General features: G+C 34.5%; 3 protein-coding genes and 2 pseudogenes across 4 annotated transcripts; 1 reads left to right on the plus strand and 4 right to left on the minus strand.

The window, feature by feature from the left end:
* Positions 1 to 1,773: 1,773 nt before the first annotated feature.
* Positions 1,774 to 9,965, plus strand: LOC143544926 (plasma membrane ATPase 4-like). Its single transcript, XM_077036902.1, has 15 exons — positions 1,774 to 1,926; positions 4,405 to 4,524; positions 4,617 to 4,853; positions 5,639 to 6,400; positions 6,485 to 6,607; positions 6,883 to 6,987; positions 7,072 to 7,216; positions 7,305 to 7,469; positions 7,573 to 7,811; positions 8,427 to 8,541; positions 8,626 to 8,786; positions 8,867 to 9,040; positions 9,138 to 9,320; positions 9,411 to 9,592; positions 9,690 to 9,965. Exons 1-15 carry the CDS (start codon positions 1,870 to 1,872, stop codon positions 9,784 to 9,786), a joined length of 2,865 nt encoding a protein of 954 aa, XP_076893017.1. The 5' UTR covers positions 1,774 to 1,869; the 3' UTR covers positions 9,787 to 9,965.
* Positions 9,966 to 14,843: 4,878 nt separating this feature from the next.
* Positions 14,844 to 16,385, minus strand: LOC143544929 (peroxidase 16-like; annotated as a pseudogene). The gene is made up of 4 exons (XR_013137336.1): positions 16,184 to 16,385; positions 15,903 to 16,094; positions 15,563 to 15,728; positions 14,844 to 15,488 (listed from the first exon to the last, which is right to left on the minus strand). The product of XR_013137336.1 is annotated as a peroxidase 16-like (transcript).
* A 2,311-nt stretch (positions 16,386 to 18,696) lies between these two features.
* On the minus strand, positions 18,697 to 20,977 carry LOC143544927 (peroxidase 45-like). Its single transcript, XM_077036903.1, has 4 exons — positions 20,712 to 20,977; positions 20,440 to 20,631; positions 19,239 to 19,404; positions 18,697 to 19,147 (listed from the first exon to the last, which is right to left on the minus strand). Exons 1-4 carry the CDS (start codon positions 20,913 to 20,915, stop codon positions 18,750 to 18,752), a joined length of 960 nt encoding a protein of 319 aa, XP_076893018.1. The 5' UTR covers positions 20,916 to 20,977; the 3' UTR covers positions 18,697 to 18,749.
* Positions 20,978 to 25,001: 4,024 nt separating this feature from the next.
* On the minus strand, positions 25,002 to 43,911 carry LOC143544930 (villin-5-like; annotated as a pseudogene).
* Positions 43,912 to 55,281: 11,370 nt separating this feature from the next.
* Positions 55,282 to 57,033, minus strand: LOC143544915 (putative WRKY transcription factor 17). The gene is made up of 4 exons (XM_077036891.1): positions 56,809 to 57,033; positions 56,397 to 56,592; positions 55,884 to 56,012; positions 55,282 to 55,688 (listed from the first exon to the last, which is right to left on the minus strand). The coding sequence occupies exons 1-4, from the start codon at positions 57,026 to 57,028 to the stop codon at positions 55,508 to 55,510; spliced, it is 726 nt and encodes a 241-aa protein (XP_076893006.1). The 5' UTR covers positions 57,029 to 57,033; the 3' UTR covers positions 55,282 to 55,507.
* Between the last annotated feature and the right edge of the window lie 15,056 nt (positions 57,034 to 72,089).

The raw sequence follows: 72,089 nt of genomic DNA on the forward strand, positions 1-72,089 counted from the left end.
AAATATTACTCCTATCGATAATAATAATAATAGCTAGTTTATTTTAATAGACGTCATTGCTAATGAGAGAACAATAATATGGTATTTATTAATTTTTAGAAAAATTGTATTGTAATAATCTCGTGTTTTTAGTTTTGGTTTTGTTTAGTTTATAGTTAGATGATAATAATCTTATTTCAGAATCTTCTTGTCATCAGTTTCATATTTCACATTGTTTTTCTCATTGCACATCCATTAAATAAAATTTAACGGAACTTAACTCCGTCAAGTTTTATCTTAATTTCAAACGAATGTTTTAATGCTTTTGATCAGAAGTAGGATGCGTAAAGGTTACTTTGAAACGATGCTCCAAACGTCTTGATTTGTGTTTATTTTGAAGTTAAAAACTCGAATTAAAACATCGTTTCGAAGTAAATTTTAGATTAATCGGCTGATATCATTCCTATCAAAGATGGTGGGGGCAGTGGGCCGATGTTCCATCGTTGGGAAAGATGCCAACACCCTTTTATGAAGCCGCTTACCACACCCACCACCCTATTAAACTTGATTAATTTTCATATTTGGTTCGAACTTCATATATACTTGTAGATTGTTATCATCTCCAAATATATACAAACCTAAAATCTTTCAATGATCCATTTGGAAGATGCATGAAATTATACATTCATAAATACAAGCTGAGTTAAATGTATATAAAATTTATAGTTGATAATTACTATATACAAGTTGGTCTTGGACGCACGATACATGGTTCAGTTTGCGATATATCGGTACCGTTCCAAAAGAGTAAAATCGAGAATGAGTAAAAACACAACTGAAGATCGTATTGATTATGACGGTACAATGCCATTCTAGTAGCAGTAGTGCAATACTAAAAAAAATGGACACGTATTAGAACCAAAAGCCATAAAAATAAATATCAATACAATAATATTGTTTGTTCAATATTCATTTGTATAGCCATTATTATCGTTTGTATAGATATTAATGTGTGTAATAAAACCCTTTAATTTTTGTATATTGATGTTTTATAAAAGAGGTTAGGTTAAAGGTACTCCATTTATTGCATTTTATAATCCCTTTAAAACAACCACATAAAAAAAGAGTTGCATACCCCCCTCCCCAAATCTTATAATCAACAAAGCTTTGAATGGATATAGACAATGTGACTTTTTTCTTAATGATTAACCCCAAATTCACAAAATTAATATAGTTTATTATGTAAATACACTATTATTTATTTATTTACGAACAATATGAATATTAATTGAACCCGTTTGTCTAAATCGAATCATCCACATAACCTATACCATTTATATTTGTATTTTACTTTTTAAAATCCGTAGTATGTTAATGAGTTGTAATCATAATAAATCATGAAATGTAACTGTTAGATCGTCAAATCTATCAACCAATCCACCCCAACCGTCTACTCTGTCGTTTACCAAAACCGTAATTAAACACTTACCAAAAAACCAATTATCATAAAAATCGAATCGAACCAAATCGCAAATACCAATATATCAACTTATTAACCTACAAACTTTATAAAAAATTAGAGTTAAAAAAAAATAATAAAAACAAAAAGGTGGGGCCCACTTGGTGTAGACCCTATATACTTTTGAGGTGGGGTAGGGTAGTATGTTGTTATTAACTAGGGGTAGGGTAGTATGTTGTTATTAACTATATAAACCATACCCCAATGCTCACACAACTCAGTTGAGGAGACTCTCATCACACAATACTTATCTCTCTTCTCTCTCTCTCTCTCTCTCTCTCTCTCTCTCTCTACACATATCTTCACCCTTTGAGGCTTTTGACAAAAGTCGCCGTCATCTAGCCTCCGTTACCGTTATATATTCCGTCAACATGGGCGGTGATAAAGCTCTTAGCCTTGAAGGGATTAAAAATGAGACCGTTGATTTGGTATATAGTTACAAAACTCTTCTTTTATTATTATTATTATTATTGGTTATCAGTTTATAAGGTTATGTTTTGGTTTTAATATATTTCGTCTTTTGATAAAAATTATAGGTCTTTTGATAAAAGTTATAGTATAGAAATCATCATTATTTGCATGCAGGGAAGTCAATCGACTTAGGCCTGATCATCTCGAAGGCTCAAATTTTTTATGAAAAATGTATATATATATTTATTTATATTTCTATAATATTTATTTATATATATCAAATTAGATTGTTTTGCTACAATATTTATATTTTGTTTATTAAAATTACAATTATCATCTTATCATTTACTTTTTTATGTACGAGTTATCGAATTTATATTTTATTCAAGACCTGAATTTACACTCCGCATATTTTTAGCTGTTTTTTATGATGACTCTTATTGCATGCTAACTTTTTATTATTTAACTTGAAAATCACTAAAACATTTGTGATCTTAATTTTTCATTGCATGTGACAACCAATCAGAAAGCTGATTCGGTGTATCTATTAATTTAATGCTAGCAAACAAATAATTTATGACAGTGTCGGTTACAAAATTATAATTTGTAACATCGTATTTTGTTTTGTTATGTGTTCTCATTAGAAGCATTTTAGTACCGTACGTATCGATCCATCTGAATTACTAATTATCTAATAATAATAGTTTAATATTGATTTAATATCACGCCTAAATCCTCCATTTTAGGAGTAATTTTCTCTTTTTCAACTATAGATGGTTATTGGTCAAATGTAGGGTTAAAAAAGAAATAAATATAAATATCAGTCAAACAAGTCGAGTTGCTCGCGAGATAATCAAAATTGGATTGATGAAATGCTGAAAATGAGACGAGCCCGAGCCTTAAATAAAACTTAGACTTGTTTAAGGGTTTTCTAAAAATATGGAAAACTAATAAATATATAAATTAGTTAATAATTAATAAACTAGTCGAACCTTGAGTTTGAAGCCCAAAACAAGCCGGACTCAGCTCGTTACACCACTAGTCAAGTGGCAACAATTATTGGGGACTCATAATTCATTTCTCTTTATAACATTATAGACTAATATTTGGAATAAAATTTAAAGCAAATGAACATATGAATGAAATATTGGAACATGATCATTAAAGTACATGTGCCGCATTACCACATGTACTTTTGTTTTCACTTTAATAATAAATTAGGTATTTTTTTAATTAGATTAAATGCTAGTAATAGATTAGTACAACTAAATTTGTTATTTAGGTATATTTTTAATTTTTAATAGATTAAAAAATATTAAAAATAAATATAGATATAGGACATATAGAGTACTCGGTGGTACCCGAAACTTGTCTATTTTGATGCTTTTAATTTGGTTTTTTGTTCCACTTTTGTAAGCAGTTCTGACCATTGGAATCTGACTACTCAGACTTCTGAATTTAATTTAATTTAAATAAGTTTTATATATATTTACAAAAGAAAATTATTTTTTTTAAAATATATTTTATTAATATTAATTATGAAATGGGATTTAGTCAAGTAACTGCTTTGTCATGGGAAATCTTTGATATCACATAACTTTTTTTAGTTTTTTTGGACTTTTATTTATTGGGACAAGTGCCTTGATTGATAATTGATTGGTTGATATATTCAAAGAAATAATAATAAATATAAAAGGATGCATCTTTTGTCTTTGTGGTCCACCCTTTTTTTGTTGGTTTAAAGGTCAACTTCTGTATTAATTCAACTTCATGTTCTATTGTTTCCTATTAGTTTTAGTCATCTATCCATGTGAAAATAGCTTTCTACCTAATCTTCACAACTCCACTCTTTTATATAATTGTTATCTTTGTGTTTTATACACCAAGTAAAAGTAGATACATGACATAAAAAGTAATTTATTTATGAGGTTACTTTAAAAAGTAATTGTAAAGATTTTTGTTCATAAAATCTATTTCTTGTAGAAGTAAAACTAACTCAATGGAACAGTAACTAAAAATTTGGTTAAAGAAAATTAAATCACTTTTTTTTTACTTGACAAAGGAATTATTGTTTATTATTAGGCATCTTTTAATATTATAGATCAAATTTTCCTTAAAAAAAAATTTAATCTAAGTAATTGTAATTTTACTTAAAGCTAGTGTTGTTTTTAGGTATGTTTAGACATATTATCATATTTTAATGTATATAAGTGTATCTACTAGCTAAAATATACAAAACATACAATTACAAAATGACTATAATACACCTAACTAACCTATATTAATTCTCTTAACATTAACAGTTTAATATGTGATTAGTAAGTGGTTATTTGGAAGCAGTTGTGTCTTGTGACAGTTAAGTTGGTTAATAAGTTAGAAGTGTTGTTACATAAATCAGTTAGTAAGTCAAACAAGTTAAATGAACACATGTTTAGTAAATGATGAGTATATAGTATATACATAGTGAATAATAATCTTTGTATTTGTTAATACAGGAAAAAGTACCGATCGAAGAAGTGTTCGAACAGTTGAAATGTGACCGCGAAGGTTTGAGCTCAGATGAAGGAGCTCATCGGCTCGAAATCTTCGGTCCAAACAAATTGGAGGAGAAAAAGGTATACTTGATTAATACAATTCTCTTGTCACATTTCTAACTTTCAAATATTAATGGTAAACTTTTTTTTTTTTTTTTTTTTGTAAATAACAGGAAAGCAAAATCCTCAAGTTTCTCGGGTTTATGTGGAACCCGCTATCGTGGGTCATGGAGGCTGCAGCCATTATGGCGATTGCGCTTGCTAACGGTGGTGGTAAACCGCCGGATTGGCAAGATTTTGTTGGTATTGTTTGCTTGCTTGTTATCAACTCAACTATCAGTTTTATTGAGGAAAACAATGCTGGTAATGCTGCTGCTGCACTTATGGCTGGTCTTGCACCTAAAACCAAGGTATTTTTAATATTTCTTTAGAAAAAATATAAACGATTTTAAATGAACAAATGTAAACGAACGCAAATGAACGAACAAGTCACGGGCTCATTTGTGTAACAAAACGAATATTGTTCATGTTTGTTTGTTTATTAATGGTTCTTGAACAGTTCACTGATCGTTCGGTTCGTTTACAGGCTTATGAGTAACGGGTTCATGTGATTCTCGGTTCAAGTCAAAACTCAAAACAAACTATTTTAGAAAAAAAGCATCAGTTTTGTTCGGGTCCTAACCAAAATGGGTTCGGACAGAAATGAGTCGTTTTTGAAAAAAAAAATTAAAATAGGTTGACATTTCTCGAGTTTTTTTGTTTTTTTTGGAACGAGAAAAACGGAAAAAACTTTTTCGTATTTTTACCTTTATAGTTTTTTGATTTATAATTCAAGTTATAATATTTTAATTATTATTTTTTGAATTTTTTAATGAGGGGTTTTTGAAATCTCAACCCATTTTGACCCATTTCAAAAACCCCTCGTTAAAAAATAAAAAAAAAAATTTTAAAAAATTATAACTTGAAATATAAATCAAAAACTAAAAAAGTAAAAATACTAAAAAGATTACTCCGTTTTTCTCGTTCCATAAAAAAAACTCGAGAAATCTCAACCCGTTTTGACCCGTTTCAATCATTTTCTTTTTTTAGTTTGACCCATTCTGACCCATTATATACATTTTAATACAACCGATTTAACCCAATGGGTGAGTAGACTTGAGTTGACCCGAATTGACCCGTATGCAAATTTTCTCAGGTTCTAAGGGACGGTCGTTGGAGCGAACAAGAAGCTTCAATACTGGTACCAGGAGACATTATAAGCATCAAACTCGGTGACATTGTACCAGCTGATGCGCGCCTACTAGAAGGCGACCCGTTAAAGATTGACCAATCTGCACTTACGGGCGAATCCCTCCCAGTCACCAAGAACCCATACGACGAAGTATTCTCGGGTTCAACATGCAAACAAGGTGAACTAGAAGCAGTAGTTATCGCCACTGGGGTCCACACATTTTTCGGCAAGGCTGCACATCTAGTTGACAGCACAAACCAAGTTGGACACTTCCAAAAGGTTCTAACCGCCATCGGAAACTTCTGCATTTGTTCCATTGCAGTCGGAATGGTTGTCGAGATTATTGTCATGTATCCCATTCAACATAGAGAGTATAGAAATGGTATTGATAACCTTTTGGTCTTGCTTATTGGTGGGATACCGATAGCTATGCCTACGGTTCTCTCGGTTACAATGGCTATAGGTTCACATAGGTTGTCACAACAAGGTGCTATTACTAAACGTATGACTGCGATCGAAGAAATGGCGGGAATGGATGTTTTGTGTAGTGATAAAACCGGGACTTTGACGTTAAACAAGTTGACAGTTGATAAGAACTTAATCGAGGTTTTTGGTAAAGGTTTGGATAAGGAACAGGTTTTGTTGTACGCTGCACGAGCTTCTAGGATGGAGAATCAAGATGCTATTGACGCTGCGATTGTTGGAACGCTTGCTGACCCGAAAGAGGTATGTTTTTGTTTGTTAATATTTTATGTTAATGTTTTGGTAATGGAACTGAAAATGTTTTCTGTTAATGTTATGGTTTTGTAGGCACGAGCGGGTATTAGAGAGGTTCATTTCTTCCCGTTTAACCCTGTTGATAAGCGGACTGCTTTGACTTACATTGACAATAATGGTAACTGGTTTAGAGCTAGCAAAGGCGCACCCGAACAGGTAACTTGTCGACTGTTGCCCATAATAAATAATAGCATAACACTAGTAGTAGTAATAATAATAATAACTACATAACACTAGTAGTAGCAGTAGCAGTAGCAGTAGTAATAATAATAATAACAAAAACATAACACTAGTAGTAGTAGTAACATAAAACTAGTAGTAGTAGTACTAATAATAATAACATAACACTAGTAGTAGTAGTAATAATAATAATAATAATAATAATAATAATAAACTAACAGAAGACTTATTGTTGGTGAATGTTGAATCAGATATTGACACTCTGCGGGTGCAAAGAAGATCTTAAGAAGAAAGTTCATGCAATGATCGATAAATTTGCTGAGCGCGGGTTGAGATCTTTGGGAGTTGCAAGACAGGTTTGTATTAATATTATGTTTTTAATGTATGACATTGTAAGTATACATAGTTTGTTTCTTACTTCATTTTTGGTAAATTTATAGGAAGTGCCTCAAAAATCAAAAGATAGCCCAGGCGGTCCGTGGGAGTTTGTCGGTTTGCTGTCTCTCTTTGATCCGCCAAGGCATGATAGTGCCGAGACCATTAGACGAGCTCTCAATCTTGGTGTTAATGTCAAAATGATTACTGGTAAGTATAATGTGTATATATGAATATATATATATATATATATATATATATATATATATATATATTAATACTGATTTAAAATATATAGGTGATCAACTTGCAATTGCTAAGGAAACTGGTAGACGGCTCGGTATGGGAACAAACATGTACCCGTCTTCATCTTTACTCGGTGGACACAAGGACGAGTCGATTGCTTCACTTCCAGTAGACGAGTTGATTGAGAAAGCCGATGGGTTCGCTGGAGTTTTCCCCGGTGCGTTTTTCTTCATTTAATATTATTCAAAGTTTTTTTTTATTTTTATATTTTTTAATCAAACTATTAAAATTATTAAATTTTGAGACATTATTTTTAACAGAGCACAAGTATGAAATTGTGAAGAAGTTACAAGAGAGGAAGCATATTTGTGGCATGACTGGAGACGGTGTGAACGATGCACCAGCTTTAAAGAAGGCGGATATCGGTATCGCGGTTGCTGATGCTACTGATGCTGCAAGAAGTGCTTCTGATATTGTGCTTACTGAGCCCGGGCTTAGTGTGATCATCAGTGCTGTGCTTACCAGTAGAGCTATTTTTCAAAGAATGAAAAATTATACGGTTAGTCCTTCACTCCTTCTCGTCATATGAGAACTCGTTAAGCAAAACTCATGGGCCCACCGATACCCTACTAGCTAGAGGTGTGCATGGGTTGGTTTTGGGCTTTAACCGAACCATAAACTGAAAGTTCGGATTTGGGCCAATTACTTTTTTCCCGAATTTTTTTGTAGCCCAAATGGTAAAAGTGTAAAACCGAAAAAACTGAACCTGAACCAGGAACCTAAAAGTTCGGTTTTTGAGATTTTGAAAAACGTTTCGGTTTGGTTAACTTTCGTTTTATTTTTATTTTATTTTTTTTACCATTTGGGCTTGAATTTTTTTTGGTGAAATGATATATTGGCCTAGAATAATAATTTTGTGCATAAATCATTTTTTTTTTAGTTTATGATTAAATGATTATTATACATTTGGACCTACAAAATATAGGATACAATACATAAAATTTTAAAAAATGATATATTGGCCCGGAATAATAATTTTTTGCATATTTTTTTTAAGTTAATGATTAAATGATTATTATACATTTGGGCCAACAGTATATGGGGCACAATATATAAAAATTAAATTACTTAACAATTTTTTTTAAAAGACAACTCATATATCTTATTTTTGCAGATATATGCAGTTTCTATTACCATTCGTATCGTGTTCGGGTTTATGTTCATTGCTTTGATATGGAAGTTTGACTTCTCTCCATTCATGGTGCTTATTATCGCAATCCTTAACGACGGTTGGTTTTCTTTTCTAACGACTATAGTTATTGTTTACGATACTTAATATTTAGTATTTACTGACACGCATTATGTTTTAAAAGGTACTATCATGACAATCTCGAAGGATAGAGTGAAACCATCTCCGTTACCAGACAGCTGGAAGCTTAAAGAGATCTTTGCCACTGGTGTTGCTCTTGGTGGTTACTTGGCTTTAATGACAGTTATCTTTTTCTGGATCATGAAAGATACTGACTTTTTCACGGTAAACATGACCCGTTTAGTTTGTTTAACTAAACAGACTAGATGTGACAACCCAAAACCTGGTTATTTTTTTGTCTGCAGGATAAATTTGATGTGAAATCTTTAAGGAACAGTGATACCGAGATGATGGCTGCGTTATATTTACAAGTCAGTATCGTGAGTCAAGCTCTCATCTTTGTGACCCGTTCTCGTAGCTGGTCGTTCATTGAACGACCAGGGTTCTTACTAATGGGCGCTTTCCTAGCCGCACAACTCGTAAGTTTTTAAATTTTTATTATTTTTGAAAAAAAGTTTTTTTTTTTTTGGAATTACAAACATAAATGATAAAACCCGTATTTTGTATAAATTTCAGGTAGCGACATTAATCGCGGTATACGCAGAATGGGGGTTCGCAAGAATCAAGGGTATCGGTTGGAAATGGGCCGGTGTTATCTGGCTTTACAGTATAGTGTTTTATTTCCCTCTTGATATTATGAAGTTTGCCATTAGGTACATCCTTAGTGGCAAGGCTTGGCTCAGCATGATTGATAATAGGGTATGTATTAATATTTCAATATTTTCTATATATATATATCATAATTTTTTTTATATACTAAAACTTAAAACATATGTGTGTTATGTGTAGACTGCTTTCACAACAAAGAAGGATTATGGTAGAGGAGAGAGAGAGGCTCAATGGGCCCACGCTCAACGGACACTTCACGGGCTTCAAGCACCCGACACATCAAATCTGTTTAATGAGAAGAGCAGCTACCGAGAACTGTCTGAAATAGCTGAACAGGCCAAACGACGTGCTGAAGTTGCTAGGTACTTTAACACGCTTACTAATAGTCTTATATTAGTTTTTTCACATGTGAAAACATTTAATAAATGTTTGGGTTTTTAATCTTTTATGCATGTTTAGGCTTCGGGAAGTGCTTACGCTCAAGGGTCATGTTGAGTCGGTGGTGAAACTGAAGGGGCTCGATATTGATACTATTCAACAACATTATACAGTATGAGGAGTGTTTGATAACGGGGCGGGGTGGTTTTTAACTTATTACAGAGTCGAGGCTGGAGATATGTTTTATGCCGCGGTGCAGTCTCGAGTGTTTAAAGTTTATGTTATCTTGTAGAATTTATACCTGTAAACGGTTTGTATTTGGTCGGTTCTTGTTAGCGAAAGTTGGAATGTTTTCTATATGAATTAGTTTCTTTTAATTATTATGTGTTGGATGTGATGAACAAAGACAATGGTGCTTAAACTTAACTCATAACATATTAACATACCTCAAACTATATACATGATAATTAATTAATTATCATGTAGAATTTTTTGAGAGGGATGTTATATGCTAATAATAGAACTAGAGGTTAGATTGTGAAAATGTAATAACTAACTATTTGGTTTGAAAACCATCCAAACCGAACCCTGAACCCCCTATTTTAGATGAAGGAATTTGGGTTCGAGAGTCTTGTCCCAGCGGTTACTCATAAAGACGTTTTATTTCATATTTTATGAGTCATGTAACTTTAAACGAATAAAAAATTAATGCTTGTACTTTATACTGGCCCTTTCTATCCCCTTTGCATTTTATATAGCTAGGCCGTTTCAAAGTCAAATTTAGGGCTTCAAATAAATAAACATTTGACAAGATTTGGGCCCGAGATTCGCACAAACATGCGAAGGTTTTTCCAAGCGCTCGATTATCATGACATTTTAATGATTTAATCCATACCTTATGAGTTATTTAGCTTTTGAAAAGTTATGCACGTCTTTTATGCTGGGTCCTATTCTAGCCCTTTTGCTTTTATCTAGTTGAGTTGTATACATATCTATTTCAAAGTCAAAATGGGCTATTTGGTCCTGCAACCAACCTATTGCATTTTGTCCAAAGCTTCAAACGAACCAAAAGTCATTCCTTTCTTTACATCTCATTTGCATATCAACGTCAACTCTATACTTGAGGAACATTTCTAGGGGTTTCACCTAATTTGACATTTGATTATATTCCCCAAAACACTTTTAAAATTTAGGGACTCACCAAACCAAAAATATTATAGTAAAAAGATTATTACATTTCCTAAGTTTAATTCTTTTTAGACTCCCTTAAAAGTATTATCACAATAGTCCTATTGTGAATATTATCATGACATCAACCATACAAATATCATCAATTACCTCATAGTATTGGTTAGATTCTTCTTACTATTATTATTTTCTAGAAAGTAAACATAAACTAAAGAAAGCCCTGTATAATCAAAAAGCAGAGAACCATTACCACCTTACCAATCATGGAAATAAAACCAACTGAACCAACAAAAAGGAAAAAAAAATAAAAATCATAAAACAGATAAAATTTAAGATATATGTAGATAATTATATTTATTTTCTTTTTCATATCTAAATACCTTTCATGTTCATATTTGATCTTTTCATGCCCCATAGTGTGTGTTGCAATGAAGTTAATCCAAATTAAGTTTAGAATATTATTTCTAAGTTCACACAATATAATTAATAAAATAAATAAATAAATAAACTAGGCAAGAAAATTAATAAAAAATAGTATAATTAGATTGGCCTGTATAGTTCAGTATGAATGTATAATATATATGTTAGTTGCTACAAAAATACATCTAAAAACCAAAGAAAATAAAACATAAGAACATGTGTTACTTTCTATTTAAAGTTGATCCTGAAAAAGCCAATGTGGTCTCTTGTTATCTTGATTGTAAAATGTACCCGAGTTTGCCAAACTTGTTTCTATCGTCGCCATAGATTCGTTGCCTCCAGTTTGATAATGACGGTTTTGTGATCGTCTTGAACTAATGCTAGGTCCAATGCTTAATGTTAGTTCCACATCGCTAGGCCTTGTTACGTTGTCATGAATATCAAAACCTGGTATCAATCCTGAATCATTATTGTTGATATTCATAGTAACCCTTGGACCGAACTCAATGTCTTGTCTTGTCTCATTTTCCAATGTAGTGATCATACTCTTTTGAACGTCGTACAATCGATGAAGCTCCCTTACCTATAAATAAATTTTCATTTTTCAGCCCTTAAATATTTGTTTCAGATAATAAGATGGCAAGAATATGATACACAATTATACATAGTTTATTTACTAGCTAATACTTTTCGCAACTGCTTAAATTTTGTTTCGCATAACAAAATAAATGAATGTTATAGATTACCTGACGTCTAAAAGTATCTTCATGCTTCAACATTGTTTGTTTGATGTAACATAGATGGTGGTTTTCAAGCATCGTAGTTATTGAACTTACAAAGTGAAATCTAATAGTCCCAACACAAGTCACGTGTAACGTTTCTATGATAGTCACGAAAACTATTCTTTTACAACGCGATCATGTAGCACCCAAAGATATCAAGTTGTTGCTTGTTGAAATAAGGGCATGCTCTACTGCTATGTTAACTGGAGATATTGGCAATTTATATCCAAAATTGATACAAAAAAGGTGTAAGAAAATGAATCACAAAAATAGGAATAAAGTAGAATTGCTGCATGTGTAAAAGCACTAGTGAAAAGTGGAGACAATGACTAGTTGAACCCAAGTCAGAAATCTTGATGACCTAAAGTCAAAATTAAATCACCATGGATTGGATGATGTGAGTCATATCTAACAAAATGTACACCTAAAGTTCAAACAAAATTTGCACACTCCAAACATCTTACATCATGCCAAAAGTGCATCTGAGATAGAGCCATAACCTTTGGATGGCCTAGTACCTTTCACGATCCATTTACTTGATCATGATAATACGTCATTTATTACTTGCAACGATCGAAAGTGTATCTAAAGAATCCAAAGTTCATGTATGCATGGGTGTGTTCGTTTCATAACCTAACAATATGTTGAGAATTGTGAGAACCACATAAGATATATAGATTATACATATTGCTTCAATTAAAAGGTAATTTTGAAAAACAATAGTTTAGTTATACGTACGGTCTCGTTAATTCTTTGATTTTATCTTTTCTTTTCTAAACTAAACAAAAAAAAGTATATAATTATGAACATATGCATATAGTGTGTATGCATATCCACATTTAAGGAAAAAAAACAATTCAATACGGTAGTTTTTTAAAAACAGATCTTAAAAATCTAAACGTATTCTAGTCAATTTATACAATAAATAGTATAAGAGTTAATGCGATTCTCATAATTTTCAACATGCTATTGGTTCTCAAATATATCCATCTAAAATAAGGAATAAGTTTCTTGAGAAAGATGACACTCAATTCATAGTGAGAATATCAAAATTACATTTTCTCAAATACGGGCACTACATGTCTAACACATGATGTTGTTGAAAATTGACAGCAATGTCTCGTTATTTCTTCTCTAAATTCTTGGAGTGTTTGCCTACTACAAAAGGCTAATCGGGAGATTGACCATCTCGAAGCGGTCTCTATATCACATCCATATCTATGATAATGCATAAATGAAGTAACAAAACTTGAACGTACCATTCATAAAGATTTAGCAAAAATGTCTACCCTAGTAATTCTAAATTACAAAACTCATGTACCTGATGGTTCAAAGCAAACAGATCAAAATCAAATTTATCCAATAACCATAGATCTTCCTATCCCTTGAAAGTTGCAAATAACCAATCGGGAAGCTTTTCCGGTGAGGTTTGACCGAAGATCTATGACTCCAAAGAGAAAGGGGCAGAGGGTATGTATCTTGGAGTGTCTTAAATCTTAACAATTCAAGATTTGACAAGTTGTGGATCAGAGAGAGCTGAGTATATTAATTACATGCATAATATATTCTGTTTAACGTTGTATATTAATGTAACATGTGTTTGTTTGGAATCTTGGATTGAGTAAAATAATTACAAGTATTGTCTCGACATGGATTACTAGATCAGGACACTTGGATGCAATTAAAGTGCTTTCATATGTTTTAAGTAATTACTTTACAAATCATATGTTATACTTCTTAAACATTGTGATGATTTACGTTTCTTATCTCAGTAGTGTTACGTGTTATCATGTTATGAAACGTAGTTAACGATTAAAAGTGTTTTCTTAGTGAAACTTAACTTCTTTTCCTCTTCTTAATGCAAATTAATCATTTATGTTGGCTAAGTTGCTTAAATCTGAATAAAAATGTTAGAACTGATACCATGAAGGTAGTATTCCAAAATGTGAGGCACCTCTATTATGTAACTAAATCCTAGTAATAGCCCTAATACGACGTCTCCAAAAACTCATAACCTCGAGTATATCCATTGAGATGTGATAGTCTAGCAAACCATATATGATCTAATCAAAATGTGAGGCACCTCTATTATGTAACTAAATTCTAGGCCCAAAAGCCATCTCAATCCAACTATGTTCCCCCAGGCCCCATTGTGGCATCGCGGTTGACTTATTGACTTCTCACCCAAAATTTTCACTGAACCAATAGTCCATTCATCCAATAAATGGGTGTTGAAGTCAAAAAGAGGAGACGGGTACGGGGCGACATGCCCTAAGCCCGACCCATTTGAGATTTTCTTGTTTAGTAAGTTACAAACCATTGTTTAGTCTCTATTTATATCACGATATCTACTTGTAATCATTGTCTAGACCGAACCACGTCAAATCATGTTCGTTTATTGCTCTTGTGTTTGGTTTATATGTGTGCAGATCCTAACAATGAGGGCACCTCATTTTTCACAAAGTACCCACAAGTTTGTCAAATTAGCAAGGGTGGTGTTCCATGACTCCATCTATATCAAACAAAACAAATGCGTTCCAACCAATCACGCCCCCCCACACACACACACGATCATTCATTCATCTTTTGGAGATTTGGGTTAATGAATCCATTTTCTAACATTATTTTTAAATTACACATATTCTGACAATCACGAGATTTGAATCACTACGGTTTAGCTAGATAGACAAAGCCTCATCCAACTCCGTACTACAATAGGTCAAAGGTCCTTTGGTAACTACTTGACAATAGGAGTTATATGACATATGAGATTAACATAAAGAGGTCAACAATTGAACAATGTCTAATAATAAAGTAAAAGTGATAGTCGGTTTGATTTTAAAAACTTATTGCAAGCTAGTTTGACTGGCAAGAAAATATTAGCATGTGATGTTATATCATTGACAACTTAAACCACCATTTACAACCTCAAGAACAAATATTACAATATAGAAAAAAACTAAAACCAAATCAACATAACTGCCCTTCAAAAGCTACATGCATGTGAACATGAATTGTAGCTACTTATTTTAAAAATTAAATCAACATTTGGAATATAATTCACTAACAAATGGAAACCACATAATCCTTTTTTAGTTAACTCGTGTACAATCACGTCTGATCTCACCCTTGTTACCGGTCAAAACCCCAACACGACCAAGCCTGGTAATCGCGGACACAAAAGCTTGGTTAAACACATTGTTGTTAGACGCAAATTGATTGACTGTTGGCCTTGACCGAGTGTCAGTGAATAGAATTTGATCCGAGGTAAACAAACCCTTTTCTTGTTGAAGGTTCTTAAAATACGCATTGTCAAAAGTTCGAGGGGTGGTGGGGTCCATGTTAATCGCTATCCTGGGGTCTACTTTTAGCGGGCACATTTGCCTTAGCTGAAGAGCATATTGGCGGTTTAGTGTCTTGTCTATTCCCTTCTTTGAATAAATACGTGACGAGAATTTGCTACAATGAGAGAATCCAAGTGTATGTGCACCTATGAAAGGTTCAAACATAATTAAAATAAAAACATGTTTGCAAAGAAATTGTTTAACCATAATATATATTTACCTGATAGTGCAATCATATCAGTTTGAGATAAACCATGCTTTGCAAACATGGAATTAAGTTGGTCTAACTTAAAATCTGGATGTGGAAGACTATGTTGCACACTTGACTTTGTAGATATTCTTCCATCTCTTCTTCCCAACTCTACACTATATGATGGCCCACCTGCCTGTTTATTTAAACAATAAAAATATATAAAAGTATAAGCATAACCATACTATGTAACAAAATATATATACATAAAATAACATTTTGTGTCCAAATTTTTGTGACATTTATTTTGAGGCACAAAATCAACTCTCACATCAAAAATTGTAACAGAATATATGTTCATAGTTCATACCAAACCAATGACATCTCTAGTGGCAAGAGCCAATATATCAGCACAAGAAACTTTATTCCTGCAATTGGGATTGCTGTCAAGGGCGGCTTTTGCTTTAATGACGGTGTCAAATCCGTCTCCAGCGAGTGATATGTCGTCAGGATGGTCCTTCTCGGCATTTGCATGTCCTAGAAGAACCGAAGCGTCACATCCCTATAATTATATAAACATATATAGCATTAAAAATGAATATATTAACTTTTGGCAAGTAACGTTAGAATGTATGAGGAAATGAAACAAACCCGAACAAAACAGTCATGAAAGAAAAGGCGGAGAGTGCCTGGGACAGTGACAAAAGTTTGCTGGAATTTTTTGGTGACGGCAGATTTGACGATGGATTCAACATTAGGGCAAGTATTTTTATAGAAATTTTGTCTAAGTTGGGCATGATGAGGCAATGAACAAAGAGAGGAACAAGAAAGTTAGCATTTGCTTCTTCATTTTGCTTTTGTCTGATTTCCTCTTTGTTGTATGATTATGGAGTGATGAAGATGTTTATATAGATACCTACATATATTATTATATAGTTGGTCTTGATTTAAAATATAGATACATATATGAGTATGTTTACTTTTATTGATCATTGCCTCATTCAACCATAGAATAAGTTTATATTCTACTATAATTTAATCATTTGGTTCGTTTATATGATTGGTTTATTTGTCAAGTAACATGTAAATATATTACATATACTTTTGATTCATAATGGGTTAACTAGTCAAAATCCATTAAATTTTATAGTTATAGTTATGTGTATATAAGATACTAAACTATTATTGGATTTTCCTAAAAAACAAAAAGAAATGTTTTAATACTATTAATAATAATATTGTTTTTTTAATTTTGACAAGAATTTTGTGGAACCTTTCGAGAGTCTCGATATGATTTCAACAAGTGTATGTCATTAACATGGGATAACAATATTGTTTTAAGATTCGAATTCAGATAAGGTAAGTTGTATATGGGTGGTACGCCTTTCGAAGTCTCCTCTCATCTAGGTACATTTTAGTTCAAGTTATAAATAGTATCGATATACGAAACAGAGTTGGGCGACATTTGTCACCGCTAATTCTTCACTGATGATGCTTATATTGTCGCCGCTACTTCCATTTTATCGTCGCTAAAACTTTCTTTTAGCGGCGACATGTGTTTAATTACTAAAATTCTAAATGTTATGTCTTGAATTATACAAGACTGTATGAACTTCTAATTAATATATTTGAATATGATAGTTTTAATATTCTATACATAATAATAGGCTTCAATTTCAAATATTTAACTAAAATATACACTCTTAAAATATTTGAAGTAGTTTAGAAAGCAAGTAGTTTGGCATGTTACTTTATGTTGTATCCGTTGAAATTACATTGTTTATTAGTTGTATTACATGACACGTATTTCATAATTTTTATTAGAAACATCATCTTTTTTCTTATAATGTGTACAATTTTTATATATTGGTAGCTATTTAGTCATGGTTGTAAAATCTTGATTAGGCGTTATTAATCATCAGGCTCCACCCTATCGCTCAATTAGTTACTACAATAAGAGTATTTAAACAATTTCTTGCAAATATGTTCTTGATGTTTTAAGTGTAGAACACACAACTTAATGATTAAAAGCACATAAACTTATAAGAGAAATTCTAAAATTTAAAACTATAATCAATTGAATTAACTTCGATAAAAAGATATTATATAATAATATATTAAATAATATGATGGCTGAAATGTTAATGAAAGGTGGGTACATCAATGTCATAAAAAAGCATTTTACTTTTGAGTTAGTGATTTTTATTTTATTTTATAAAACTGGGGAAGGCTGGCATGAAAGTGATAGTAGGATTAGGCTGGACATTGATTGATTAACTCATGTGAGCTGATTTTTATATTTAAGATTGAGGTTGAGTTATTGGCCAAAACATAAATAAATTAAATAAAATGCCTTGAGCCCTTGACCAAAACATTAACTTCGATCAAACTCCTTCTAGGCTACATTGGTGCTTAGTTATTGGTTTTGCCTATTTTGGTTAGTTTTTAAGATCATGACTATTTTTGACAAAATACCGGTAAGGCATACCTATATCGGTAATTTCCTTTTTTTTTTTGGTATCATATAGACATATACCTTCTAATTGAACCAAAGCCCAATGCAGTAGGCCTAATCCATGTTAGTCCAATCTTAGTAGACCTAAGTTGAAGTTGGTCCACTGGCCCACCAGCCTCATATATACAAGGCTCTTCTATAATATAGCACACGATTACGAGTTTGTGCTATAATATAGAACAACACTTATGAGGCCCTGACTAAATTGAGTATCGGAGTGCCCGCAGAGTAGGAACTACAACCCTAGCCCTCTAACAAGAATTTTCAGTGGTTGCTGTCTGGTGAGGGAAGCTGTCATAAAATCACCATCATAATTGATCTGAACAAGAGGAACCTCCTTCACCAGATATTTGTGGAGCATCTACCCAAAACTTCGAGTTACCGGAACATGCTTAACAATAATATAATTATAACTCTTAATTAAATAATGGTGTGACAACTTAGTTTAATTGATAATACTAGAAGTTTTATATACCTAAAACTACAAATATAAATGTATACTTTTAACAGCCAGTCACTAGCTAAATATTTCAATAATATGCAACAAAAATGATAAATAGTTTTCAACTTATAAATAATGTCACAAGAAGCATTAATTATTCAATATATTATAAATTACAATCAACATTATATGTTCGTCAAAAACTACTTGAATTTGAACAATTGTAGCTAGTTATTCAAGAATAAACATATTCAACTTCTCTAGTTAACTCTAGTACAATCACGTCTGATTTCACCCTGGTTACCAGTCAAAACTCCAACACGACCAAGCTTGATCATGGCGTTCACAAATGCTTGATTGAAGGCGTTTCTATTTGAAGCAAAAAGATTAACTGTTGGCCTTGATCGGGTGTCCGTGTACAAGACTTGGTCAGAGCTAAACATACCCTTCCCTTGTTGGAGGTTGCTATAATACGCGTTGTCGAAAGTTTGTGGAGTGGTGGGATCCATGTTAATAGCAATCCTAGGATCCACATTAACTGGACACATTTGTCTTAGTTGAAGAGCATATTGTCGATTTAGTGTCTGGTCTATTCCAGCCTTTGAATAAATACGTTTTGAAATGTGATTGCAATGAGAGAATCCTAGAGTATGTGCACCTTGAAAACAATAGTTTAAATAAGTATGACAATTAAAGGCAAACTTGTACAACTTGGTACCTTAATCATGACTATCGGTTAATTAGTTTACCTGAAAGTGCAATCATATCGGTTTGAGATAGACCATGAGAAGCAAACATGGTGTTAAGTTGGTCTAGATTAAAATCTGGATGTGGGAGTTTATGTTGCACACTTTTTTTGGTAGAACTTCTGCCGTCTCTCCTTCCTAATTCTACCTTGTAAGATGGCCCACCTGTCTATATTTAAAAAATATACAAAAATATATATTTTTTAAAATTAAAAAGGTATAAAACCACAAAAAGATTCATAAAAAATATTATAGTTGCAGATTTTGAGCAAATTTTTTTTTTGAAACGTAAACTTCATTCACCAAAAAATGCCACTAGCAAGTCCTCAACTAAAGGACCCCTAAGAACACCAAGGTTACATCATGTAAAACGGGTATATATTTACACCAATCACAATTTAATCACAATTAAACTTTTTAATACGAAAAAAAAATCACTCAAGTTACAATATATGTAGCAATTTATGAAATTCTTATATTTATATTAAATTAACTTTAGAAAAGTTTGAGCAACCTAAAGGAAACATATAATGGTAGTATTGGTTACTATTTAGGGAGTAATTTTTTTTAAAAAAATTTGACTAAAAGTAAACAATTGTGAAAATTGTCTATTATTTATTTATTATATTGTTTTTCTTCATTCTTCCAAGTTCAATTTAAATTTCATTCTTCCAAGATTTATTATTATTTAATTTTATAAAAAAATCATATTTATTAAAAAAACTTCATACTTTGAAATACATATTGAAAGTGAAGTGTTTTTAATTTAATACAAAAAAGTTTTTAAGTGACTTTAGTAAAACATTTATAAAACTCTGCTACTGTAGAGTGAATTTTCGTTTTAAATCAAACACCAAATGGGTTAAAAAGTTTCTGATCTGTATTTTACTATTTTATTTACATAAAACCTGTTGAGTTATTTTATCTAAAAATTTAATTACGTCAACTGTCAATATTTTTATCATATTTTTTTATGTCAACAGTCAATATCTCAAAAAATATATATAAAATATTTGAAAGTGTCTTAAGTAACAAAACAACCGATCCATTTCAAATCTTAAAAAAAAACAAGCAAAACAAAAGAAGAATACTTTTTGCTGTTGCCCACCACTCATTTTAATGTTTTATACCTTTAAAATCATTTAATTTGTTCAAGGTAAAACTAAGTTATAGAAATAACCAAAAGTCATGAACAAATACTCACCAAGGCTACAACATCTCTAGTGGCAAGAGCTAATATATCCGCACAAGAAACTTTATTCCGGCAATTGGGATTGCTATCAACGGCAGCCTTTGCTTTGATCACGGTGTCGAATCCGTCTCCAGCCAATGACAAATCGTCATGATGGTCCTTCTCTGCATTTGCATTTGCCAGAAGAACCGAAGCATCACATCCCTGCATAACATAAGTACTTTATAATATTATCCACACAGAATTAACCAAAGTTCATAAGTGAATTTGAAGAATGGACAAACCCGAACAAAACAATCGTGGAAGAAGAGGCGGAGAGTGGCCGGAGCGGTGGTAAACGTCTGCTGGAATTTTTTGGTGACGGCGGATTTGACGATTGATTCGACATTTGGGCAAGTGTTTTGATAGAAGTTTTGTCTAAGTTGAGCATATGATGATGAAGCAAAAAGGAAAGAGAAGAACAGGAGACATAGCATATGCTTCTTCATTTTGCTTTTAGTTTTCTATGTTTTAGTTAAGATTGTGGGCTATGAAAATGATTAATATATAAGCTAGTACTAAGTAAAGTAGTACACATAGATGCCTAATTATTCAATATAAAGATAGGAGAGAGATTTATACATATGATATATCAATAATTGCGATAACATGAAAATAAAAATAATCCATTTTTTATTTCAAAGTTTTTTAAAAAAGAAATGATAATATTGCGATGTTTTTTTTGGTATATTCTGAAATTAAAAAAGTTATGAACAAATTTGTTGTATATATATATATATAAAATATATACATGTGTAAGCAAATGGTAAAAAACAATTAATATAAATATGAAGAAATTAGTTTGATGGTTTTATGTACATAAGCATAAACATTTAATTTTATGTATAAAAGATACAAAAAATAAAATGTAAGCCTTTTTTCTTCGAACGGTGACTATTACAGTTAAGCTATCTCACTTCGTGAACACGTCGCGCCCCGCCTCCCCACTCAGGCCAACTATGTTGACATGATCGGGATCCACGCTAGCATCCGAGTTTGGCTTGGCGTTCCCGGTAAAACCCAGTTGGCTCACCCCGCCCGAAGGCACGACAAGTTTTAATGCTCTGGTAAAATCTGGTCGGAATCAGGATTCGAACCCGGGACATCTGGGTCATCCATCATGTTCCTGGCCATTGGGGCAAAACGATTTAAGTATTTTTTTTTATTATTATTTCCTTTTTGTTTTAGCAATAACTAGTATTTTGGCGAACCATGGTCCTTGTATACATTCTTTGTGGTCGCATCCTTTCGAGTGAACAATTATTTGTTGCATTGATGCAGGGGGCAGTCCAATTACAGTTTGGTGTGTATGTCTTTGATTTTGGCCAAGCATGTATATCGATTGTTTTGGGGAGTCTTGCATGGTAATTCTGCAATTGTTACTCTTTGATGTTTAACCTAGTATCAACGGTTAAAGATTATTTTATAACAAATAATTAGAATCATTAATATATGTATGCAAATAAACTTTTCCTAAACAATAATAATGCACTAAAGCAAACAGAAAAGTGAAACAACCAAAACTACAAAGATGATGGTTAAATACGTACATTACTCCACAACACAACAAAACGAAACAGCTAAAAAACCAAAAAAATAAAAATCTAGTTTTACCATATAACATGCAGCATAATGTGAGATACTTTAGTCTTGTAAGAATACATACCTTAGCATGCATACATCTTTCAGTAGAGCAAATAGACAACCTCTGGGCAAAGAACAACACAAAATAATGTCAACTTAAAAATAACACTGAAACCATGTGTAGGTTCAAACTAATTTGAATAGTTTGTAATGCATCCTATAATCAATCGTCAAACAACAATAGTTCGTTAATTTTGATGTAGACAATGATGTACCAAACGTATATAAACAAAACTCAAACGTTTAGCGCTAATAATAAAGCCTAATTCCAAAATGTGTTAAAGGCAATCCAGTTACGAACATCAAACAAAAAACTTAAAACACAAACTAATGATAAGATTTAGCTATAAATGCAGTACAGTAACATGAAAATCATCATGTTTAATTAGCACAAAATGCGCAGTTGAATGAAATTAGTAACGAATCAAAAAGCATGCAAAATCAATATTACCATAAGCTGATTTTCATCACTAATCGAAGACGTTTGAAGCGGATTTGAAACTTTATGTACTTCATTCGTATTTGTCTTGAATCATACCACCAAACTGAAAAGCAAAATCAGAAAACGCTCAAACATCAAATAAAAAGGAATCAATAATGATGTATAATTAGTATAGATGTTCCACAAAAATATGACCATTTATTATGTTCTTAGGTAAACAACAACTCTTAAAAAATATGTAAGTGTTTTCAGAGGCCTCATAACACTTTTTCTGAATGTGTTCAGCAAATATACATTAAAAGGTAAAAAGAAAACATAAATAGCTTAAACAGATTACTTTCTACCTGGCCTTGTCAGTAGAAACAAATTACATTTAAACGCAATACCAACCACCAAAATCAAACTGAAAGCACTGTGAAACTTGCGTGATACACGTACAGAAGAAATGTAATCAACACCGTCCATGACTTCTTCCTTTTCATTTTCACATACTCATTAGTCCCTTTGACAACCTTGAACGGTCTAAAACGAAACCCAAAAATCAGAATCAACTGCACAAAACAACCAAAATGTATGATATTGAAGCCGAGTCGGAACTTACCTGATGCCGCAAGATCCATAGTGTTTTGTCGAAATCCATGACACATTCTTAGATATCTTTTCTGTTTTAATTTTTATATATGATTTTATCATGTGTTTAATCTCCTATTTAAACACATCAATAACTTGTAAGTTAATTTTCTACACATACAAGTAAGTCTGTAACCTGTATGTTAATTTACCATAGATACAAATAAGTTCTCATGTTATTTTATTATGAACCGTCAAGTTTATAAACACGAAGCAAGAAATAAAGATATATAAATGTAAAAAAAAAAGAATGTATAAAATAACGTGAAAAATAGTACGGAGATACTGAGATTCCATCACTTTTGATTTTAATATTTTGTGCATTATTGTATGAATTCTTATTCAAGTATTCAACATAATTGCAATATAGTATTTTAAAGTTGTTTTTTTTAATTGGTTTAAGTTTAGTTTCACTAAAAGCAAATAAATGTGTTCGTAATATAGTGCGGAATTATGTAGCTTAAACTCTTTTGTAAAGAATCTCAAAAGTATTAAAAGTGCAAAAAGAGATTTTTACTTCCTTTGGCAATTATTGATGTAACAATATTTTAACCTTGATATAGTTGGCAATGACATATTGACATAAAGGACAGCACTTGTGGACAATTATTGATTAACTTATACATTCAAATTATATTAATTAATATTTTATAAGTAAATATGAATATTTGTCGGATAATAATTTCCAATTATAAATTTAATTACTTGTTAGCAAAATAAAAACATAAATATTATTGGTGTTCTTTAAAGGTAATTATATGTAAATATCACATAATTTAAACAGATACTTTCTTTTGCTTTTTTTTTTCTTTTGGAAATATATCCTTATAAAACATGCGTTTGGTTAGTTGGTAGATAAATGACAAGACACTTGGATTTTCTAGTGGTTAGTGATCTACCTAACATTCTCTCGGTATGTACGACCTTTATAAAGTTTTGCTTTTATTTATAACTATAAAAATATTATGTTTAACCATATTTTCAATTAACGTACAGTAATTCGTTTCACCAAATAAACAAACGAATAAACATTATAATTATTATTATATGTGTGATTAACTTTAGAAATACATAAATATTAATTCCTTATTTTTTTAGAGTGAAAATAAATATTTATTGGGATAAAAGAAAATAAATGTTTCGTTTAACGGGTCAAGATACTAATAATTGATTTATTCAAGTATTATTGACTTATGATTAAATAATTAAAAAGATTCACTATTATCATTACAATAAAGATTAGTGAAATTAGTTTGGAATATTGTAGGAAGGGGTCACATGGGATGCTTGGTATCATAAAGTTGTAAACAATTATAGCTAGGTTTTAAATTTTAATGTATTGCATGTTATGTTACATAGGGATGAAACTAAGATTATTATCATATTCATATGTAGTAATGATATTTTTTTGTAAACTCTATATTTTCGTCACGTTTGGTTCGACTATACAAAAAGAAAAATCTCAAACGTGTTGCTATTTTCGAATCGGTTCTTTTAAGGGTAGACTATGTTTGAATCGGTTCTTCCTTTCCGGCCATACCTCCCCCTATTGAGCTCTCAATCTCTCTAACTTTTTGTTGAATTGTATATATGCAAATAGAATGTGTCATTAGATTCCCGCATGTTAATATCCTAAGCAGTTTTTTTATCAACGAAGACTTATTGATTTTGTAGTACTTTTTTATTTTATAACTATTGGTCTGAATGGCGGTTTGTGCAATATTCAGATGGTTGTTCTAACCATAATGAGTCAAACTTTGAAAATTATTAGTCAGACTGGTTGTTTGACCAATATCTAGACGGCCTTTCTGGCCATAGGCAATCAAACATTTAAACTTTTGATCCATTTGGTCGTTCGACTTCTATCCAGACAACCCTTTAGAATGATGTGGGATTAGATGTCAGATTGTGTGCGTATGGATGATCCCATTAATAAAAAGTTCCGATATCCCCTCATAATATGTTGTTGCACACATATTAATTAACTCAGTCTGCATATAATAGCCATGAGACAAATTACCAATGTATAATGGATGGATAAGTAAGCCTAATATACAAAAATGGGAGCAATTAACTCCTAGAAGAATGGAAAGCTATATAGCAAAGTAAGCAAGCAAATGCATTTGAATTATACACCTCTGCAACAGACATAAAATCTTTAGTCGGATTAATATATGGATTTTATGTATAGACTATAGACTAAAGTATTTTGTTGATTGATTTATGAACTTTTCTTTATATGTAGGAAGCTTAGAACAACTTAAGTGAAGTTTTCATCTTAATTTGTCTCCATTTTGGCATCTTGGAGAAAGCTTCTTTCGTCATATTAAATTTCTCCCTGAACTCGCTTTTCGATAGATACATCTGCATATAACATTCAAAAACGAAATTATTATGCAAATCTAAAACAGAAAATCAAGTTTATTCTATGTTACATGTTATTTATTGTTAGGAAGTTAATAATATAATTAAGATTTGATGATGAAAGGGTTTCACAAATAAATGAGATGTTATTAGTCACCTTTTTTTCTAACAAATAATTTAAAAAAAACTTACCTCTCGTCTGGTTACATCAATATCAGGAGCAGGGTTAGTTGATGATATCGTTAAACAATCATAAGGGTATATTGTGACGCCTTCATCAGCTTCAGCCTCACTATCTTTAGAATCTTCCTTTATTGTTGGTGAATATCTTCTACTACTCATTGGGTTTACTCTAGGAGTTGACTCAAACTTTTGTGTTGGATCAGTGTTCACTGATAACATAACAAAATCATAGTATTAACAAAAATAATAAAGAATATAAAACCGAAGACGGGACATTTTACCAAAGAATATATTACCTTTTACCGAAAGAGGCAAAAGTTTTTCACGTATCGGTTTGTCAAAAGAGGCAGTTAGTGATGCTATAGCTTTAGACTTGGATATAGCTTTGGAGCTATCATGACTGCCACCACCAGTGTTGTTACTGCTACTGCTGCTGCTGCTGCTGCTACTACTACTAAGCTTACTACTTAGAAGTAGAGGTGGAGTTGAGAGATTCCTAACTCCACCTGGATTATCAAACTTGGAAGCAAGAGCATTGAAGGCTGGAGATCTGCCTCGGACACGTGGTCGGTCAGAGAACGACACACTCCTTGACCGTGTTGGTTTTTCTGAAGCTGATCTACCTCCAAATACGGGTCCTCTCTTTTTTCGCTTCTGTTGATGTAATAAGTATCACATTAAGATAAATAAGTATGAACTAAAATGCAATGAATCAATATGAGTTGGATAAATAAAATTTTTATTTTGTTCGAAGGAAATTTAAATTTAAATAAACTGTCTCGCTACCAGATTCATGGTCGAACGGCCTCCGTCTTTTATAAGAGACAACCTTCTTTTGAAAGAGTTCCCCTGCAACTGTAAACATATAAACATTAGGATATTGGACTTTGGTGTGTAACAGCGGCTCGAGTGTAAAAAAAAACAAGTTGAAGCTTGCTGATGTGTAGTAAAACACACTTACTTTCCTTATGATTTTATCATGGTTTTTATGCTTAATTGTTTATTTTATGAAAGTATTGGGGGTTAAGTGCAATAATTTACAAAGTTTAAATGTTAATTGTAGGTTTATGAAAGATGGTGAAAAAAGAGTTAAGTTGGAAGACTTTAGGGGCCTTTTTGGTCAAGTTTCAAAGCTACAACTCAAGGCCCGACCCAAGCCCACAAGTTAGAAGCCTTACATGATATTATATTAAGTTAATTAACTTAGTTTTCAGCCATTATCCAGCCCTAAATCCCGAAAATAAAAAAACCCTAACTCTTATCCATAGTTCCGATCGGCAGCAGCAAAGGAGAAGGAAAAAGAAGAAAAGTTTGGCGGCTGTGGTGGCTGTGACGGCTGGAGAGGAAGAAGAACACCAAGGAGACTCTTGTGCAGCTGCTAGGCATCAAATACATCCATAAACTCAGCTCATATAACCCTAAGTAATCATCTTTAAACTTTGTTTTTTGTTCAAGAACCCTAACTAGTTGAATTGATCTTTTTCTTTGGATTGTTTTGCAAGTAATTGATTGTTTGACTTTGATTTAGTTATTCTTGGATCTTGAATGAGTTTGATTATGTTTATGTTGATGTTTATGATGATTTACTTGAATGTTAATGGCTGTCCAAACTTAATGAGTAGCTAATCTTGCTTGTTCTACCTAGGTTTGATGAATATTGTTAGGTTTTGACTAGTAATATGGATTGTAAATGATCATGACTTAAATTGTTAATGTAAAGTTTGATTTAACAGTAAATTAGATTGTGTTTAGTGGCTGTGTTTTGTTTGATTATACCTAATAACCTCGTGCTTTAATTAATTGAATCGGTTTTGATTAGTTGTTGCATGTTTAAGGCTCTTTACTTTGTGTTTAGGGTTTATTTGCGGGAAGTACAACCGTAGAGATAAGTGGGTAAATTAATTAGATAAAATCAGTTGTGAAACACCTTCTTAGATACCGAGAGGTGATAAGAGGTAAAATCGTCTCATTACTTTTACTTGTTAGAATTAAGATCGCGCGAGAGCGGGTTTTGTTCTTGTCGGGTTTGGGTGTTTGAGCGATTAGTTGGTCTAGTTTAAGTTAAGTTGAATTGTTCCTCTATCCTTGGTTGCGTAGTATTCGTTTACATTAGGCTAGTGTGTCGGTGAGACCGAGAGGTGAGTCGGCATTAGAACACGTTAATAATTTGTTTTCCCGGGTTGTTCTTAAAATCAACTAAGATAAGTTAGAGTTTGTTAGTGAGACCGAGAGGTGATCTGACCTTCTTGAGCGAACCTTAGTTGTGTCATTCTTTAGGACGGGTGTCGTGAGAGTTTTTAATCCATTGTCTTGTCATCTCCTTCAATATGATTCTTACATAGGTAGACGTTTTTATCACTACAGTCAAAGTTTCCGAAGTTTTGTTAAAAGTTTTCATTTAGTTAAGTTAAGTAGTTAAATCAAATCTAATAAAAAACCAATTAAATATTTTTGTAAGTCTTGGTTAGAGTTTAGTGATTATAAACGTTTTCACGTGTCTTCGAGTTCGATATCCGGACTTTCCTCATCTGTGCTATACGCGACCGGTACATTTGTCGTTTGTGTGAACTAGGATAGATTGTTTGGTTTTTAAAGCTTAGTTGCGACTTGTGTTTTATTTATATATATATTGTTTCGCACATTAAGTTTTTGGCACCGTTGCCGGGGACACGGTTTGAGGCGTATTAAGAACGACTCGAGTTAGGACTTGCCTTGTTTACTACTTGTCTTTCTTATTTGTTTTGTTTGTTAGTTTAAAATAGTTTAGCTAATTATAGTTTCTTTTATTTATTTTAATAGTTGTATGCGACGTACTCGATCTCTAGGACCACCAGAAATTGAAGGATTTCCCGAACCAGAGAGAGCTTTTTGAGAGACGTCGTACAAAACTGTCTCCTAGTTCATCTACATCCGTCGGTAATACGTTCTTTTCTCCTACTTTTTCTGAACCCGTCATTAGGGATAGGATTATGGGCGACGCGAATCCACCACCGAGGAGGACAGTTGCAGACCGGGGCCGTTCGGTCGATGCTGGCACGAGATCCAGCATTGCTCCACCAGCTATAGGAGTTCAAACGACTTGGCAGATTCCATCTAATGTTCTGAACACGATTTCTCATTCTGCTCAATTTCACGGGTTACTCCATGAGAACCCACATGCTCATATCACTCGCATCACACGAATTGCGACACGTTTCATCTTGCCGGCGTATCCGAAGACGCCATCAAACTCCGAATCTTTCTGTTCTCACTCGTTGATCATGCGAGTCTGTGGCTTGAGTCCCTCCCACAGGGATCCATTGCTACTTGGGCTGCCATGCAGACCCAATTTCTTGAAAAATACGATCCTCCGGCTAAGGCCGCTCGTTTGCGTAACCAAATTCATTCTTTCCAGATGGAGGACACCGAGAGCTTCTACGAGGCGTGGGAAAGGTTCAAAAATCTACTTGCGTTATGTCCAAACCACGGCCTACAAGACTGGGCGGTTGTTGAGAAGTTCTACAACGGAGTGTCATTGCCAACTCAGAGTATGCTCGACACAGCTGCAGGAGGTAACCTACTGACAACGAATGATACAGATGAGTGCATTGCCTTGTTTAACGGTTTAGCCATGAGTGGATACCAGCGACCACCAGTTAAGAGTACCAAAACCGTCGATTCCCTATCACGCGGCATGCATTCGGTCGACACGAGCACCGCACTTGCGGCACAAGTTGAAGCGTTAGCAAAGATCGTGAAGGACTTGCAGGTGAAAAGTAAGTTATGCGAGATCTGTAGAGGGGGACATGATACTGTTAAGTTCCCCGTAGGTTTCCAGGAGGAGGCGGTCGACTTCGTTAATAATCCAAACCGAAATCAACATTCTTTCAATTCTTATAATTCGGGGTGGAGAGGTAACCAAAATTCCAACTGGAGGAACGGAAATCAGTCCGGCTTCCAGAAACGTCAGAGCCTATTCCAGGATTCCGGTGAGGGAACGAGTAGTGGGGAGAAGAAGCCCACATTAGAGGAGATGATGGCACAGCAGACACAGATGCTGTCGCAACTCATGACTCGAGAGGACTCCCGTCACAAAGAAACTCAAGAGAAATTCCGGGAGCACGAGTCATTCATGAGAAATCAAGGAGCGTCAATTCAAAATCTTGAGCTTCAGATAGAAGAGATAGCAAGTCGTCTAAATGAGAGGTCGCCAGGTACACTTCCAAGTAACACTGAACAAAATCCGAATGCGTTCGCGAAGGCTGTGACGACAAGGAGCGGTGCAGGGGCACGTAGCGAGCCCGTGATTCAAGAGGCGACGAGAGGAGTCGTTAACGAGCCTGCGGTAGATGTAGAGGAGAAGGTAGACGAGGAGATTCAGTTGGAGTCTCCACCGGCCAAGGTGCATCAGAGGCACAGCCCCGGAAGTTCAACACAGGCCGAGAACCAACCATTACCCAGCACACCACCGAGAGTCTACAAACCTAGACTCCCATATCCCGGGAGAGTCCGTAGGGATAGAGACGAGGAGCAGAACTCCAAATTTCTTGATCTTCTGAAGCAACTTCATCTTAATATTCCTTTCCTTGAGGCACTTACGCAAATGCCCAAATACGCAAAGTTTCTTAAGGATATTCTTTCGAACAAAGAAAAGTTAGCCGAAATCTCTTCCATTCCTCTGAGTGCGGGTTGCTCTGCAGTCTTGCAGAGAAAGTTACCAAAAAAAATGTCCGATCCTGGGAGTTTCACAATTCCCTGCATCTTGAGTGATAATACGGTCGTCCATGCGCTGGCAGATATTGGTGCCAGTATTAATCTCATGCCGTATTCCGTGTATCGCAAGTTGGGACTAGGCGAACCGAGGCCTACCCATATGAGTATCCAGCTTGCTGATCGTTCTGTGAAATACCCCCGAGGGGTGGTCGAGAACATGCTTGTTCGTGTCGACAAGTTCATCTTCCCGGTGGACTTTGTCATCCTGGACATGAACGATGACAATAGTGTCCCACTCATCTTGGGCCGACCGTTCCTTGTCACTGCACAGGCATTGATCGAGTCTGCGAGGGTAAATTAATCTTAAGAGTTGGGGATGAGAACATCACCTTTGACGTTCGACAGTCACTGAAACACCCCAAGTCTACTGATGACTCCTTATACTTCATTGATACCATCATGGAGCATGTTGGGGAGTTTCTCAGCGAAATTTGTGGAGGATCTGCCTCCGACACCCAGATTCTCGATAGGGAGATTCCGGAAATTGAAATAGTTGCCGTAACCAATCAGTCCTTAAATGACGACACCGAGTCGCATACCCCTGAATCTGGCATGTTTGCTGAGATCGTACGAGACGATTCGATGGACCGACCTTCGGTCGAGAGTCCTCCTCTTTCCTTAGAGCTTAAGGATTTACCTTCCCATCTTGATTATGCATTTTTAGATGAAGAGAGGAAGCTTCCGGTTATCATTGCATCTGCGTTGACCGAGGTCGAGAAGGAGAAGTTGTTGAGGGTGCTACGAGAGCACAAGGAGGCTATTGCTTGGAAGATTATCGACATCAAGGGTATCAACCCTTCGTTTTGCACTCATAAAATCCTCATGGAGGAAAATTTTAAAACTGTCGTCCAGTCGCAACGGCGGCTTAATCCGAAAATGCAAGAGGTCGTAAAGAAGGAGATCATTAAACTCCTTGATGCGGGGATCATTTTCCCCATTTCTGATAGTGCTTGGGTGAGTCCAGTCCAAGTGGTTCCTAAAAAGGGTGGCATGACTGTCGTCACCAACGAGAGGAACGAGCTTATTCCCACGAGGACTGTGACGGGATGGCGTGTCTGCATCGACTATCGCCGATTGAATGATGCCACCAGGAAAGACCACTTTCCTCTCCCATTCATTGATCAGATGTTAGAGCGTTTAGCTGGTCAGCAGTACTACTGCTTCCTAGATGGTTTCTCCGAGTACTTCCAGGTTCCGATAGCTCCCGACGACCAGGAGAAAACTACTTTCACCTGTCCTTACGGAACGTTTCCTTACAAACGTATGCCGTTCGGACTTTGTAACGCTCCGGCCACATTCCAGAGGTGTATGGTGGCCGTTTTCCATGATATGATCGAGGACTCCATGGAGGTGTTCATGGACGATTTTTCCGTATTTGGGAGTTCCTTCGACCATTGTTTATCAAATCTCGAGAGGATGATGTCCCGCTGCGTTGACACCAACCTAGTCCTTAACTGGGAAAAATGTCATTTCATGGTTCGCGAGGGCATTGTTCTAGGTCATCGAATCTCAAGTGCGGGGATAGAGGTTGACCGGGCAAAGGTCGAGACCATTTCTAATCTTCCCCCGCCTACTTCTGTGAGATCAATTCGTAGCTTTTTAGGTCATGCCGGGTTCTACCGCCGGTTCATCAAAGATTTTTCTAAAATCGCGAGATCAATGACCAAACTTTTGGAGAAGGATGCTCCATTTGTTTTTTCTGAGCAGTGTATCGAGGCGTTTGATCTTCTAAAAGACAAACTCGTTAACGCCCCAATCATGGTTGCTCCCGACTGGTCGTTACCATTCGAGTTAATGTGTGACGTGAGTGACTTCGCAGTCGGAGCGGTTCTTGGACAACGGAAGGATAAACATTTCCATCCGATCTACTATGCGAGCCGAACCTTAAATGGCGCACAGGAAAGCTATACCACCACCGAAAAAGAGCTTTTACCTGTGGTGTTCGCTTTCGACAAATTTAGGTCCTATCTGATTTTGTCCAAAACGATTGTTTATACGGATCATGCCGCTATTAGATATCTTTTTAGCAAGCAGGATGCTAAGCCTCGTCTTATCCGATGGATCCTGTTGCTTCAAGAGTCATATATAGAGATCCGTGATAAAAAGGGGGCCGAGAATGTGGCGGCTGATCATCTTTCACGTTTAGAGGGAGTTGATTTAGGAGATTCGGGAGTTAGGATCGACGATCGTTTTCCGACGGAGAGTCTGATGTTTGTTACTGCACAAGAGGAAGGTTTTCCATGGTTTGCTGATTTCGCGAACTATCTTGCTAACGGATACCTCCCAATGATGCCTTACCAGCAAAAGAAGAAATTCTTTGCTGACATCAAATTTTACCTTTGGGACGATCCATATATTTTCCGCATTGGTGCTGATCAGCTTATTAGAAGGTGTGTAGATGTCAAGGAAGGATGGCAAATTTTGAGCCATTGTCATGTGGGACCGACTGGAGGTCACCACGGTGTGAGTTCTACGGCAAAGAAAGTATTTGATTCTGGTTTTGACTGGCCATATATCTTTAAGGATGCTCATCTGTTCGTTAAGAGTTGTGATCGCTGCCAGCGTGTCGGCAACATTTCTTCGCGAAACGAAATGCCCCAGAATGCCATTCAAGTTTGTGAGGTTTTTGATATTTGTGGTATTGATTTCATGGGACCGTTTCCATCTTCGCGTGGAAACAAATACATACTCGTGGCCGTCGATTACGTGTCTAAGTGGGTTGAGGCCAAAGCTCTACCCACCAATGATGCCCGAGTGGTAGTCCGTTTTCTAAAAAGTCTATTTGCTCGTTTTGGAGTCCCGAAAGCCTTGATCAGTGATCGAGGTACTCACTTTTGCAACTCGCAGATGGATAAGGCGTTGAAGCGTTATGGGGTCACCCATCGGCTTGCGACCGCTTACCACCCACAGACTAGTGGGCAAGTAGAAATGAGTAATCGGGGAATCAAACGTATTCTCGAGAAAACGTTGGTTCAAATCGTCGGGATTGGTCCAACAAATTAGATGACGCTCTGTGGGCCTTCCGTACAGCCTACAAGACTCCGACTGGTTCCACACCATTTCGGATGATTTATGGGAAGGCCTGTCATATTCCTGTTGAATTGGAACACCGCGCTTCATGGGCCCTTCAAAGGGTTAATCTTGATTTACCAGCCGTAGAGGGTAATCGTTTCCATCAATTACACGAATTAGAGGAGCTCCGGGATCACGCATACGCACAATCATTTTGGTATAAGGAGCATATGAAGGAACTGCATGACAGGAAATTGAAGGTTAATAAGCATTTCAAGTGTGGGGATAAGGTTTTACTGTATAACACACGGTTGAGGTTATTCCCGGGAAAGCTGAAATCCCGATGGTCGGGACCGTTCACGGTCACTGAGGTTTTCCCGTATGGCACGATTGAGATACAAGATCGAAGCGGGAAGTTTATGGTGAACGGACATAGATTGAAGCACTACATAGGAGAGCCGATAACTGATCAGACAGTTAGGTGTTCTACCTTGACTCATTCACCGAGGAATAAGCGTGATGAATGCATCACTCGGGAGACAGCCCGAGTTGTAGAGTTTGTATTATGATTCTCTTTATAATCTGTTTTTCATTTGTTTTATTTTTATTTATATTTATAAAAAAAAATTCAAAAACACAAAAATATGTTTATTTCTTATGTTTTTGTTTTCTGTTTCGTACGCCGCTACATGCGAGCGAGTTTGAGTTTTTACAGGTATTATTATGCGCATGGTAGCTCTGATGGCGTTTTGGAACTGGTTCACCCGAGGTTGCGGCCGCGAATGAAATGCTATACGGTCGTTCGTTCGAGTCATACACATCTGATGAAGAATCTGCATCTAAACCAGGGGAGTAACCCGTTCTCTATTTTAATTTCTAATCTTTCAAGTTTTAATTTTATGCTTTACGTTTTATTTTTATTTTATTTCCTTTCCTTGTTCTCATCGAGGACGATTTCGTTCTAAGTGTGGGGATGGGAATTTATTTTACTTAGTTGTAAAAAAAAATAAAAAAATAAAAAATTTTCACTTGTTTTTCGTTTTCGATTATGTTTAAAAAAAATGTCCCTTGTTTTTAGTTTCTTTTGCATTAAAGTGGGAGATGACGATATTTATCGGAAATTGGTTTTTCAAACTACTAATAATATGAGATAAATAAAAGAAAACGCACTTAACTTGGGATGTGTCGGTAGGCTCAGCCTTGAAAATGAAAGGGCAAATTTGATAAAACGGTTAAACGGAAATCTTTTGTGGGTAAAGCGTTTTGTCCGTGGAAAATAAACAATGAAAGGTCGGGCCATACTCAAGCCTCAAATTTTGGTATGAAAAAAGTGGAAGTATCATGAGTTTTAAAATTTTGAATACGTTATCATATGATACTTGGGTAGGTTTAACGTTAGAGTATGCCGTGTAGCCTGTGATATAAATCTTAAACTGCTAGTTTAGTGTTTTACACCTCATTGGCGTATGGATTTATAACCTTAAATCCTGTATTGATGGGATGCTTCGGGTCCAGAGACCATGGGTCTGTATGCAATCTATTTATCTGGGTATTCACAATTCCTAAGTGGGGTTGTGGATATTTAAAAATAAAGCCAAAGAGCAAACACTTATAAGTCTATAAACATTATCACAAAACGTACAAAAGTACAAATACACTACAGACTTGATCATCCACGCTGTTAGCCATGTGGGGTCCCCTTGCTCACGTCTCATTTCCATTAAGAAACGGACCACAAGGGACACGCTACACGTAAGCCCTACAGATGAAATTTTGCATACTCACCTATGGTGATGGATTTGGGGTATTGCTTGATAACGGGGGTATGTCATGTTGTGGGGAACACTAGCTATTAATAAATTGAACCTTAATCGTATCTAATGGCTGCTTGGTAGACTTTGATGCTTAAGCTTAGGTGGATAAACAATACCCTTGATCGTCTTAACTATTCATAAATATTGAGCAACAAAGTTTTAAATCTGCTAACTTTGAGGTTTAAGTCAAGTTTGGTGGTCTGGTCCGGTAAAAGCTGAAAATAAGCGGGTCTTAATTGTGTAAACCACTAAGTAATATTATTGTCGGATCTTATTTGTCCCGGTAAAGATTAAGGCATGGGTTTAGGTGGACAACAATATCGATGATCGCGGTTTTTGCGTTTTTCTGAGCTTTAAAATCTAATCTATATGTTTGATTTGACTTTGATTTTCCGATTATGATCCAACGGCAGTAAAATCTTTTTCAGGGACGAAAAAGTCTTAAGTGTGGGGATGTTTGATGTGTAGTAAAACACATTTACTTTCCTTATGATTTTATCATGGTTTTTATGCTTAATTGTTTATTTTATGAAAGTATTGGGGGTTAAGTGCAATAATTTACAAAGTTTAAATGTTAATTGTAGGTTTATGAAAGATGGTGAAAAAAGAGTTAAGTTGGGAAGACTTTAGGGGCCTTTTTGGTCAAGTTTTAAAGCTACAACTCAAGGCCCGACCCAAGCCCACAAGTTAGAAGCCTTACATGATATTATATTAAGTTAATTAACTTAGTTTTCAGCCATTATCCAGCCCTAAATCCCGAAAATAAAAAAACCCTAACTCCTATCCATAGTTCCGATCGGCAGCAGCAAAGGAGAAGGAAAAAGAAGAAAAGTTTGGCGGCTGTGGTGGCTGTGACGGCTGGAGAGGAAGAAGAACACCAAGGAGACTCTTGTGCAGCTGCTAGGCATCAAATACATCCATAAACTCAGCTCATATAACCCTAAGTAATCATCTTTAAACTTTGTTTTTTGTTCAAGAACCCTAACTAGTTGAATTGATCTTTTTCTTTGGATTGTTTTGCAAGTAATTGATTGTTTGACTTTGATTTAGTTATTCTTGGATCTTGAATGAGTTTGATTATGTTTATGTTGATGTTTATGATGATTTACTTGAATGTTAATGGCTGTCCAAACTTAATGAGTAGCTAATCTTGTTTCTTCTACCTAGGTTTGATGAATATTGTTAGGTTTTGACTAGTAATATGGATTGTTAATGATCATGACTTAAATTGTTAATGTAAAGTTTGATTTAACAGTAAATTAGATTGTGTTTAGTGGCTGTGTTTTGTTTGATTATACCTAATAACCTCGTGCTTTAATTAATTGAATCGGTTTTGATTAGTTGTTGCATGTTTAAGGCTCTTTACTTTGTGTTTAGGGTTTATTTGCGGGAAGTACAACCGTAGAGATAAGTGGGTAAATTAATTAGATAAAATCAGTTGTGAAACACCTTCTTAGATACCGAGAGGTGATAAGAGGTAAAATCGTCTCATTACTTTTACTTGTTAGAATTAAGATCGCGCGAGAGCGGGTTTTGTTCTTGTCGGGTTTGGGTGTTTGAGCGATTAGTTGGTCTAGTTTAAGTTAAGTTGAATTGTTCCTCTATCCTTGGTTGCGTAGTATTCATTTCCATTAGGCTAGTGTGTCGGTGAGACCGAGAGGTGAGTCGGCATTAGAACACGTTAATAATTTGTTTTCCCGGTTTGTTCTTAAAATCAACTAAGATAAGTTAGAGTTTGTTAGTAAGACCGAGAGGTGATCTGACCTTCTTGAGCGAACCTTAGTTGTGTCATCCTTTAGGACCGGTGTCGTGAGAGTTTTCAATCCATTGTCTTGTCATCTCCTTCAATATGATTCTTACATAGGTAGACGTTTTTATCACTACAGTCAAAGTTTCCGAAGTTTTGTTAAAAGTTTTCATTTAGTTAAGTTAAGTAGTTAAATCAAATCTAATAAAAAATCAATTAAATATTTTGGTGAGTCTTGGTTAGAGTTTAGTGATTATAAACGTTTTCACGTGTCTTCGAGTTCGATATCCGGACTTTCCTCATCTGTGCTATACGCGACCGGTACACTTGCCGTTTGTGTGAACTAGGATAGATTGTTTGGTTTTTAATGCTTAGTTGCGACTTGTGTTTTATTTATATATATATATTTTCGCACATCACTTGCGCACCCTATAAGGGTCTATTATAGTTAAGATTTGACTATGTTCGATTCGCATTCTATTTTTTCATTCCGGTTACAACTCTCTTACCTTTCAATGTCTCAAATCTAATGTTGATTCAACATTTTTTTAGAAAAAAAATCATTTATCTTTAAAAGGTTCTTTATTCACTATAACTATAGAAGTGTGAATATGAGCCTTTTAGAAATTGTGTACAAACTATTTGTGTGATCATATTCCCATATTGTTAGGATTATAATTTTTTTTCTTTTTACGAAATTTCGATTTTATATTAGATTTAGGCCTCTAGAAAGGTTGAGCTGACTATGATGTGATGTACCCAAATTATAACGACTGTGAGGAGATAACTTACTGAAGATTTCGTCGAATCCCACTTGAAGAACGTGTAAAGAATGGTGGCTCGCTTCCTTCCGTTATGATAAATATTGGGGTTTGAAGATATAATCCAACAAGAAGAACATCCCATTCCAGATATTTCTGTAAAAAATTCACAAGCTCATTTAAAAATTTAATTGTTTAAACCCAACAAGAAACCCTTTGACTTAAAGCCCAGAAAATATAACGATTCTCGGTTACGGCCCTGATTAAATTAATCAATGATATATAGTACTTCAAAGGAAAAAATCATACCTGACCAATAGTTAGTGCTTGTGTCTTGTCTTTTGGATTAACCTCTTGTCCTACCCAAAGAAATAATTCTGTATGACAATCAAGAATATACATATCTTCTGCCATCAAATCACCTTGACTAAAGTTGTATATCTCATACACCTGCATCAACAAATCCTAATCAACTTTTAAAAGCCAAAAAGAATTTATTCCAAACGTTCAAATTTAATACTTACTCGCAGACCTTCTCCTGAACAAGAAACGGTTCCATTAAAAGCAAAGACCGAAAACGAGTTAGTCAAATTTTCACAAGTGCACTTAAAAATATGGTAAAGTTCATCCTAAAGCCGGTTACACCTTTAGAATATGTGCATGAGAATAAATGCGGATCTCTTTCAGCGTCCCTTGGAATTTTTTGGTTTCCAAATTCGGTTTTTCCACCTAAAATTTCCCAAAATTCGTCAGACTCGGCTCGTTCTTTAAACACTCTCGTCTGCAATTCAGGCTGCAACCATCGTCGTGAAAAATTGAATAATTTTATAAATATTATTAGTCACTTATCTGAAATAAGTTTCATACTTATATATATATATATATACACGATTATAATATCGTTAAGAAGCATACTTTTATGACATCGAGCTGCCTATCGGCAAGTTCATGGTCCTCTACTGATGTTTGGCTGCCCTTCCAAGTGAAGACTAGTGAATCTTTGTGTAATATATAAACAATAAGAGGAGTTCAAAGATGAAGCAACCTGAGCCAATTCAAAAAATATATATAATGTCTTATGGGAAATTAAATGAAAACAAAAAAATATATATTAAAAATGAATAATCCATTTTTGCAATATTAAAAAATTTGATAAGAAAATATGAACAAGTTAGCTTGATTGTTCGTTTATGTATATAACTTATACATGTGTAGGTACGTGAAAATACGAACCTAGTGATCAAAGTATTACACATTTTAGATTTTTTTGTCATTAGTGTTTTTAACGATCTCACTTACGGCTTCAACTTGAATCGATTGCATATTTTCTGGTCCATAGCCTTGAACTCGAAACAATGCAATTCCATCCTCTTTATAAGTCTCATCTGGTATTCCCTTTTCTGATATGTAATTCTTGTATCCGTTACTGAGACCACCCTGAGAATATATTAAATATACTAAATTTTATAATATGAATGAAAAGAAAATTACAATGTTTTAATGTATTCTCCTCCTTCCTTAGTTGAAGCACGCCTTGAGAACCACAAAGCTCTAAAATGTTGCATAGAAAAGGAACGGTTCATTCCCTTCGTATACACGAGCCTACAGATTTATAAAATCAGATCATCAGTATATATAAACATAGAGCAAGGTTATAATAAGAAGTAAATTTTTTATAAGAAGTGTAGAAAGTATGTTTTCACCATTAGATCTAATAAAACACACCGCAACTAAAATAAAAGAAACTTTCCATATCCGCTATCAGATCAACATATCTAACGCACCTGATTACTTCTTACACTTCTTAGACACACTTCACTTTTTATTTTAACCCCACCCTATAAACACATGCTAAAACTGTTAAAAAAGTTACAACATTGGCTTACCTGAGTAGCTAGAAACTTGACCGACTCGAGCATTTTGTACGCTTGTGCGAGAGCTGATTCCCTATCTTCCTACAAAACATGTTTTGTTAGATAAGTACATTAGTTACATATGGTTTTATTTTTTAAACTTATGAAGCATTACAACATTTCCATAAATTTATCACCTTAACACTTTGCTTTCCAAACCATGTCCCTAAAAGACATTCCTCTTGACCCTCGCCGGTATACGTATACTAAAAGATATAACAATCTCCGGTGTAGAATTTGCACTGACCAATGTCTGATAATAGAGTCTTTTCTTTACCATTCACAAGCCAGACCTACACAATCATGTTTAGAATTAATACAGAAATATATTATAAAAATTAGGTGTATTGGTTTTTATTAATCTCAACTCTCATCTATTGGTCGCCGCATGTCCCAACTAACGAATTGGTTGATAACAATCTCACCTTTTATCATATTTGTTCCCAACGGTATGCAACTAACAGAATGTTAACTCCATTAGTTGCACGTCACCGTAAAAACGTTTTTGGACGGAAAACTCTCTTTTTTTTGAAAAACTCAATATTTTCATCCCAAACATCTTTGTAACCTTATATTGGACCTTTAGGAACTTTTTTTTAGTACGTAAAACCCCCAATTATTGGAACACTAGAATCCTAGAGCCATCGTCGGAATCGTGGTGCTCAAGTGGTGGTGGCAATGGTATTTAGGTTGAGTTTTCCGGTAAAAAATGTAACTTTTCTTGTCAAAAGAGTTTTCCGGCGACCTGCAACTAACAGCGTTAGCATTGTATTAGTCGCAGACCGTTGGGAAAAGATACGATAAAATATGGGATCGTTATTAGTCAATTCGTTAGTTGGGACCGACAACGACCAAAAGATGCATACACCTAAACATAACTATTGACTGAATCAAAGATAAATATTATGTAAAAACCTCGAAAGCTCCACTGCAATCAATATATGGTTGAGGTTCCTCCTCTTCTTCCTCTTTGGGAGCATTTTTAATCAGACCCTTAATATCGAGCCCTTGCCGTTTTAGAAGTGCTGCAAATCATTAACAACAAATAGTCGATTAATTGCAAAACTAATTAACAAAGCTAAATAACAAGCTTAACTAATTAGCATAATTTTACTTAAACATTGAAAGAGTATCGTATAACTAACCGGCCACCTTGCCTCTACCATCCTGGGATGCTAGGACATCACTCGGTTGAGACCAAAAATTAAACTTTGACCGAAAAGATACTGTTTCATAAAACTCAATTATGCGGATTATTTTGGATCTTGGTCTGTCGTGGTCGCGTAGATATTCCTGTAAATTATGATTAAAAAGGATAAGTTGATCCATATGTGATATCATCATAATAACAAGCATGAAAATGCGTAATCGTATTAAATGTACTTCTGCGGCTTTGCTTGCAGATTTTCTTAGTTCTATAGAGGTGCCGCGTCCCATCCACAGATATAGTTCTGATCTGCAATCCAGAAGATAACAGTTGATGTTTTCTAGTAACTTCTTTGTCAAGGAACCAGCAGCAACACGTTCTGCTTGCCCGTCCTTGACGCTGGAATACCAAACAAACGTTTAATTTATCAGAACTGCTAATTAAATTATTGAACCAAGAGATCACTTGAAATTTTGAATGAACATGATCTAAAAGTATTTAGTGCTTTTGACTTTTTTGCTTTTGTTAACCATGAGAACTGTGGTCGGAAAACTCAAAGGACATCGTCAATACCATGCAAACCAACGAGACCAGGTGAATCACAGCTTGCGTTGGACAAGTGGTTTTCAAGAGGTTACTATAGGAAAACAGTGGAAGCAAGATTCAAACTTAAGACCTCTAGCTAGATTGGAATCAGGTGCTATTTATTGAATCAAGAGATCCTTTGAATTGACAGGATTTAAAAGTTTTAGTAATCGTGAGAACCCAAGGCCGGCTCTGAAGGAGGGCTGGGTGGTCGACGACCACCAGCCCGAATATATTTTTTTTAACTTTATATATACATATGTAAAAAAAAATATATGTATTCTTAATGCTTAAACCCAATTACTCAACTTATTTAAGCTCATTTCAATAATAAAAAGTTATGTTTGCACAATCCAAATGATAACAAGTAAGTCCATTTAAACATATAATTGTTTTAGCCAATAACTTTTTTTTACTAAAGGTTTAAAATTTTTCTCGCCTTCAGCCTAAAATTTTAACGATTCTCGAGGACACCCGTGTGAGGACCGTTACTGGAAAATTCAAAGGACCCGCCAAGACCCAGCTAACCAACGTGATCAAACAAATCGCAGTTTGTGCTGGGAAGGGGGCCTTCAAGAGGTTATGGTCGGAAACTAGGAATCTAGTTAAAGCAAGGTTCGAATCTGAGACCTCTTGTAAAAAGGAATCACTCAAATCAGGTGCCTATCATTGCACAACCCCTTTAAAGATTAAGTATCTAGCACTTAAGCTTATATAACATAACATTCGGCTAGTTTCAAGTAATAACATGATTTAGATGATTCATATTACCAAAATAGTTGAGTAGGTACAGCATCATGACTAATTTGAGCCTCTTTTACGTTCGTTTTTCATGGAAGGGGAGCAAATCCACCGAAGAACGTCCAGAATTCTCCGGCTTCAGGATCAGCCATCAGCCTCCCATCCTCTAAATAAAACCAGAAACAAAACTTCAGCTTTATTAATTTTAATTTCAGTCTTTTAAATACTAAACTAATGTTAACTTACCGATGGCGGCTATATCACACTTTGAATCATGGTATGTATCACTTATATACTTCACAACATCTATTGCTCTAGCCCTTTCTTGTATTGAAGTATTTGATCCATTAAACTGGAATATCTTATTTTTAGTGTCCAATATAAAAATTGCATCATGATTGAGTGACGATCGAGCACAAGGAACCTGCATTCGATTAATAACTTAAGACTCAGAAAACATAAAAGACCCTCTTACTGTATACTCCCTCTGTCCCGGTCAAAGTGTCTTAGTTTGAAAAACACAAAGTTTAAGGTAAACTAAATTATTGTTTTTTTGCTTACCAAATGACAATAATGCCCTTGGAAATTGGGGCCATAAATATTGTTTATTAATGTTAGTTGTATGTGTTTAAGGGTAAACTTGGAAATTGGCTAATAAATTTTGAAAGTAGACATTTGTAATGGGACAGATAAAAAAGGAAATCTGGACACTTTTAATGGGACGGAGGGAGTAATATGTAGAATAAAGCAGTAAAACATTAACTTAATCACCTCTTCTACGCGCACAACTTGTTTTCCTTTGCAAACAAACATGCGGTTTTTGTGTTCTCGAGATTCGGCTTCTTCTGGCATAATACATGGCTTGAAACAAGAAAGGAACCTTTCTGATTCATATCCTTGTAACTCGCGATACTGAACAGATCGCCCTCCAAGTGCTGCGTCAAGTTCAAGTGTTTTTGTGGCTGCAATGTCAGCTTCATCCTGTAATTATATAATATATTGAATTAAATGATTATCACAAAACTAAATACATATGTGATAATATATATATAACTTGTTACCGTTACATGTAAATCAGAAAATAAAATAAGTAACGAAGATAACGCGTTTGTGAGAAACTCACCTCACTTGAATCTTTACCTATCCAATAATGCATGTCGTAGCGAAAAGTGCCACCCTTTGAAGCATTTGTCTGTAAAAAAAATAATAAGTTTCAAGATTTATCTTTGGGTTAATCTAACTCTTTTTTTAACCGTGAAAACCCGTAAAAACTCATGGCCCACCATTACCCTTATTAAGTTAGCCGGTACACGTAAATTGCAGCTTACTCTGGGCAGGTGGCCATAAAATAGAACACTAGTGAAAGTTGGATCAAAACATAAATCTACTTAATAATACGCATTACACACATACATGAAGCAATTGTAGTATGATTAGAGAACACACCTTTAAAATGATATAACAATCTGCTCTTTTAAATTTACCATGAGTAAACTCGGGAAGAGCCACGAGCTTTGAATTCTGAATTCGCCATACCTCGATTCCTCTAGAAATTGTTAGGGAAGATGTAAAGATTGACATCCATAAAAAATAAAAAATAATAATAAATATAAAAAAAATTCATAAAATATATTCATATATTTAAGATAAAGGATACACTTTATGTCCAACTCCTATAAAGGCTGGATCAATGTCTCTCTTAAAAGACATGATGTCGTATGCTTCAGTAGTTTGGTTCTTTTACTAGCACCAGAATCAAATTATTAGGATGGATACCTAGAATCCACATAAAAATATGCATCAGAAATCAATATAACATGTTACTATAAGTTACTCCAGGTGAATGTTTTGTATCTTTAGGTGGTTTTGCTAAGGGGGCTCCTAATAAGATGCTCGGACACTATTTATACAACTCGTATAACTTATACGAGTTGTACAAAAATTCAAATTTATCTCGGATGGGACCTAGTTGTTTAGTCCATCTCGGAATACGTGTTAACGGGAATCTCATAAAAAAGTTGTCACCTCAAATAGCCATACTACTCATTATGGCCTAGACTCGTATATGAAAGTTCAATTGTATCTTGTATGACTCAATACAACTAGTTTGCTTCAAATCGCGTGGATCTTGTATAGCTAGTCCCATACTACTCATATATGAAACATGACAAAAAGTTGCCACCTATGTGAGTAGTATGAGTCTATACGACACGTATAGGCAGCTTTGGGTGTCTGAACAGCAAAATGGGCGTCTGGATAGCCAAAGCCTTTGCTAATTACATGTAGAATTAGGTAAGTCTCGGGTGGGAGCGACTTTGAAAAATCTTTGTAAAAAACAACTTCGCGGAGAAGTGAGACTTTGAGCTTCTAACTCGCTACCCCCCGTTGCAACTTACCTAGTTCTACATGTAATTAGCAAAATCGCGTAGAAATTAATCAAGATGGTGTTGCTAAACCGCCTAAAGATACACAAAAAATCTACCCCGGGGGAATTATCATACCTTATATAATTATACTACCTTTTTATAAATAGATATTAACATTCATCGGAAGGCCGAAAATGCTTGAAAAACCTGCCTCCAAATTTCACATCTTCAATGTTTGCAAGAATCAAAAAATAAAAAGAATCAGACAAATGCATGACAAATAAAACCAAATCAAAGCAATCTGAATATTACATATGTTGCATTATATCCTGGACATGAAATAATGATAACATGTTATGATGAAATTAATATAAAACCTGTAATTATGAACGTAAGGATCCCATGCATACGTGCAAAATCTGGGGCATGTACGTTTAATATATACAAGATGATCAAGCTTCTAATTCAGAAACAATAAAATAAGATGATATTTGAAGATGATGAATGAGAGTAAGAAAAATTTCATATAGGCGACAAATAGGGGGTGTTGAAGGAAACTATGAATTGCCATATAAATCGTTGGGTTTTCGTTTTTTAGTTTTTCATTCTTAAAACAACAAAAATTAATATGTGAACTTATGTAAGTATGCATGCAAGCCCATGTTTTAGTCTTTTAGAACTTGGATTGCTGCAAGCCCATGTATAACTATTTTCACCATTTGTAAACTTAATACTTTTAATTTTATATTTTAATACTTGTACTAATTCGGAGAAGTAATGTAGAATAGTAGTTTATATTTTTCACATATGTATATTAATTTGTGGTGTTATCTAGTTCTTAAATTTGGTCGGATCTGTTGAAACAGGTCCAATCAGTGAACCGGTAAGACGTATGGTGGTTAGCTGGCTGGTCTGGTTATGAAGACATTAGTTTTTATCATTCGTTAGATCTCGCGGGAACAACAAAAACCATAATCTCGCTCTTTTCCTTTCTTCGGTGATTTCTTTTTCTTTCCAAGGGACGGGTTTGGGGTGTTTAATAAAAAAAGGGGGAGGGGGCATTTAAAATTAAAGAATGATGCGAGGTTTTTAATGTTTGGATGATAATAATAGATAAAGAATGATTATTGATTAGTGGGGGTTCTATTTCTCTAATAATAACCAAAGAATGATTGGAAGGATGTTTAATGTTTGGGTAATAACTAAGGTTAGCATTTTGGCATGGGAAACCGAGATGAATCAAGTGTCACTGCTAACGGAGGTCACCGAACTTTGTTTCGTGACTTGCGGTTTGGCACCATCGGTGTGGCAACCGATCTCGATATGGTGTAAGATTCCCAATATCTATGCTTTAGCTTTATGGACCAATTAGATCTTTGTTTGTTCACTAGGTTTCCAAAGAAAAAGGTTAAGGAGTACCGTTGGATTAAAAACGAGTCAGGTAAAACCCAGACTTATCAGTTGTCATGGGAAGAAGATTGGATGGGTATTAATTTGTAATTGGTTGTGGTAGTAGTAGTGGTAGTGGTAGTGGTATGTTGTATTTTGGTTGGGTGGTGTCGGGGTTGTGGCTAGCTGTCCGCTAGGCCCGCCTTTTGTCTCGTGTAACTTTGTAATGTCGTTAATAAAATTTCCCGTTGACAGTTGCAAAAAAAAAAAAAAAAAAAAAAAGAAGATAAATACAACTAAACTGTAGTTGATGCGATTATTGTCAAACCTAACTAATAAAACGATTATAGTCGAATCTATGTTAGCATGTTTATAAAATAATTTTAGGTACATCTTCATTTATGATTCGTTATCCCTCTTTTTTGACGAGTCAAAAGGATGTTTCCCCTTTTAATCTTTAATACAACTCCTTTACAGTGTTTAAAAAATGTCGGTTAGACCTGTAGTAGTATAAAACACTTATTATTACATACCGTTCTAGATTACGAGTATCTGTAAGGCATCATAATACAAACTAATATAACAAATAATTTATTTCTCTCTTATTTAATATTTAAGTCTGAAATTTGAGAATACTTTTATAAATGTACATAATATATTATCAAAGCTAGATTGATGCAATATGAGACATTGAAACATAACAAATATATACTAGAACTAGAATATGAAAATAAAGTGACCACCCCTGGAAACCACTATGTTCTTCTCCACTTGCTTCTTCTGAAAGTCAAAGGGATCCTCTTTGAAAGTTTAAATGATGAGAACGTCACAAGTGGTTGCAAAAGTCACATCAAAAGAATAATCTCATTTAAATTCCAATCCATCATAACATAGGGTTCAAAAACACATTTCGCCCTTTCTTTTTCTTTTTTAAGAGCGACTACATACGTCTGTGATTATAGATATTATTGGCTATCTAAAACCGTATATTAGTATCTACATATACAAATAATTATACAACACATCAATAAAGAAGTTTACTATTAAATATACAAATAATCGTAAACGTACCAAACGACTTTGAAATGGGAATCGACAGGCTATACGTAGTGGGCGTCATTTTTGGGCATTTTGGGCGATGGTGAGCGAGAACACCGCCCCCGGACGATTTTAGGGGCCATAAGTGGGGGGGGAGGGGGTTATTGTCGCTGTGAGATGTGTGTGTGTTATATGTGTAAATATTATAATTATATATGTTTATGTGTGGTATGTATGTGTGTGTATCTATAATATATATAAACGAAAACCCAAAAATCCTAGGTGTCGCGATGTTGTCGCTCCCCCCTTTTTTGGAGTCACCAGATTTGCTTGATTTTTAAATGGAGGCTTCTCATGCATTTGACCCGAATTCATAGGTATGGGTCTTACCAAACCCAGATATTCCTTAAACGGGTTATAACATCTCATTAAATCAAAAACTAATATCACCAAATATTTGATTTAAAAACCCTATAAAGTAGGGATATACCCAAAATTAATATATGATTTATTTAAAAAAAGTTATATATTATTTATAATTAAAAAACCAATTTTATAGTAAAAAAAATAAACGGGTATTGGGTCTCATCAAACCCATATAACTTTTAAACCAGTTTATAACATCTCATTTATTTATTAAACAATGTATCATCAAACCATAAGTATATTATTAACTTTCATACAATAAAAAAATAATAATTCAAAAAATATATAAATATTATAAACAAATAAGATAATACAACCCCCCCCCCCCCCTAATACACGAAAACAATACAATCCTACGTGTTGCGATGTGGTCGCTCCCCTTTTTTTTGGAGTCACCAGATTTGCTTAATTTTTAAATAGAAGCTTCTCATGCATTTGACCCGAATTCACGGGTATGGGTCTCATCAAACTCAGGTATTTCTTAAACGAGTTATAACATCTCATTAAATTAAAAACTAATCTCACCAAATATTTGATATAAAAATCATATAAAGTAGGGATATACTAAAAATTAATATATGATTTATTTAAAAATATATATATTATTTATAATTAAAAAACCAATTTTATAGTAAAAAAATAAACGAGTCTTGGGTCTCATCAAACTCATATAGTTTTTAAACCGGGTATTAACATCTCATTTATTTGTGAAACAATTTATCATCAAACCATAAGTATATTATTAACTTTTATACAATAAAAAAATAAAAATTCAAAAAATAAATAAATATTAGAAACAAATAATATAAAACAACCCCCGTAATACGGGGATAAAAACTAGTGTGTGTGTATATATATATATATTAGGCTACAACATCATTACACCCCAAAGACAAATTCCTACCATTTGCTGACTGGACGTCATGTGTCGTAATTCGCCCAATTTGTAGCCCCTCCACTAGGCATAGCCTCAACGCAACCAGGCAACTAGCCTGGTTAAATACTTTGAACTATTTTTATTTGAGCCAATTGGTTAACAATCCAATTGTTTGAACAAAAAATTGAATCACTGGTTGACAATACAATTTGAGTATGTCGAGTATGTTACGTAATGCATTCGGGAGCGGCACGGTTCTAAAGCACATAGGAAAGTATGGCTTAGGGTGATTTTATACTACATGTTGGTTGGTATAGAGAAACATAAACGATATGATGATATTTAACAGGTTTAAGTGGTCGGGTGACAGGTATTCGAAGACATTAAAGAGATCACTTTCTATTAGGTGCTACATTAGTCGAATCAGATGTCCATTAGTAAAGAAACGTAGTGTGAGAACCCATTTATTGCTTTTAATTTATGTAATTATGAGTTAATGGGTTTTGTTGTTGGGAAAATGGCCATTTTGACACATTAAATTCTCTTTACTAGCCAACTAATTAAAAAAATTCTCAAAATGACCATTTTTTATTATGTCAGATCTATACGATTCATCATGCCATTCTTGATTGGTGGGTAAACAACACGGTTATTTTTTTTATGTTTGTTTTTGCTTTTCTTTTGAAACCAATACTTACCTTAGCAACACAAACATGCTTCCTTATATAACAAAATGCAACACCAACATGCTTCCTTATATAACAAAATGCAAGGGCCAACACATCTCTTTAGTCGCTTGACATAATAGATTGGTTGGTCTGTTTGCCCAAACGGATCAAACAATCGAATCAAACAAACTTATCAAACAAACTAACACGAGATATTGGGTGACAACCCACGACTCTTTTCATATAATCAAACGAACATACCAAACGAACTTCACGAACTTATCAAACGTACATGGAGATGAGACTCTTTGACCTCTCTTAACTCTCTCTCAACTCTCACTCATAAAACTAATAAACTAGACCCTATATATAAACCTACTTAACTTGCTTTCCAAGACATACCTTTCCTAAACCTACTATAATTCAAATAACTTTATAACTTAACAAAATAAACCTTTAACTTTACTAATAATTCAAGATTAATCCTTTATTCACCCCCTTAATCTTGAATTATTCATCTTCTTTTGTACCACCAAGGTCTTTATTTCCCAGTAGCACTCTCAACTCTTTAATATTAATTATTGGTTCATCTTTAACCTTTCTTTTCAGTTGTTTGTAACAAACTTGTTTAACAAGTTCTTCACGCTCATCGTTCAAACCATCCACACTGATCTCACATACCACTTCATTTTCCACATTCTTCTTTTTCACTTTTCTTTTCATTCTTTGCTCATCAAATCTTGCAGATGGGCTATTCATTCCTTCTTTATCAGACCCTACTAGGCCTTCCATTCTAACAATTCTTATCAACCTTTCATTCGGTTCTGACTTTTCATCAACAAATGCTCGATTGTTGACTTACACACACAGTTCTAAATCTGTAGACTTGTTAGCTGCACCATTCCTTTCATTCAATTCCATAACATTTCTCTCATCATCATCACTAGCAGATTTCTTGCTTCCTTTCTGCTCACTTATCTTACCAATTTCCTCATCTTTAAGGTTGTTTGAGTCATAAAAACATACCTTAAGATTCTCCATCTTCTCTTCTTCTTCTTCTGAAGAAATTCTTTCTTTTTCTTCATTCAACTTTGCTTTTCCTTCACTTCTCAAAACAGCTTGCAAAGCTTCTTCAGTCTCTGTAGCTTCCTGAGCTTCTTTCTTACGTGCTTGTTGTTGTTGAACAATAGCATCCAACCTTTCCTTCTCAACGATCTCATCCATTCTTTCTTTCTCAGCGGCTTCTTGAGCTGCTTTTTCATCTTCTACTTTTTGTACATAATCAATTCCTAGAAATCGAATCTTCAAAGCACGCCATACTTCCTTAGCTTTCATAAGTATGCCAACTTGTACCAAGATATCTTCCGGTAGGGTTTGACATATGAACCCCAACGCTGTATACATCTTCCTTTCATCTACAGTCACGCCGAGTGTAGGTTCAATAACATCCCAAAAACCATACTCTTTCAGAAATCCCTCCATATTGGTCGACCATACTTTGTAGTTCGATTTCGTCAATACTGGAAGTCCTCCAATCATCATCATATCTTTCCTATCTTTACCTTCTTTTCCGGTTTGCTATTTCAGTTGGAATTGATTCCCGATCCCGAAACCAATCTCCAATAAATAACCAAATACCACAAACTTTTCTTTCTTACTTTCTTCAAGAAACGTTCTTGATCACTTTCTTGACGGATCTGATTACTCCTAAATCAAATTACAAGATTCCACAAATCTTCTAATCACTTGCACATAATGATTAATTTTCTTCGGCTTCAACGAGATTGGTTGCTTCCACCGATTGCAATCTCATCTATCTCGTCTTCTTAATCCAATCAGTTGAAATTCTCACCACAATCAATTAAATTATTAATTGATATTATACCCTTGACTTTTTTTTCGTAAGCCACTACTAGCATAAGGGTGGTCTTGCTAATTGTTAAATTAAATCAACCCTTTAATATAAATCACGGTTCCCTAGGAACTAATATGTTATTTCTTTGCAAGATACCTCAACCGAATTCCCTTCAAACAATGATTTCAAACAGGAAACCCACAAACACAAATAATAATATTTGTGTTATATATTAATTCACACGACGTTTTCTTTTCCTCTCGCAAACAACAAAAGGAAGCTGTGTTGATCGAACGATAATATTATAAATCAACCTCTCCTTCGAGCCTTGGCTCTGATACCAATTGTTGGCCCAGACGGATCAAACAATCGAATCAAACAAACTAACACGAGATATTGGGTGACAACCCACGACTCTTTTCATATAATCAAACGAACATACCAAACGAACTTCACGAACTTATCAAACTTACATGAAGATGAGACTCCCTGACCTCTCTTAACTCTCTCTCAACTCTCACTCATAAAACTAATAAACTAGACCCTATATATAGACCTACTTAACTTGCTTTACAAGACATACATTTCCTAAACCTACTATAATTCAAATAACTAAATTATAACTTAACAAAATAAACCTTTAACTTTACTAATAATTCAAAATTAATCCTTTATGGTCGCCATATTTATTTGGAAAAATTATGATTTGCACCCCTGCAAACTAAGGGCGGGAGACCATTGGACCACTAATTCTTAAATTGTGCATATTGAACCCACATAGATTTCCGATTGCATATATGAGCCACTGTAATTAGTTGACCGTCCTTTGATCGTTTAATGTCAAGGATAACTTAGTAATTGAATTAATAATAATAATAATAATATGCAACAGCGGTACCCTTAATCCCAAACAAAACCCCATTTGTTTCAAAGAACTTCATCTTCATCTCCTCATTTCAAATAACTTCATCTTCTCCGATCGACTCACCGCTGTCAACCTCTTCACCACTGCCCTCCGCACCCTAACTACCACCCCACTGTCGCCGTCTTCCACCACATTCTCCGCCCCTCCTCCACCCTAACTACCACCCAAATCCCCCAAACTCATCCCAGCCTCCTTAACTCACATAACGTCTTCGGCAGCTTATCATCCAACTCAGGTAACACGTTCGCCTCCGCCTCCATCGTCACCACCCGATCTTCCTCCTCACGCACCCCGCTTCCCTCTCCCCCTTCACTTTTCCGCCCGAAGTCGACACGACGAGGCTGAGTGACGACAATGGCGTGACTTTGTGTAGCCACTTTTGTGTAGAGTTTAAGAGAGTTAATAACACGGTTATTTTTTATTGAATGAGTTTTAAATAAGTTGAGTAATTGGGGTAAAATGCTCATTTCACATTTTCTTTAACAATCAACGCAAAGTCAACTAACGGCAGGGATCATACTGATCCCGCTGAGAAAATATGTGAGTTCAATACAAGAAATTTAAGAATCAGTAGTCCAAGGGTCTCCCGATTCACAGGGATGCAAATCATTTTTTTTCTTATCTATTTGGTCACCTTGTATTTCTTGAACATCCACATGATCAAAATTGTCGCCCCTCTCAACTTTAATTTAAGTTTACCTATAAGGCTATGCGTAATGGGCGGCAATTTTAGAACGACAAGAGCGACGTGTATGCTCTCTCTCTCTCTCTCTCTTTCTGCTATGCGTATAAACTTTAATTTAAGTTTACCTATAAGGTTATGCGTAATTTAAGTTTACCTATGCTCTCTCTCTCTCTCTCTCTCTCTCAAGTCGTCATCAGTACCACCTGTCACCACCTCCTGCCCGACACCACCCTTAGCCCTCGTCTCACGTTGATCTAGCCCGCCATCGTCGTCTACAATTACAACTAGAGGTGCACAAACCGGTTTTTTTTAAAAAACCGGTTCGGTTATTAACCGGACCGGTTTTTTTTGGCCCGGAAAAAAACCGGTTCGGTTAATAACCGGACCGGTTAATAACCGGTTTTTTGCTGTCAAAACCCTAACCGGTACCGGTTAGGACCGGTTTAGAAACCGGTTAGAACCGGTTAATAAACCGGTTTTTTTATTAACCGGTTTTTTTTATTAACCGGTTTTTTTTTTTTTTTTTTTTAAATTTCGCGGTTTCAAATACGAATATTTGTTTTTTATATTTTGTACTTAATGAAGACCATTATTTTTTCACAGTATAAACAAACCGGTAACTACAAGGCAAAACGGTAACTACAAGGCAAAACGGACTGACCGAAGCCATTCTTTGCTTTCGTTGTTAGGGTTCTTTGCTTGGAAGATGAGTATGAGTGTGTGTTGGTGAATGTGTTTTCAACAAACCGAAGATTAAAAACACATAACTTTCATTTATAGTTTTTACATTAAAAATACAAACATTAAATCGTTATCGCATATTCGTAACTCAAAAATACAAACATTAAATCATTAACACTGAAGAAATCTCTGCCAAGAACTGTTGTTCATGATTTAACTCAAAAATACAAACATTAAATCGTGAACTAGCAGATGCTCCTGTTGTTCCCAATCGCAGTTTGTTCATGATTTGCCTCCATGTTTGCTGTTTCTTTAACTAAATTAGAAAAATCCAAATCAACAAGTAAATAAGAGCACATATTAGGAAAAAGTCGAGTTCCATCTTTTTGTTCATGATGGAAACGCAATTAATGATTCTTTTTGTTGGATGGCTTTCTCAAACATATTACAAGTCGAGTTCCATCTTGTTGGACAATCCCAATTTGGCCCTAACCATTGACAATTAGCTTCTACACAAAATTTTTTGTATCTTGAAAATGTTTTATTGTTGCTAAAAACATCTCGTAACATTCTTTTAAAATTGTTTCTTTGCGTTTCGATCACGTTTAACCCATCTTGCACGGCCATGTTGATAATATGTGCAATGCATCGGCAATAAAAAAATGCTCCATCACAAATAGGTTTATACTTTAATTTTAAATGGCCAACCGCGGCCGTATTGTTGGACGCGTTATCAAACGAAATTGAAAAGATTTTATGTTCAATCTTGTATTGTCGAATGACTTTATCCAAGATTTGAAAAATATTTCTACCCGTGTGCGGGTAATCAAACAATTGAAACGCAACGGTTCGTTTCATCATTTGTCACGACTCGGGGTCAACCCAATGAGCCGTCACACAAATGTATGAGTCGGGCGAACCATGAGGTACCGACCACACATCCGTTGTTAAGTTTACACCAGTTTGTAAGTTTGAAAAGTATGAAATTAGTTCGGATTTAGCGTTTTTCCATGCTTTAAGACAATCTCTTCTAAGGGTCGAACGACTTACGTGTTGGTAGCGTGGTTGAACATAGTTTTGCATCATCTCCGTGAATTGAGGGTTGTCGAAGTGGTTGAAAGGAAGTGTTTGTTGAATCACAAAGTTTGAAAACTGTTGACGTACCGCTTCAACGTCGTACGTAATCACCGCTCCTTGATTCGTCATCTCCGGCTGCGAACTACTTCCCGATTCGTCCTTCAAGGCCTTGCAAAAGGGCCTTTGTACATGCGCTTTTAAAGTGGAGTTTGCATCTTTGCCATAAAACTTCAAACAATGTTTGCATCGAGCTTTTTGGCTACCGTTAGACATTTCGCATAGGTCGAAATGTTGCCAAACATCATGGTTTCGTTTCGTGGGGATGACCCGAACGACCGTTTCTCCCGTGTTCGAGGCACCCATGTTGACGGATGAAGCAGCACTTTGGGAGGCCATGATAATCGACTACGAAATAAGAGTGGTATACTCGAGTATGAAATAAACGACTACGAAATAAGAGCGTATGGAGTGGTAATGTGGTATAATTGAGCGTGAGATAACAAAATAATCGCGTATGAAATAAACGTTTAGAGCGTTTGGAGTTGTATAATCGAGTGTGATCTAACCAATACCCAACCTAAACTATATATAGATGTTTGTGGGGGTAAATGGTAAAAAAAAAAAAAACGGTCCAAAAACAAAAAAAACAGGCATATAGCCGTTATAAACCGGTTTTTTTATAAACCGGTTAACCGGTTTTTCCATAACCGGTTAATAAAAAAAACCGGTTTTTCCATTAACCGGTTCGTTAACCGGTTTTGGATCTAGAACTTGTAACCGAAAGACGAACCGGCGGTTTATAAACCGGTCAAACCGGTTTTCGTAAAAACCGGTAAACCGGTTCCCCAACCGGTTTTTTTGGCCATCTCTAATTACAACCATTAGCTTATACCATTAATTAGAATGAAACACCATTCTTCTAGGATTCGAATAAATAATTGGTTTTTCGACAACCGATTGCACTAAAACGTGACAGCACTGCAACTAACAAAAACATATTAAACTCCAAAATTATATTTTATTTAGGAATAATGTGTGTGTATGTATTCCTATGTTTTCCAATAAAGTAAGCAACTAACCTGAAACCATTGACTTTTGTCATCCCAACAAACACCTTTTACTTTCTTTATTTTAGTTTCTATAGAATATAATACTTTAAAAAATAAATAAAGGAAGCAAAAGAAGAACAAACTTAATAATTTCAACAAAATCGAATCTTTCAGATATGAAGACTTCTTTCTTCTCATTTCTCTTTACACTTTAGTCCCTTCTACTTTAATTAATTACATATCACACCCTCGACTTTTCACATCTCATACTTATTGAATCTGTAAGTTGTTCAAACTAGACGGAAGGGGCGTCGGTGTGTGACGATGATGATGATGGTGGTGACGGTGTTCTCCGTCGTATGTAACAATAAGCATCTTTGAATCCGTTAGGGCTACCTCTACACACTTCCTCGCTCGACATCTTTTTACGGAATTACACTTGTAGTATACTCTGCAGAATAAAAATCAATTTCAATCTCCGTGATATTTAAAATAACAAACATTAATTTGGGTAATAAATTGTTGCGTCCAACAACTCATGTCAAGTAATATTTACACACATTTTAAATAAAATTCTATTAATATTTACAAAAAAATCATTAATAATAAATCATCGATTAATCGAGTAAATTTTCCGGTTAATTACCTTGGGAACGGTGAACCATCGACCTTCTTCTCACCGTATTTCTTCCACGAGTAATCGTCCGCCGGTATACTTTCTACTTTCGATCCGATTATCGGAATTCTTCTAACTTCACGCTTAGATCCAGTTTTCCTGAACAAACAAAAATCAAACGTTTTTCAGTTATTTCAATGAGGCGTACAATAGATAAATAAAAACATGTGATCGCTAACATACGGCAGGTAAGAGAAATTATACATTTATACTGCTAAATCAAAAATAAAACCAAAGCGTACGATAGATAAATAGAACATGCATTGGCGCACGTGCGCCAAGTAACAGAAAATTATACTGTTACATCAACAGATCCAAAATGAAACTGAAGCGTACGATAGAAAAAAAAACATGTGTTTGCTAACGTGCGCTAAATAACAGAAAAGTATTCTGTTACATCAACAGATCAAAAATGAAGCTGAAGCGTATGATAGAAAAATAAAACATGCATTTGCTAACGTGCACTGTGTAAACTGCTCATACCTTCTCTTACAGCAATGGCAAGCCGTACGAGATCCAGATCCTTGCAACGAAGCTGACGGCGTATCCGTACCTAACCGTTTCCGGTGAGACGACGGCAGCGGCGGCTTCCTTGAAGAAAACGACGGCGCCGGAGCCACGACGAACGACGAACTCATCGACTGATACGACACCGTTTTATTATTATTATCCGCCTTAACTGATTTGTCCGTACAGCATTCATTAACCGTCGCCGGAGACTCAATTTTCGTCATATTCATCGACTGAAACGACGCCGTTGCATCCGCCTTAAGAGATGTAACTGATTTCACCGTACGGGATTCATTAACCGCCGCCGGAGACTCAATTTTCGTCATATTAATCGCCTGTAACGACGCCGTTGCATGCGTATTATGCGTATGCGCATCCGCCGTACCTGATTTGTCCGTACAACGCTCCGTAACCTCATTTTCCGTCAAATTACCTTCCAATGGCTTAGAAACCGACGGTCCACGGCGGAATCGAGCGTGTCCGCTGCGTTTGAAGGCGGAAACAGCGTGTTTGAAGCTATCCGAAACGGCAAAATCGTGGTTGTTGAGGCTGAAGATGCGATTGAGGTGTTCAACAGTCTGGATTCCGACGAAATCAACCGCCATTGATGGATTAATTAAGAGGTTGGTTGAATGAATTTGAGAATTAGGGTTTGAAGATTTGTGGATGGAGACTGGTTATTAATAATGGAGTAAAGTCAAATATGGGGAAAGTGATCGGACGGTGGAGATTGGTTTGACTCTGAGATTTATTAAAGAAAGAAAGACAAATGAGCAGAAGTAACATATCAGAAAGTCTAACAAGGACTATATTATTATTATTATTATTATTAAATTAAATATTGTAAATATTAAAATGTAATATAATATATTGAGATTTGAGAATAAGGGAAAAAGTTGGAAAGCAGTTAATATTAAATCTTGATTTCACAAATCTTGGTTGATATGTTTATGATTTTATTCATTAATTTGGAAAAATATTTGTTAATTTGTAGTTTTAACAACGTTTTACATGTGAAGTTATTTTAATTTCTAAAGGTCTAAGTGAAAATTCCTAAAATAATCTATCTGAAGAAAGAACTTCTTAAAATAAATCTTTTTTAAGTTTTAAAACAAGTCGACCTAACTCCATTTTCACGCTTAAATTTGAAAGTCAACGATGAAATTTAAACGACCCGATTAGAAAGTGAAATGTGGCTCTCAATCTTATCGCGACAATGAGATCGGGGAGGCACGCTTTAGTTTCTAATTGGGTTATTTGAGTCTCATCATTGGCTTCCGAATTTGTGTGTGATGATGTAGTTGGGACGGATTATATTAGAATTTTTTCAAAAAAACGAGTCCTTTTAAGAACTTATCTCTTCAAATAGGTTATTTTGGGAATTTTGTTAAATCTTAATTACTGACTCACTCAATCATCTTCATTCTGTTATCAAGTGGAAACTGTGAGAAAAAAACCATAACAAAACTTGGAACTATCTATTTTATTTTATTTTTTGTGATAAGTAAGACTTGAACCTAAAATTGAAGTTTTTGAGTGTCTCATTTCAACTTGGGTTTTATATATAAAGTGTGAATTTATAATTTTAATAATTTTTTATAAAACAAAAAGAAGATAGAAAAAGGGACTAGATAGACTCCCAACTAGGGTGGAATTGACAAGAGAGGTGTTATTTTACAAGATATAAACTGTTCGTTGCGTGGCGATTCTACGGAATCATCGGCCCATTTATTTAATGCTTGCATTTTTGCATTGGAGGTGTGGGATCGGGTTGCGAGATGGTGTAGGTTACCTCATCTATATGCGTTTGAGGTTAGGGATTTACTCTTTTTAGCAAAAGGTTTGAAGCTGCGGAAACATGAGACGAGGACGGTTCACGGGATTGTGTTAACGACTTTATGGTGTATTTGAATTGCTAGAAATGAGATGGTTTTTCAAAGGAAGAATGCTAAAGTGGTGGATGTTCGCGAAGATTAAAGCTAGTTCGTTTTTTTAGATTAGAAATAGATCTAAATTATAATGTATAGAACGGAAGAATGGGTACGATTCCCTTTATATTTTGATGTAATTTTGGTTTTGCATGCGGTCCTTGATTTGAGGACTTGCATTTGGTGTGTTTTGGTGAATGAAATTTATCGTTAAAAAAAGGGACACATGATAAATGAACTAACTTTAATTATGTGAAATTTGGTTTTAAGTAAATTGCATAGTTAATGATATCTAATTACGAGTGTGAGTTGCCAAACCTCTCAACTGTCAACTTATCAGTGTTTCACACATCATTATTTTCTTTTAGGCCACTTAACAAATATTGATTTAAGTTAACTAATATTTTTAAGCTATAAATTTATTTTGAATTTACAACTAATGCATTGTACTCACCAACTGTGTAAAGTCTCTCGTGGGCACTTTGCATTTGGAAAGGAATATATTCTAGTTCAATAATTTTTTTGTTCTTGATTATAGGACATCTTTGAAGTACACAATGTAAAACTTGGAGTAACACCAACTTGAAGGACCCGAATGACTAATACGAAAAGTGTAAGAGTGGTACTAAAGATCTCAAAGGACGGTTTGGCGGAGATCTAAAGTTCATGGACCAAATTGAATAACTTGGTGTCATAATTATCTTTTATTTATTATTAAATAAAATAGAAGTGTAGTTTAATTATGTTTACTAGTTTGAGTAGAATTAGAATTGTGGGTGTTATATAAACCCATCACTAGTTTTCTTTTGTTAGAGCTGAAAGTATTTTGTTCTTGTTTCTTATTAATGAAAAGAGTCTTATAAACGTTTTATGCAATATCGTGTTTGGTATTCTTGATTCACTTGTCTAAGGTTTAACACACAAGTCGTTTTAAACTTTCGTACCAACTTGTTATTGCCACAATGTTTTTCTTCCTACCTTTGTAGTGCTTCAAAGTTCAAATGTCACAAGTAATTGTCATAAATGAACTAACTTTTATTATGTAGAGACTTTTTTAAGTAAATTGTACGGTTAATGATATCTATTTAAGAGTGTGAGTTGCTAAACCTCTCAACTATCAACTAATTAGTGTTTCCCACATCATTATGATCTTTTAGGTCACAAACATTGATTTAAGTAAACTAATTTTTTCATTCTGTAGATTTATTTTTGGCTTTACAACTAATTCATAATGCATTGTACTCACCAACCTAATAAAGTCTCAAGTTGGTACTTTGCATTTGGAAAGGAATTATTTTGTTCAAAACTTTTCTTTTTGTTTTATTCTTGGACATTACGAGTACACGTGTTATTTTGACGTTAAATCATTTTAACCTTAGACTATCCACAATGTTATTGGCACCCTTATAAGCCCTTAGGTGTCACATCATCTATCATATCTTTATAAATTCTTAAAAACACTCATTTCATCTCCAATGCTAAATAAGCCCTTATGAGCCCTTAGCTACACAGTATCTGCCACATCATATTCTTTTAAATTCTTTAAAAAATAAACAAATTTCACCTTCAACCCTTCAAACCCCAATACCCGTGATTAAAACTCTTTCATAAACTTACGTTATTCATTATCAAGGCTGACCTAAGGGTGTGGTATGGTAGTCGATGGCCACAGGCCCGGCACCATGCTAGGCCCAATTTTTTTTTAAGTTATGTATTTTTATAGAAAAAAATATGTATAATCAATGTTTCAACACAATTACATAACCACTAGCTTGGTCTAGTGGCAACGAGGTATGAAATATAACCAAAAGGTTACGTGTTCTAGTCTTATTTAAGACATTTTTAAGTTTATTTTTATACAAAAATGTTTTTTACATAACTTAAATCATAAAAAAGTAATCTCACTTTAAAAATTGTGATCAGATCCATTGAATGAGAATTGCATGGTTGAAAATTAATAACTATTAAATTATGTTTCAGAATATTTTGTTCAATCAAAGTCAATTAATAATGAAAAAGAATAGATAATAACTTAATTTATAGCACAAGAACCCAAAAAGACATGCCCTTGCAGTCGGATAAGTTTTAAACTTGAACATGCGTCAATGCGCCTCTAATTTTGAACAATTTCCACATCATCAAGGGCTGAGGATTTACATGCGCGTTGGAGTTAGTCTTATGTATTGACTAATTATTGACACGATGTCTTCCTACCTTTGTTCTGCTTCGTATGTGACAACTGACAAGTAATATTCATGTTCATTGCTAGCTAATTGTTTTCTAACTTTGTTAGGGACATGGTTTCTTTTAGCTAATTGTTCTCTAACTTTGTTAGGTACGTTTTTTTTTCTTTTAGGGATGCTATAAAAAAAGTAACTATAAATATACATACTTTATCATCTTTATCTCATACGAGACTTGAAACACATCATTTAGGTGAAAGATATCTTAGTTACACCACCTTAACTAGTGCTAGATTAAAAGTCTTGTGTGTGTTGTGTTCTTCACATTTTACCTTATTTATTTATTTATGATTATATGCTTGCCATTTCGTAACGTTGGGGAGAAATAGAGTATGATAGGTTATAGGATTAGGTACAAGTGTAGCATCATGTGGGGTCACATGAGTGGACTATTTCCTATTGGGGGGATTTTTGGACATAAGTGTAAAGACTTAAAATGATTCTCCACTTTGGTTGCTTTATTCAAATCTCAATTCCTAATGGCCAATTGGCCATATTCATAAGTCATAACCTTATGTTTTAAGTTTAACTTAGGTTCGACCGTAGCAAGAGACATTCTCTAAGTTTAAGGCACGACAACACATATTAAATTGACTACAATGATCAGCTAAATTTTAATGATTTAACTAATTAAAAGTAAAAAAAAAAAACGTCTTATCACATTACTATCAGGTACACAAGGGGGCTCTAGGGCTCTCGATAACTTTGAACTAAAACAAACATGGAAACATGATTGATTGGATTCAAATTATGGCCCACGTTCTGAGCTCCCTCGCTCTTTAACAGTGTAGCCCCCAAAGGGACTATCTGTGTGGGCGTAATGGTTTAGCGGAGGTTTGACAAGCAAAAGATGGTGAGGTGGTTTGGGGCGCCACCCCACTACACCCACCTAATATGTGAAATTGAAAAAAATATATGTTATTGTTTTGAGTGAAAAGGGTAACCCAAGCATCTATGTGTTTACTATCTAGGGATCCGCCTTAGGAATTCGTTAACCTCCGGTGATGAATAGTTGAATCAAAGGACAACAATGACAATTTTGTGAGTAGGTTCTAGCGGATATGACAACGAAGTCAGAGTAGAATATACTAGGGTTTCGACTTGCATGTTAGTTTTTCGTTGGGAAAGGTAAGAAACAACTTTGTAACTATTTATGGTTGCCCGTTCATTTTCCGGTGACTTATTATGTTTCAGGTGCTAGTTCCGGTAACATTTTGGTTGTACATAAATGATATTGTTAAAAAGGGGACACATGTGATGGTTAGCAGTAACGGCAATTGGTTGAGGTAGACTTGACAGCCGGAAATGCTCGTCATGGACAGAGCAAACCAGCAGGAACATGAGTGGTGGTGTTTTTGTCTTATTTATTTATAGTTTTGGAGTGATTTGAATATAAAGTCCATTTATTAAAAGGACAAAATAAATGAAAACTTCTAAGGCTATAGGGTATACATTCACGTTTATAATTAACTCCATGTACCACATCACTTACTTTACTCTCATTTCACTCCACCTCACTTTAAGGTCATGTGATACACATTCATGCTCTCCTTAACTTCACGTATGCACCATATCACCTATTTACCGCATTTCACTCCATTCACCATAAAGAAATTGTTTATCCCTTGTTTACCTCTATTTATTTAATGTAAAGTTGATTATAAATCATTGTGTGTAATAGATTTTAAAGTCCGTTAATATTTTAACTCACGTTGCATTTAACGCCACTTAACTCATGAAGGAAGTGGTATACCACTTGTAACATGTTTAGGGTATGATGAATGGATTGTCTGCCTGTCTGCTTAGGCCTCTTTGAACCGTGCCTCTCCATTTGAATCGGTTAGTTACTAGTCGTGTGTGAGCCAGAGTTACCACAGTGGACCTTTGAACGATGGATTTCCCCTTAAATTAGTGACAAGCCAAGTCATCAATGTTGTATGCAATTGTGGGCGTGGTTGCCTTTTGCCAATAGATCTATCCGAGTGACCGGGTTTTATTGGTAGTTCAAAAAAAAATTTAAAACAAAAAATACAAATATGTATATCTTTATTTTTTCATTATAATTCAGTGTTCATAACTGGAAAAGAAATAGAAACTTCTAATAGAACTTGTCATTTTAGCTTCCCAATTTATATTTAGTCACGTTTGAAACTTACAATATTTTTATTGTTCTCATTTCTTGTTTTCTGATAAAAAAAATTACAACATTTGAATGAGGGTCATATATAAAGAATCCCCGTTTAAGTGGGTATTAATATTTAATTGATGAAGAACTGAATACTACATAAAAAACAAAAATGTATCTAAGTTTTGACAATTTATAGATGATATTTTCAATTCAATTCTCTAAACGTGTAAATGCCTTAAAAGTAAAAGAAAAGGCTATAAAATTAGTCATATTATTTTTCTTAGATGCATTTTTATGTATAATGAAAGAACATAAATTGTATGTTGTCATAACATCAATCATATGTGTATTCGTGGTCGTGTTTATTCTTTCACGTAAAAGACTTAATCTGGGGAAGCACATTCTATATATCATGTTAATCATGTACAAACAGTTAGAAACATATGGTGTGTTGGAGTGTTGTTAATCTGTCATTATGGTGACAAAGTGCAACTTAAGACTACCTTCTATACTCTCTCCCAGTAATGTAGTTATTAAGTTCATTAAAACGGTAATATAAACGAGCCCTACAACAGATGAAGACACACCCTTTTTTAGCATTGTGTCATGAACACTTACCGGCCACTAAGACAAGATAGTAGTTGTGAGCTAACCTTGTGGAAAAGCTGTAAATGTTGCACAATATCACTCGTGTGATTTATTTTATGGATCAACCACAATCATCGACAAAACTCGTGATTTTAAAAAACTTCTAAATGTTTTGGACCAATCTCATTGATATAATATCATTTGTTGTAGAATGATATTCTCTGTATGTGTTTAGATGAGTTAGTGAACTTCATTATCTAAACTTTATGCATAAATAGCAAAACTCAAGTTTTGTGTGGCCATTCCACCTCAGATATGCAATGCAAGTGGCTAATATGCAAATCCATGTCTCATTATGTCCAATGTTTTCAACCGAATGCATGTTTGATGTTCGTATGAGCAAATGCTAATACGCAAGTGGTGATGAGCAAATGTCTCGTTATGTTAGCCTTGATTTGAATAGACTCAAATATGTTAGAAACTATACCCGACCATGGATTCATGTTTATGATCGTAGCCATCTAAGAGTTGTCCATTTAACATATCTAAAATTTGATTTTAGAGGTATTAGTTTTTTATTCCTTTACCGTTAATTTATTTTAAATTTATCGGATTTGGGCAAGCAGTATCAAGATGTGTTCAGGTGATTTTAAATTAAATTGCCTTAAGTTTAGATTTTAAACTTACATAATTATATTAATTTTTTCATATCAAATTTGATTTGAAAATGTATATAATTTATTCATTTTATATGAAACAATCCCGTTAGAGACTTGGCCTAACATATCATGCATACTTTAATATACACACGTAATATCAAACTTGATTGCTTTAAAATAATTCAAATGTATTAGGTTTGACATTACATTTGTACATCATTTTGTAAATCCTTAAAATTATATAAATAAACATAGTGTATTACATTTCCCCAAATATACTTTCAAAGATTTCTAATAAAATATGCATGGAAAATAGAAGTCAAAAGATGATGACCAAATTAAGGAAAGCTAGTGGGGATTTTTTAGTACCAACATGGAGAAGTGGATCACCAAATGAGACAATTGGTGTTTGCCATTGCATGGCATGGCATGGCACACTTGTCTTAAACTATGATTGACCTCCCACCCTCTAATCTTGACAATAAATGTTAAAGTCCACTATCAAAGTTTGACTTTATGGTATATAGACTATATAAAAAACTTAGGGGGGTGTTTAAGATTCCTTATTTTACTTCATATAACTTTTCATTAAGTTAATAAGTTACAAAAGTGTAACTTATGGAACTTTTCCTCTCACAATATAAGCAATCCCAAACATTTTATTACTTCTTAAAAAGTTTATAAGTTATAAGTTGGTGAAATAAACAATCCCAAACACCCCCTTAAATGATATTTAAAAGACTTGGTTATAACTGGTAGTTTGTATCCGCACGTTGTAACGGGGACTTGTCACCTTTATGTATAGAGTGAAAGAAAACATGCATGTTGTGACGACCATGTAGCGGAACTTAATTTGATCGAGTCGCTTTGGTGCTATATCAGTAACTTGGGTATCATACTGAAAGCTTATAGCCAGTGGCGGATCCAGGAATAATTTTCAATGGGCTCACCTTTTTTCGGTTGTCAAATTTCTCACAACCGACCGGTAAAATTTTCGTCCGGTCGGGATGTATACATAATACAATACAATTTCTTAAAAAATGGATAACAAGAAAACACAATCAATATACAATCTGAAGGTCATAAGTCGATGTAGCTAATGAATGTGTTTAGGGGGGATATTTATTTGATAAAACCTTAATTTCTTAACAAGTTTTCTTTACAAAAAAGGTAATAAAAAACAAGCTACCGGGTTTCAAACCCGGGTTGTTAACTAAGCAAGATAGGATTGAGTGGAAGGTTTCACCACTACACCAACATTGAAGTTGTTAATATAGATTCACTTTTCTAATGTTTCTTTTGGGTTCACTAGAAATTTTCTTATATTGTTTCTACGAAATTTTCAAAATTAAGTGGGTGCACGTGCACCCTAGGGTTCCTATAGGTCCACCACTGCTTACAGGGGGCTTGTGAAACTTAATAAACTTGAGGTTACAATATTAAAAGTTGTAAGGTAAGTTATGCTATGTAACTTCATGAAACTTTTGAGAGAACAAATTTAAAAAGTGGTGACACAAATTTGAAAATTGCAAATTAATATATAGTATAATTTATTTAAAAAAGTTTATACTACCTGGTCAATATGATTTAGAGTAATTACATAAAACGCCGTTTATCTTTATACCTACTTGCATCTATGATTCTTTATTTTCAATAATTACATTGGACTTTTTTTGTTTAATATGTTAGGTCATTTATGTTAACTAGACTTAACATTTTATGTTAAATTAAGGACAAATTTGGTTTTTATATCTCTAGAGCACGATTTATGTAGTTTTAGAACTATTGTCTTTTATTATGTAATTAGTTTATCACATTTCTAATAGACAAGTTATGTACTTTATTTATCTTTTTAAATTACATAAGTAGTTCTTTAGGGTTAAAATACGAAATTGTCATTGACTTGACATACAAAAAGTTAACTTCGGCTGCACAAAAGATGTCCAACGTAAGATGATAAATGACCAAACATGCAAATAGGTATAAAAATAAAGAACGTTTATTTAAAATGATTAATAAAATCTAATTTGTAATACTAAAGCTATTATATGTTGAAAGTTGGATTCAAAGTGGCAAAACAAAAAAATTGAAAAGTCCGACATGTTAAAAAATACAATTCTCAAGTTTCAAAAACACATTAGTTTTGACTATCTAGAAGAGGACATATGACATTATTTTTCTTTTCTTTTATGATTTGTATTATTATTGATTATGTATAAATAATTACTTTACATAAACATGAGTACATCTGTAAGGCTCAGTTACCGGTGCCCTACTTTAGACGTTGGATTTACTCATAAACACAGTTTTAAACATCAGAGTTAATTAAAACATTCGCGGAATATTAAAAACATTCAAACCATCATATTACAAAACCATCATTTCTTGTCTTAACGAGCATTCAAATTATTTAACATAAAACATTGTCTTTAAAATAACATAACATTTCTTGAGATGTCAGCTGTCTTCAAGTTCATGCCATGTGCTTCCTTTTATGCAAGCTGCCTCAATCTACTCACCTGCGTGCATACTAAAAGTCAGCTACGCTGAGTGAGTTCTAGTTAATCACACAACATACAATCTGTTCTCATACTTGCACACATGCCCGAAGGAGTGTACATTAATCATACTTACTCTTCTTATATAACTATCCATCCTATTTAAAGAGCCTTCCGCCCTATAACCTCACAGATATTATAAGGGTCTGGTCCCTAGCATCACAGATATTATAAGGGTCTGGTCCCTAATATCACAGATATTATAAGGGTCTGGTTCCTAACATCACATATATTATAAGGGTTTGGTCCCCAATCATCACAGATATTATTAGGGTCTGGTCCATACCATCACAGATATTATTAGGGTCTGGTCCCTTTATTTCATGCTACTGTACCATACCTGCTCTTACATACATTCCTTGACAATACGTTCAATCTCCGAAGAGCGTTCATGTACCATCAACATATCATACATACACTATGCATACATCATATATATTTATACATACATCATATCTTTCATCATACATATCAATCATATCTTTAACTACCACCTAACGGTACATGCAATATCCGTAGATCGTTCACGCACTGTCAAGCAATCATCATACATAAATCATACAAGGCATACACTTACCACTTAAGGTAAGTGTATTAACTATCACATCGAGTATGCACACAGCCCCGAAAACATAAAAAGGAGGTGGGCTAGAAACTCACCTGAAGTCGGTTACGTTCACCGTTAATAGTTATTCCTTTCTTCAGTTAGGCACGGCTAACTGTATAATAATTATATGCATCAATTAACTATCACTACTCATCTCGCGTTTCTAGTCTAATTATAACCCTCAATGAACGGGGGTCCGGGGGCAGCGCCCCTGGCAGCGAGGTTCTAGGGGCGGCAGCCCCTAGCAGGGTCCAAGGGGCAGAGCCCCTGGCTGGGGTTAAGCTGCCAGGTCAGCTTGGAAAATTTTTATTTCTATTAACTGTCTTACCACATTTTCCATTAGCATTTTGAATCATTAAATAATTTGCTACTTAAAGTCCAAGGGCTTATTTGTAATTAAATCATTCTTTTCTAAGTCCAGGGACCATTCTGTCATTCTTCCAAACATCCAGTTCGTTATTCAGCCCCTAGCGAAATTGGGTTCATTCGTTACTTCTTTCTCCTATAATGATTTGGCTAATTCGTTAATTAATAACGAATTGATCTTTATAACGAACTGAGCCCTATAACGAATTGGAGCTTATAGCGAATTGAATCTTGTAACGAATGACCCCCCCCCCCTTTTATAACGAATGACCCTTCTAACGAATGAGGGTTCATTCGTCATTTCCCATAACGAACTGTCTGGCGAATTGCGTAACGAAATTTTTAACGAATGAATTGGCTAATTCGTTAATTAATTCGTTATTTTTCCTTAACGAATTAGGATAATTCGTTATTTTTCCTTAACGAATGGGCATGCCCAGTTCGTTACGCGCGCCTAGGTTTTAGGGCATCTGACAGAATGTCAGATGTCCTTTCAAACATTCCCTTCACCGGCAGCGCCGCCTTTCCGGCGCCGTCGTCACCGGAAAACCGGAAATCTTGCCGGAAAAACGAGATCTCTTCGTTTCTCCACAATTTTTCACCGTTTTTTGTCCCGTTCGATCCAGATCTGGGCTAGGGTGACCCCTAAGCTCATCTTAGGTTCGGTTTATACCCGAATCCACCCAAATCTCGTGACTTAAACGGTTTAACGGTGTCGGCTCGTCGTTTCGTGTTTATATCTAACGGGTTTTAGCTCATACAACAAAATACTATCATACCTTGGGTCGGGATCGGTTTTATCTTCTATATTTCGGCTAGAGAGAGAGACTAGAGAGAGAGAGAGAGCTTAAGTGTGTGTGTTTTGAGAGGTGTATGGAATATGTGTTAAATGAAAATAAATGGGTATTAAAGGTTTATATATTTATGGATCATGGGCTTGAGCCCATGGTCTTTTTCCTTCTTTCATAACCCAAGTCCATTACCCATACCCATTTAACCCAACACTAGCTCGACTCATGATAGCTCGTATTTCGTTTATTAACCGGAACCCGAAAAACGGGATGTTACAACATCACTCACATGCATGCATATATACACGCATCGGCATACGTACACATATATACACATACATATTCGTACACCTTTATAAAGTAGGTTTGGATAAAATACAAATGAAATTAACGTGCTAATAATGAAAATCAAATAGAGTAATTATATAATTATTTTATGATGTAATTACATAAGTACTCTATTTATGTTAATTTCGAATTAGCACGTACAAATATATACACATACATATTTGTACACCTTTATAAAGTAATATCCGGTTTGAGTTCGAGTTTCACGATGGCTATCACTTATCATACATAAGAAAAAAATGATAATGAATTGACTATTGAAAATTTGAAACATATCTTAAGAAAAAAAAATAGTTTGTTTTTTTCATCATGGGCCGAGCTTCATATCTAATGGACTAGGTGAGTTGAAACTTGAAACGCGTTTCTTGAACATTCATCTTTACATAGACACTTTTATGGGCCGGTTAAAGTCCATTTTCTCTCTTTTCATATTGCATGGATCATATTTTGGACTAGAGGTGTAAAAAAACCGGTTTGGGACCGGGCTTAGGCAAACCGAACCGAACCAGTTTAGGTTAAAACCGGTTCACCCAAACCGCCAGTTTCAGGACCGGTTCCCCCTAAGATCTACCAAACCGGTTTGAGGAAAACCGGACTGAACCGACGTGACCAGGCCGACCTATCTTGCTGCTAAACCGGTTTTGACCTGCCGTTGACCAACCCGGTTTGGTTTATAAACCGGTTCGGTTTAGATTTAAAATCGGTTTTATACACCTCTATTTTGGACTAGCTCTTTTTCTTAACATTGAATAACTATACCATAAATAAATAATTGGTTGGAATGAATGGTTATTTGTGTGTCAAGAAGAATATATTACCAACATACAACTGTTATTTCGGTTGTGTAATTTTACTCTTGATCATTTGTTAATTCAAACAATCAAAATATCAGCATCACGCAACTTGTAAGTCATATATGTAACTCGTCTATTAGTAGGGTGATCATTTACAAATTCACATATATCACAATTCACACGAGTATTTATACCCATATTACATTCCAATCACGAGCATTAACAACCCCCCCCCCCCCCCCCAAAAAAAAATAATAATTAAATAAATAAAAAAAATACACACGCATATAACCATGTAATTTTGAGAGCCGCAAAGAAATCGCTCAAACCATCGAGCTTTATATATTTGTGATTGTATTTTTTTATGATCCATCAACAATCATATCCGATAAAATCCTACCAATAGATATTGGTATGGTCTGGAAAGAATTAGATGTAGACAAATCATAACTTAATTACGAAGGATAGAAATGTTACTTCTTGTATACATAAATGGACATACAAAGGAACTATGACCATAACAACAACAACAATAATAATAATAATAGGGGAAAATTAATGTACAAATGAAATTAATATGCTAATTGTGAGAATTAAGTCGAATAATTATATATGCAAGTAAAGTAATCATTTAATTACATCATAAAATAATTATATAATTATTCTTACATAAGAAACTCTACTTAACTCTGACAATTAACACGTTAATTTCAACTATATTTAATCCAAACCCAATAATAATAATAATATTATTATTATTGTTGTTGTTTTTAATATATTGTAGTGGTAGGAAGCCTGAGTTCTCAGGCCCATGTTCAATCCTTACGGACAACATTTTAGGAAGGGTGTGGGTGTCTCAATAAAGAAAGACCTGAATCTTTGTGATCTCCTGTTGTGCGTTATGTAATGCCTTTACATCTGTACCTGCTTCTGGTACTATTCATTCATTTATTATTATACATATATGATTAGTGATTGAATCAGGGTAATTTGATGATTTTTAATAATGAATTGAACAAGTCAAAGTATGATACAATTAGGACACGTAAAATATTGACTAGAAGGTGAATGATGTAAAAACAAAAAGCGTGTTGAATAAGTGATTACACGAAACAGATACTGATTTGAAATAATGGATAAGTGTTAGCAGCCTTAAGAGTTAAGATTATTATTGAGTTGTTATATAATATATAAGTTATTAAGTTTGGCGATTTCTAGTGTATTCTTCTTCTTCTTCTTTTCCTCTTATCGCTTTCGTAAATTTGTAAGTTGATTTCCTTCGTATTGTGTTTGTGTTTTTGTGATGATAAGATTAATGTGTGTGTCATAATTAATCTAGTTGCAAGTTGCTGAACTGCAGTTGAAATTTGAAAACAAAGAATATTGTGGTTTTTTACAATCTTGTTGATTCTAAAAACTATAACTTCAAGTTAACTTATGATTTTTTTTTTTACTCTAGGTTAAATATAGTTTGGGAATTTAAGTTCTATATTGAGGTGAACTAGAGCTTGAAAACCTGATATTCTTTCCGAGTGTGAGCTGAATCTGAACAATGATCTATAGCTGAGTGCGTATTTGTCAAAAGACACAAGCCGCAAGGCTCTTAAAAAGCGAGGGCCCAAAATAAGCATGGCTTATAACATAAACATAACATTTTTTTGGGGGGTGGGGGGGGGGGGGGGTAGACATGTTTTAAGCTTGTTTAGGCTGGTTCCAGGCTATTTTTCGATGTTTCAGCCCAGTGTGCTCAGAAATTTGCCGGAATTTTCATGATTTGGGCGAAATATCACGGAAGTCTTACTAAAATCTGGTTGGAATCTCGCTTGAAAGTTACCTGATAGCCTGAATGGCAGCAAGGCACTTTCTCTGCGTCTTGCCTCGCTTGAAGGGCTTTTGACAACATAGGCTTGGTGAACTAAAGTTTGTTTGGATTGCTTATTAAAACTGCTTATATGGCTTGTGATTTATCTAGCTGCAAACTGCTGAACTGCAATTGGAAACAAAGAGAAAATTATGGTTTTTTAACAATTTAGTTGGTTCTAAAAACTGAAACTTGCACTTAAATATATAATTTTTTTTACTCTAGGTTAAATATTGTTTGGGAATTTTTTTAGGTGAACTAGAGCTTGAAAATTTCATGTTCTTTTCGAGTGTGTGCCAAATATGAACAATGATCTTATTTGAATAGTTTGGAATAACGGGACTGCTTAAAACTGCTTATCTGCTTATTGATTCTGTTTTTTGAATGTTAAGAGATTGCTTATCCAAACTGCTTATATGATTTATTTTAGGGATTATGTATGCCGAAGCTGCTCAAATATTTAAATTCTCTCATTACGAACCCACAACTGAATGCACCAAAACACTAAAAATGGTTAAGTATTTATATATTGTGTAGAGGTTGAAGTGTAGCAACCCTAAAAATAGGGCTAGAAATTTTTTTTTAAGAAGACTTATCGTTACAGGCTAAGTGTGAAGTTGGTCGAATAGTCAAAGCGAACTGTACATTAATAGGGTTGGCCCAAACCGAGGAGATAATAAACCAGTAGAGACAGGGGTAAGCCCCATGATAATATCATGTTTTATATCACGGGCTCGACCCAAATTAATCAAATGAAACCGAGAGTCATTTAGCCCGGAAGGAATCGAATCCGAT

This window comes from Bidens hawaiensis, unplaced genomic scaffold, assembly GCF_021521415.1.
Source record: "Bidens hawaiensis isolate Kalapana, Puna unplaced genomic scaffold, B.hawaiensis_p1.1 tig00013803_1, whole genome shotgun sequence".
NCBI classification, from domain to species: Eukaryota; Viridiplantae; Streptophyta; class Magnoliopsida; order Asterales; family Asteraceae; genus Bidens; species Bidens hawaiensis.

Coding starts and splice junctions, on each gene's coding strand:
- LOC143544926 (XM_077036902.1), top strand. CDS start 1,870: ATGGGCGGTGATAAAGCTCTTAGCCTTGAAGGGATTAAAAATGAGACC. Junction 8,787..8,866: donor AAGATACTGACTTTTTCACG/GTAAACATGACC, acceptor TTTTGTCTGCAG/GATAAATTTGATGTGAAATC. Junction 9,593..9,689: donor CGACGTGCTGAAGTTGCTAG/GTACTTTAACAC, acceptor ATGCATGTTTAG/GCTTCGGGAAGTGCTTACGC.
- LOC143544915 (XM_077036891.1), bottom strand. CDS start 57,028: ATGGCGGTTGATTTCGTCGGAATCCAGACTGTTGAACACCTCAATCGC. Junction 56,013..56,396: donor TGCCATTGCTGTAAGAGAAG/GTATGAGCAGTT, acceptor TTGTTTGTTCAG/GAAAACTGGATCTAAGCGTG. Junction 55,689..55,883: donor GATGGTTCACCGTTCCCAAG/GTAATTAACCGG, acceptor TTTATTCTGCAG/AGTATACTACAAGTGTAATT.
- LOC143544927 (XM_077036903.1), bottom strand. CDS start 20,915: ATGAAGAAGCATATGCTATGTCTCCTGTTCTTCTCTTTCCTTTTTGCT. Junction 20,632..20,711: donor TCCACGATTGTTTTGTTCGG/GTTTGTCCATTC, acceptor TATGTTATGCAG/GGATGTGATGCTTCGGTTCT. Junction 19,148..19,238: donor CGATATGATTGCACTTTCAG/GTAAACTAATTA, acceptor ATTGTTTTCAAG/GTGCACATACTCTAGGATTC.